Source organism: Anguilla anguilla, chromosome 3 (genome assembly GCF_013347855.1).
Source record: "Anguilla anguilla isolate fAngAng1 chromosome 3, fAngAng1.pri, whole genome shotgun sequence".
Taxonomy (NCBI): Eukaryota; Metazoa; Chordata; class Actinopteri; order Anguilliformes; family Anguillidae; genus Anguilla; species Anguilla anguilla.
Window position 1 is genome coordinate 43,587,287 of NC_049203.1, and position 72,089 is coordinate 43,659,375.

At 42.8% G+C, this 72,089-nt stretch overlaps 2 protein-coding genes across 9 annotated transcripts; one reads left to right on the top strand and one right to left on the bottom strand.

Annotated features, from left to right (window-relative positions):
- Positions 1-27,011: 27,011 nt before the first annotated feature.
- LOC118222165 (butyrophilin-like protein 2) lies at positions 27,012-40,409 on the bottom strand. Of its 7 annotated transcripts, none has more exons than XM_035407522.1 (7): positions 40,275-40,409; positions 39,707-39,768; positions 39,459-39,517; positions 33,083-33,460; positions 31,515-31,805; positions 30,697-30,792; positions 27,012-30,466 (listed from the first exon to the last, which is right to left on the bottom strand). In XM_035407522.1, exons 2-7 carry the CDS (start codon positions 39,736-39,738, stop codon positions 30,348-30,350), a joined length of 975 nt encoding a protein of 324 aa, XP_035263413.1. In that variant the 5' UTR covers positions 39,739-39,768; positions 40,275-40,409; the 3' UTR covers positions 27,012-30,347. The 7 variants fall into 7 exon arrangements, with proteins under 7 accessions (XP_035263413.1, XP_035263414.1, XP_035263415.1 ...); XM_035407523.1 differs by having other exon boundaries at positions 40,338-40,399; XM_035407524.1 differs by lacking the exon at positions 40,275-40,409 and adding an exon at positions 40,123-40,256.
- Positions 40,410-44,801: 4,392 nt separating this feature from the next.
- LOC118223621 (interferon lambda receptor 1-like) lies at positions 44,802-54,180 on the top strand. 2 transcript variants are annotated; one of them, XM_035410375.1, is made up of 8 exons: positions 44,802-44,853; positions 46,928-47,030; positions 47,405-47,525; positions 48,855-49,033; positions 49,630-49,784; positions 50,347-50,506; positions 51,493-51,605; positions 52,225-54,180. In XM_035410375.1, the coding sequence occupies exons 2-8, from the start codon at positions 46,982-46,984 to the stop codon at positions 52,984-52,986; spliced, it is 1,539 nt and encodes a 512-aa protein (XP_035266266.1). In that variant the 5' UTR covers positions 44,802-44,853; positions 46,928-46,981; the 3' UTR covers positions 52,987-54,180. The 2 variants fall into 2 exon arrangements, with proteins under 2 accessions (XP_035266266.1, XP_035266265.1); XM_035410374.1 differs by lacking the exon at positions 44,802-44,853 and adding an exon at positions 45,192-45,544.
- Positions 54,181-72,089: the final 17,909 nt, after the last annotated feature.

Genomic DNA, 72,089 nt, shown 5'->3' on the forward strand with positions numbered 1-72,089 from the left:
TAAGGCAATAAAAGATACATTTGGGGACAATGGACAAGGTTAACATACCAGTCTGCGTAGAAGAAGGGGCCTTTGGGGAAAGAATGTTTTTAGCTGTTTTTTTTCTTTTTAAAAAAAGAAAAAGCACATAGTAGATTTGGGGCCCTGACTTTGCTTTACCCCAAACTGCACTCACGCTGCAGACACAAGGATATGGAGATCCTCCAGCCTCTTTCATATGATAGTAAGGCCTCCACATCCGTGGATAATATTAGGTTGGTTTAAAAAACACATTCCATTATTATTAATTGTGTGCACAACAACATCCCCACCATAGACACAACACTGTTTCCCTTTCATAACATCACTCAGCTAAGCATGGTTTCTTTAATATCACTGTGGTTGTACACTGGTTTGTATCTTACCTGGGATTCCAATTGTAGCCTCCCAGACAAACCCATAAGCCCATCTCAAAACCACGGCAACAGCATGGTTCTGCTAGGGGGGGAAATGAGAAATTCTTTTAGACAAACATACTCACGTGCACGTGCGCCCACACTCACACATGCACACTCACACACACTCGTATGCACGCTGCAGCAATCATTCATTAATCTTCACCGTATTTTAGATTAGAGCCTGTTATCATCACACTTTCAGCTAAGAGTCTTGTACCTGGTCAAAGAATTGGGATAAAATGTGGGGAAACATAAAATGAAGACTCCAGAAGACTTCTGGTAAATATTTGCCTCTCGGTATGTATCAATATATGAAGGGTCAGGGTGAAGTCGTCTGGTATGAATGTAAATATACAGCTGCTTCCTCACTCATCACCACTTATTATTGGCCAGTATCACTGTATATGCACATACACTAATCACACACAGACACAGCCACACACACTAATCACACACAGACACAGCCACCCACACAAACACACACACGCACACATAAACATATCAACACCAATCATACATACAGGCCTGAATCTTATCTACATTTGTCTTCAACTGCACCTAAAAGTGGTACATACACATTTTCTTCACAAACTCAATTTAGTATGTTCGGTTATTGATTGCTGAACTTGCCATGCAGTTTGTTAAGGGGGAAAATGTTGCTTAATTGTTAGTCAATGCTCAGTGCGAATTAAGTCCTGGTCAGAAATACCCACAGACAGATAGAAACACACCCACGTGCACATACATGCACGCGCACACACACACACATACACACACGTACACATATCTACACACACACGTACAGACACACACACACATCTACACATACAGACACACACACACACACACTGGCTTCACTCTAGTTATTTCTTTCATTTCTTCCTTCTTCTTTGCCTGGCTTTCAGGATCCGGTGACCCAAAGGCGAGCAAACTTCTCTCACAAAGAGAAAAGCTCCTGTGGCTGGACTTTACTGCTCAACCCTCCATTGAAGGCCTTTGTGAGGGGAGAGAGGGAGAGAAAAAGAACACAGTACTGATTGACACTTAGGAGTTAATCCCCCTTCGTTGCACCCTGATAGTTTTTGGTGTGTCGTGGGGTCGGGGCCAGGGGGTGGACCACTGACGGGCAAGGAGCCGGATCAGAAGACGAAGGAGGAGGGTTCGAGAAGCCAAGTGTTCCATTTAGAGAGCAGCTGTCTTCATCGCCCCACAGGGTGTTCTCTCAACCTCCCCCCACCCAAAGTTCTCTTGCCCCCCAGTTCGAGACGCACAATAAAGCCGTGCTTGGCAGACAGATGCTACAATTACCTGTGGAATCAGAGGAGAGGCTGGGGGAGGTGGCGTGAGAGTGGAGCGGAGGGGGGGAGGGGTTTACGATTCTCAACCTGTCATTCAAAGAGAGGAGTTTTATTGTTGGGGAGTGACTGGGTTGCTCCCTAATGCAGCGGAACCAGTTAATATTTGAACACTTATTTAAGCACTTTGGGTACTGGGGCATTGTTCAGGCAGATGTCAGAGTGTGCCTAGCTGTAGCGTTCTAAAGAAATTGCACAGACAGATAGAGAGAGACAGAGAGAGAGAGAGACAGACAGAGACAGAGAAAGGGGGTAAAGTGAAAGAGGCCTTAGATCCTTTATTTAGATGTTGTGGTCCATCTGTGTACTACATTTTAACAAACCTGTAACCAATAGCACACAGTGTATTACCACTGTTGTCACATTTGTCATTTCTTATTTTATTAGCAAAATTCTATGGTGCTTTACTATAGAGTATTATGTTTCTGGTTATATATGCACATGTGGTTTGGCAATGTACCTGTGCATTTATAATGTAAATTGAAGAGGGATGGGGAACTCAGTGTGGCTAGAAATGCTGTATAAACACAGTACTCTGATCACTGAATACTGTCCCTATCTCACCAGAATCAACTTTTTCCCTAAATACTCTACTCTTACACTGACAATCAGCACATCTATACTCATTCCACGACCGTTCTCGCCGGCAACCAAAAGCCTTTTTCTGGAGGGAAAGATGTATAAAGCCCTGTTTCTGAAAGGCACATACGTTTTCTGGACTTAAACAGGAAGTCTCCCCTCAGGTAACATAGCTGAGAGCAATGAGAGAGGTGCTTATGGTACAGACTCATTAAAAACTACTGACAGTGCAGAGCTCCAGAATTCACCTCTTTCTGCGTGAGAGAGAAGAGTGAGACCAGACGAGTGCAGACATCTGGTGTGGCCTGTGCTCTCTCGCCTGAGGGACTGTGGATTGAAGCCAAAAATCAGCAGGCCTGCGTCACATCGTGATGCATGCCACCAGCAAACATGCATTGTATCGATGCTACCAAAAGCTTTCATCATTGCTGTATGTGTTTACAACTATGTACCGTGCACGTTTCCTACTTCAGCTGCATTGATGAAATGATGCCTCTCGTTGCATGCATTGTTGTATATCGGCCATATTATATTTGACGTTGTCTCGTTTAGTTTTGATTCTTGTACATCTATGGATCTTAACATAATATCCTACAATCTTAAGGTTCATCTGTGCTTCACAATGTCTTGCATTAAGGCGTAGTCACACGTGTGTCCTGGGTCGTGGATATTTGCTGAGGAGATTTGGGCAGAGTAGTGTCATGTGACTGTGCTCCCACCTGCTCACTGCACCAGAGGGATACTATTTTTACAGGCTCAGCTCCTTAGTTACTCCACCATGCTGAGGACTCAGGGGAAGCAGGGAGAGAGTGCAGTTGATATCCTTTTGTTTCTCTCGGTGTGTGCGGCAGTCATCCACGGCGGAGCCCTTTGTCCCCGGCTGCAGAGGCAGCCTCGGCTCCTCCCTCTGTCCCAGGGACCCCCATGAGCCTCTGATCCATCACACTGTGCTTACATTTGGGGGTGACCCACACAGGTGCAGTTACCTCACCTCCCTGTGTCCCGTCATCCCAGCACAGAAATAGCACAGAGCAGAGAGGGGCCATTTTTTTGCTGATAGTCAAATTTATGATTATCCTGTCTTATTGTTTGGTTATTTTATGATTTTAGAAGTTTTTGTATAATTGTTATTTTGAACAACTGTTTATTTTTATATTTTTTATTGTTAATTCAGATTACAATCAGGCGGTACAGTCAGTTTCAGGGAGAGCCTTTGGGCTGTTCTGTGAGGCTGTTGAATAGATTTTTTTAAATGATAGATAATAGTCCCTAATGGAAATAAAAAAAATCTAGAAATAAAAATTGATTTCAAAAAGGGAAAAATATTACCAAAATACAGCTGCAAGCAGCGATGTCGGGTGCAAGCACCAAGTGTGTGTCGCAGAGCATTGAGTGCAATTTGTATATTTCTGAGATTTCTGCAAACACATGAACAAAATTGTAAAACAATTTAGCTACCTTAGTACCACAGTTGTGTTGCTGGGGTGCAGTGCATGCTGCAATGGGTGTGGCAGACAAGTAGAGTGTACAAGGCATAGTCCTTTGTTCCTCCCAGCGAAAGTACCCCTTTGAGTTCCAGATTTCCCTCTATTGCCTCCTGCTGCCCATCCTTGCCTTTCTTACTTTGTCATTAACTGCAAACTTAATCCAAATAGCATCCATACCATTGGTGTGTATTGGATGTAAGGGTATATATATAATAATTACTTAAAAATAGCTATTTTGAACTGCTTCAAGGGTTGTATTGACACACAATGTGTTACACATGATCTACATGGGTTCATTTTCAGTTTTCACAAATTTGAGGAAAGATTGGATTTAAATGGTCAATTATTTTTCCCTGAATTTATGCATGGTCATATTTAATTATCTTTAAGAATACTGAAATGAGAAGAATGTACTTCTGAGGACTCTTGGAGGGAAGCTGTCTGAGGGTTCCTATCAAATTTCATTTGGCCTTATGGAGCCTATGCAGTATTAGTATTTTGCAAAAAGAACCCCCTACAGGCCATAATTGCACTATAACACAGTGCATGCTCGTCCACAACATGGCTACCTATTGTCTGTGGAAGTATCGTTGCATTCAATGGAAATTTGTAGCCACATGCATGTTTTGTAATTTAACACAACAACACATTTGGTTAATCTGGCAAATTTTGTAAGGGAAGTAAGAAAAAGTAGCTTTTTGAGAAATTCAAAATGGCAGAAAATCTAATATGGTAGACATAATTTGCTCAGGATGAGGAAGAAGACATGTGCAAGAAATTTGTTGCATGAATGTGAAACTGGATGGCTGTAATAATTTTTTAAATGTTGACATTTTGCAGGTGGCACTGCAGCGCCACCTAGAGTGTTAGTTGCATGGGTGTCATGCATAATAAATTGGCAGCCATACTAAACATGTCTGCCAAATTTGTGAGTTTTTGAGCACTGGACAGAGACAAAAATTTAGTAAGAAAAAGAAGAATGTACAACACATGCCAAACACTGAACATATATATCTGCATTCACATTGGTGTAAGATGTTTCTGTCTTTTGGTCTTTTCAGACGACAAAACAATCAGCTACTGGGCTTCCTAAAATCAATAAACTATTCAATCGTTGCAGTTGTAGGGTGGGGAAATTGGAGGGACGCAAGTAAAACGCAGTTAAAATGGCGTGAGAGGCGTGTCAGAGAGAGTGACACAGTGACAATGTCGATGACAGGCCTGTCTGCTCGTAAATAAGCCCGACACCCCCCCAGCGCTGACCCAGGATGGTCATGCTTAAGCCCTGCCCCGTCACCCCTGAAAGGGTCTGCTCTGGCCATAATCAGAGGTGGTCATTAACCTTTCGGAGGTCAGAACAACATTGTGCGCTCGCGGCCCATAAAATTTGTGCACTACACACTTTCCCAAATCCCCTCCCCTCACCCTCCTCATTCCCCCAAATGCTCCTCTGAGCCTGTGATTCGTTCGCTGTGAGATTAACCCCTGAGACCCCAGCCTTTTCTTCAAGCTGCCTTCCCTCTCCTCTCTCGTAACTTCCCAGACCAGCGCTGTAATCTCTCGCAGGCTCTTAATTAAGACAGCCACACTACGGCTTCATCCAGCATTGCCTTCCAGAAACTAAAAATACTTTTTTTTTTACAATGCTAAATATTTTGTTTGCAGTTTTTCCAAATAGACTAGCTAAATCAAATGCTTTGTATTTGAAGTATTGTCAAATTCCAACAATGTGGCCCGATAGCTGCAACTATTGTATATGTAAACCTCACTGCCAATTCAGGAGAGTGGAGACAATGGTGGTTCTCCTGCAAAAGCATGTGGTGTCACCAGCCCACCTCTATTCACACTGCAGACTGCAGCTAAGGTCTCATAGGGTGGAGTTGGAGGAAGACCTTTCATATGCGGTTTTGACCTGCAGTCCTCGGTCACTCAAACAACCAGCGGGGTTTGCTGGAGAGCAACAAACGCAGACCCCTAACCCTCTGAACCCTTCCACACCCTGGGCAATGCATTCACTAATGACACGTCGCCCTACGGAGCTGCTAGCCACAGTCGTCACTGGCGCCGGTCCAGATTTGATCCATGGGGCTCATCCCAGGACCACAACATGGTGCTTTAACCAAATGTGCCACCCAGCAGCCCCACACCTTTTATTTTCCACCATCATTTTTACCGTCTGCCTCCTTTCGTACTGCATCATCTGCAGCTTATGCAGCGCTGTTGTTCCTGCAGAAGAAAATGGTGGACGGGCAGGCAGGCTATGTCTTGCCGCATCACTTTTACTTCAGTTTTTTTTTTCCTCTCACTGCCAGGGAGAGTTGAGCCGGAAACCAATTGTTTTTGTAACACAGACTTGTTCATGTGCTTTAAATTGTTGTTAGAGAAGGGAAAAACACAATAACAGTATGTGAAAATGAAAGAGAACTAGATTAACAAGGCTCCCTGATTTGTAAAATATGCCCGCACAGTTGAACAGTAGGCTCAAACATGAGTTTTAACAATACATATTTCTTTTGACTCAATGTAGAACATAGGGTCCATAGTGTCTGTAAAAGCATCTTGACACATACTTTATACAAGGGTATGAGAGCATGGGGTTGCCTTCATTAAAGTAAGAATTTACCACATTTAAATCTAAATATATGGTCTGTTTAGTGTGGCAGTAATCTAACAAAATATAACTTGATTTGTTTTCATAAGTAATAATACATACCTTTTTTAACTGGTCTTCCAATTTTGCATTATAATATTTCTATCAAGTGTTTCACCAACATTTCGTAGTCCTTGTAGACGTATTGAAGCTTTGGCAAAGAAACATGGAAATGGCTGTGTGCCCTCAGCCAAGACTAAGTTCGATAGTTAGTGCTGTCATACTGACACGCCAAATCGTTCAGCTGACAAAGGACAAGTACCCACATGTGTACAGATGATTGAATTTGAAATCTCAAAGGTAATGACAAGCCAAGCACTTCAATGCCAAAGTGCATACAGGTTACTTATCATATTAAACAGGTGTTCTTCTCATTGACGTCATCAGGAGTAAAATGCTCCTAGATCTCAGTAGCATTACCTTGTCAAGCGAGGTATTGCATGTATCATGCTCTCGTCAGTTGTATTATAGTCTAAACTGTTTTACAGTATTACTAAAAAGCATTTTTTTTATGTTAGTGGGTGATTTTGTTTCATTTAATATTACAGCTACCCATATCCCCATTATTACTGTCAACGGTTATGGTTCTGAGAACCAAGCTAGACTGACATTTTGATGTTTATCTTACTTTAATCAAAGACTTGAACGATTTCACTTCTTGTCATTGTTTTCAGATGAAGTGAAAGGAAAGCAGTATTGTTTGTGTATGGTTTATATGTTAACATAAACGTTTCAGGTCACAGAATTATTCCTTATTGAGCAAAAGGCTTGTTGAATTTCTTCAATGCACGAACATATGGTGCCTATAAAATAAGAGCCCAAGTCCAGTCCCAAGTCCCATGTCTGTTCTAGAATTTGGGGAGCTATGATGTCATAATGGTGTCTGGTTAACTTCAGTGTAGTCGGTTATTGGCCGGGTGACAGTTTAAACAAGTTTGCTTGTCCCCATAAATTTACACCGGTTCAACAAAAGGAAACAAGGCAAAACCACAGTTGAGGTGCAGTTATGGTGCATACTTTCAAACAGAATCTCTCTGGATCAGGGGAGTGGTTTCCAGACGGGACAAGCATAACATTTTTGAAAGTCATATATAGCCGGTTTTTGCATGGTTATAATCTATATTATTTGACATTATCAGATCTCTTTGCTGTCCTGTGAAAACAAAAACACTGAGTGCTCAATCTGACAATCCGCCTCTTATGACCCTGCTGTTAGCTGCCTGATCTGTGCTTCTACCTCTGACCCCCCCATCCACAACACCTTCCCCTGCCCCCAGGGCTGGAGGCTAATTGGCTACACACACACACACACACACACACGAGTGAGTGAATGAGTGTATGCGGTGTGTGTGTGTGTGTGTGTGTGTGTGTGCTGCAATGATAGTGTCTCCTGGTGCATTTCAGTGTCTTTGTGTGAGAGAGCGTAAGACAGACAGACAGAGAGAGAGAGAGAGAGAGAGTGTGTGTGTGTGTGTGTACTGGTGTGTGTTGTAACTAGTTAAGCTGCCCCTGGGGATGGAAAGGAAGGGGTGGGGCTGTGGTGGGATGGGAAAAGCTCGCAGGGCCAGAAGGCTTCCTGACAGCGCTAATCCCTGCGCGGGTCACATGGTTCGGTTTCATCGCCTGTCTCCAGAGACCGTCGGAGGAACAATGGGGCCGCGCTGTGTGTAAACTCCACACAATCCCGCTGCGTCGGCCTGCACGCCTGGGGGAGCGGCCCAAATTTAGCAGGCCAGGTGGGTCCCACTGCAGGCACAGGAGAGAATAAAATAGGACCAACCAAAAATGAAAATGAGAGAGGCAGGGGAAGAGAAGACAGATAAATAGATGGATATGAAAAGATGGACCTTTTCAATAAGCCAGTGGGCCTTTCAATCTTAGGAGTCCCGTGTTGAAATGAGCCGCAATTAAGCCAAGTTTGGCTGAAGAAACCAAAGTTGGCAACACAGGTTTTTTTGTGAGTTCAGAATTAAAGGTCCACAGTATGATGTCCAGTTTTTATGCATGTTTCCTTCTCAGGTGTGTTTAAATATTGTAATACACACTGTATTGCACCCTGTCGTGGGTGTCGGACCAAGGTGTAAATAGTTAACTGTTTTACTGAGGTGGGAGTCATCAACGGCAGTCCTGGTGTCAAGCAGTGTCTCTCCACACGTTGTCGAGGGGGGCGGCTGTGTCTGATGGTTTTTCTTACATTGGAGCTCCCTTAATTAGGTCAAGCTGACTTGCTAATTGAATACTGGTCTGGATTGGTGTCACTTTGCAGGTTAGGTGCTAGCTCTTATTACACATCAGTGTTGCCAGCTTTTGCTCTTTCAGCCAAATTAGCTGAGTTGCAGCTGGTTTGGGTCGAGGGACTGAAAAGCCAACTGGCATTCTTTACTTTTCTACGACAATCGCATTGAGATATGAAACATATTTTTCAAAGTAGTCTTGGCTGAAAAGGCAGCATAAGATAAAATGCAATGTGTTGTAAATGAATGGTATGTGATGTTTCAACTTTCCTAAAGAGGCTCATTTGTAACGTCTTGTATTTGCTTTATTGTAACTGCAGAAACATCAGATAACGTTCTGAGACCCAGCAGAAAAACAGACCCAGTCTCTTTGATATAATGCATAGAAATATTTAAATTATTATTTGTTTTATTTTTATTGAATGTCCCTGGTGGCGTAAATTGTAGAATAGTGTAATATATGGTTTCTGAGATTAAGACCAGAGACCCATGTCCCCTAAAGGGGATTAAAATGAAGGATAATGACAATCAGCATCGGGTTACCGGCTCAAAGAAACTTGATTAATTGAGCGGTCAACTGTGGAAAAAAAGTACAGAGGAGAAATAGTGGTGTGTAACAGATATCAGACAAGAGCACCAGAGTTTCCCTTAGGGTGAGACAGGGCCATTGAAAGGAACATGTGGGAGAGCAGTGGGTTCCAGTAACCACAGATTTATCATAATCATATGAAAATATGTAACTGTACAGCAAATACATATCTTTATCCACGGTGATTAAACATAACTTATATTTACACCTGATATATTTTGTTGTATATGTAATTCAGGCTAAACACATTTTAATGTAGCATTTAATCAACACAAAAATACATTTTACTCTGATAGAGGGTGCATTTTATCTCCTTTGGATAAACTCTGTGGGCAACAGTTTAATTAACACTGAATATTTTATTGTGTATTCTGCTCAACAATACAATGCCAGCGCTGTTCCCATCAAATCAAATTCACCACACTCTGGCTGCAATCCCACACAGCAAAATGTTTAGTGTAAAATTAACTCTGATAGAGTACTTTCAATTCACTACAACTGGTACTGCAACCCTTCCTGTAAAATGGGTCTTAAATCCTTTATAAAATTAAAAGAACTTACCATGTAAGCAAAATCTAGACAAACCTGACTAACATATGCATTTTGAGGCGAGCCTGCTATGTCAGCATAAGTGCAGTGCAATTTCATAAAGAATACTATCAAATCTGGGAGTCTGCACTGAGTAATGGGATCCTTTCATATCCTTATCAAATCCACAATGCCTGCCTGTCACTTCAAAACCACACAATTTAACAAAATGTAAAAAAAAAAAAAAATACATAAAACCTAAAAGTGACAACAACAAAAAAAAAACAACAGCTTCTCTTTCAGCTGCGATTCCACAGCCAGACCACCTCTCGCGCTGCAACGAGCTTTCACACCTGCCATGCCAACGGGGCGTGCGAAGGGACACGGGGAGAGGAGAAGAAGGAGGACGTCTTTGATCAAGAGGCTGTTAATGAACACGTGTGTTTGGTTAGGAGCTGTTCTCGCGTAATTCAGCAGCTGACAGGGAAAGTTAGGGAAATAACAGGTGTGAAATGACCCAAAGGATGTGTATCTCTCCAGGGACTGCTACAGTCAGTTTTTTTTGTTTGTTTGTTTTTTTTTTTTAAAGGATATAAGTCATACAACATTTTTATATTTAACGAAAATTGAGAATGGAAGCTAGGGGACCATTTAGCATTATATTGTTAGCCTGGTCTATATCACTGCGCATATACCTCATGGGGATGCACTTACGTTCTATTGCATTGTAGGTCACTCTGGTTAAGGGTGTATGCTAACTGCATGTAATGTAATGTATTTAAGGAAGGGCAGTTATCAAGCTCATAGCCTATAATATGGAAGTAGAGATGACAGATGCACAGGCGTTGCAAGGTTCAGTTGTTGAGGGAGGTTTTGGCTTTATGAACACCATAATGGGTAGAAGTGCAGTGTGCAATCACTAACTTGTTTGAACTCATCAAAAGGCTCATTTGCATAGCAACGCCAGCTACAACTGGTCAAAACAGTTAGGGTTAGGGGCAATAGAAATGACTCTCACTCACTCTCCCATCACTGACAGTCAATCCTTGAGTGTCCTCAATTCAAAACCCACACAAAGGCATTACTGTTCAACACGTGTATAATGCCTCACTCTGCAGACTGATACCATGAAAAAAGACTTAATTATCTATGTTGTAATCAGCGATTACAATTAAACTTCTGTTGGCAGTTTCCTTTCCCTGGAAAAACCAGTCTCCGCCCAGACAAGTAAACACATGCTACTCGTGCATTGTTTGCAAAGATCTGTTTATTCCTCCTTAGCGTGTGTCAGAGTTCTGAGGTCCTTCCCAGGAGTTTGTAGCGTGGGCTTGCTGCTCACTGTGTGTGTGTGTGTGTGTGTGTGTGCGTGTGTGCGTTCGTGCGTGTGTGTGTGTGTGTGTGTGTTGTGTGTGTGTGCTTTCCTGCTTGTGTGCGTGTGTGCGTTCGTGCGTGTGTGTGTGCGTGCGTGTGTGTGTGTGCGTGCGTGTGTGCGTTCGTGCGTGTGTGTGTGTGTGTGTGTGTGCGTGTGTGCGTGCATGTGTGCGTGTGCAGTGTGTGCGTGTGTGTGTGTGTGGGTGTGCGTGTGTGCATGTGCGTGTGTGCGTGTGTGTGTGTGTGGGTGTGCGTGTGTGCATGTGCATGTGTGCGTGTGCAGTGTGTGAGTGTGTGCGTGTGTGCGTGCGTGTGCGTGTGCAGTGTGTGCAGTGTGTGTGTGTGTGTGTGTGTGTGTGTGTGTGTGTCTGTGCGTGTGTGCGTGTGTGCGTGCGTGTGTGTGTGTGCAGTGTGGTCTCGGACTTCAGTAAAGACAAAGGGATGGCTGCTCAATAAACACACAAAGGCGTACATTCATCAATACATCCTCTGCTTGTTGCCTTCGCTGTTTAAGTGGAGTCTGGAGGCTGCGCTGCTGTGCCCCCGAAACGTCTCACGACTCGCTGTCATTCTCATCATTCCAGTAATTAGCTTCGACGGCGGGGGGTTGTGACTGACTCATTTTTAGTGCGTCTCATGCTGGGATAACTGTGAGATATTCTGTCCTTTTTTGTGCGGCGGGCGCAGAAACCAGACGCGAGTTTCTCTCTCTCCTTTGTTCCCCCGTCCTCCGCATTCCTGTCATTACGACGTTCCCAGGGAAGACCACGTTCCGGGCTCTTTTGTTGTGGATCAGGATATCGGCTGTCGCTTAAACCGCGAGGGTGGTTTATGACAGCTTCCTTGTTGCTCTGAAATCGGAAGGGTGGTTAGAAGCTGAGCAGGTGACTCGCTTGTAATGGCCCGCACAGCTGAAATGTAGTACTGCTGTTGCCGAACTGCAAGTCACATCAGGTAGAACTGTCTCACTTTCCCCACTATATTAGGCATCCAATCCTCACAGTTTTCAATGAATAGCCAAAACCAACAAAATCTGAAAAGCTCTGTGTGATTATGTTTAAAGAAGAAAATAAGGTCATTTCCGCTCTCTCTCAGTGAAAGACTGTGTTTTGGTAGGCAATGTATCCCGATTGTCCCATGGGTTTATGATGTTAGTGCCAAGATTCGTCCAGGAAAGTAGACATGAGCTTTACTTGAAGAGTTTAAATTCTTTACTTTGCCAGGGTTTTTTGTATCACATTGATGTAATGCTACAAAAATGCTTTTTTGAAATGTAAATTCATGTATTCATTTATGTCTAAAATCTTTAGGAAAGTTGAAGTATTTAGTTGCTTCATCTACACACAGGCAGTACGATGTGCCTTGCTGCATGCATTTGAACCAAGCCCTGCATTTTTTTTTTCTGCTTGACACTCAAGCAGAAAAAAGCTTTTCAGCTTCAGGGGAATTGTGTCTAAATTGCATTATGTTTGCATGTTTAGGATCATATTCTACTCTGATGGGACATTTGCAACCGAAGCCTTCATCAGTCCAGCAGATTCCCGTTGGTGTTCAGATCTCCTGTCATCTGTGATATTGAGATAAGCAGCCAAGTTCAGGCCTCAATCCCAATCCACACAGGAACACTAATGCACATGCACAAGCCCACACACACACACACACACACATACACACACACATACAAATACACCTACACACACACTCGCATCTTTCCCTAATCACTCAAACATCTGCAGACAGAGTAATGGAACTCCGCACAACCAATGAAGCACAAGGCACACAGCTTTGCACTTTAAGATAAGGGAGTCTCTTATCTGGGTATGCAGAAGTTTTTTTTTTTTTTAATAACTAGCGAAGAAAAGCCGTTCCTGTTTTTCCCCCGATTTAAATTCACAGGGATTGAGTATCCTGTTCCCCAGCTATTTCACATGTGAGGTCCGGTTTGGGGGGGGGGGTGGGGCATGTCTGGACAGTGAGTACCAGGCAAGCTTGTGAGAGGCCATGACGGAGAGAGTTCACATACCTCCCTCTGCCACGCAGTCGCTCACACGCTCGTCTGTTTATTTGCTCAGTCGGCTCAGGTACGTTCACACACCCTCCCACACGGCCTTCGACTGGCACCGCCCGAAACAGGTCCAGTCCCAGCACCGGGGGGGAAAACATAACGACAATGGTGTGAAAAGCATAAACTTTTTTTTTTATCTAAGGCACATGCTGTATGATAAAATCTTTTTATGCTTGTATGGTTTATGTTATGGCAATCTGTAGACATTGCTGAGGGATATGTAGTGCTCTTTTAGCGTCAGTGCCAGTGGCTAATTCATAACACTTAACAGTCTGAAAGGCTGAAATTAAGTCTACGCAATAACCTAAGAAGTATTAAATTACTAAATGATGACATGTGTTCGACGGATGAAATACCAGTCCTCGGCAAGACTCGGCAAATCCTGGTCGAGGCTGGTTCCCTAAGCGGTACACCGGACTGCGGCATGGCGGTGTAGCGGTTAGCACTGGTACCTTGCAAGAAGGACTTGAGTCTCGGTTGGCCAGATTGTCTCTGTTTGCATGTTCTCCTTGCATTTGTGTCTTCCCACAGTCTGAAGACATGGTCCATTTGTAAAAAAAAAAGAGATGTCAATCTCAATGTAACTTCTCTGGTAAAATAAAACAAAAAATTAACAGGTACATACCAACACTGAGCTTCTCCAGCCTTTATTTGTTATTTTATTCATTAATAATGGTCTTCGCACATGCCCTGTTTCCAAGGCCGCTTACTTAACTCACACTAAAGTTGTTTGCCCGTGGCAATTCAGACCAAATAACTTGCTCAGGGTCAAAATGGCGGTGCCCCACTTGAGATGTAAACCTGTACAACGTCAGGCTACAAGGCCCACTTGTAATGGTTTTATTTTGAGTGGTAGGCTGTATCTTGTAGACTTCTATTCATCCTATCCCTGGAACATTAAAAAAAAAGAGTTCAGATGGATCTTGGGCATGCTGAAGGTTAGAACAGGGAGAAAGCACAGCACATAGCTGATATCAGTTGCAAAGAGCTCCGGTCAAGAAGGGCAAGCCTTGACCAATTTATTTCTGGCTGTCAGCTTTATTACTCCAGCCAACACCCAGGCATGCAAAGCCATTTCTCGATGCATGGGACACGGAATGCCACACGCTGTTGCACAATGGAATGGAATGTGATGCATTCTAAACATTATGTCATAATGGAATGGAATGCAGTGCAATGCGTTGTGATGCAATGTCACTCGGGCAACCCCCTTTTCATGCGTGAGCGAGCAAGCGTGCTGCTCACCGTTTAAGGTCGTTGTTTATATAGCAATTTCAGAGGTGTCATTATCCCGAACCCTGCATTACAGTTTTATTGGCCGACACCCCGTCCTGCTCGTAAAGCTCTTCTTCAGGCTCGTAAAAACGGGCCCTGCGGTCGGCCGCAAAGGCACAGTTAAAATCAAAAGGAAGAAAGGAGGGAAAGGCCTTTGGGAAACAGCCCGGGCCTGAAAAGGAGTAAGGCTGTGGTCTGCAGTGACACAAAGGCCCTGGAGAAACGGGGAGACATGGAGAACAGGCCACGCCGGACCTCAAGGGGGTTTATGGGGGACAGGTGGGCACATTTCACATGCGCACACACACACACACACACACACACCTATACACGTTCCTCCAGGTAGAAACGCACCTGGTCACACCCCCCCGTTTCCCCCACCCAAAGCTCCTCTCCTTGCAAACAGCTGTCCTTCCTGCCACGTTCCTTTAACGCACACAGAACCAAAGCCCCTGGGGGACCACAGAGTTGTCTTTAGGGCAGGGGTGCGCATGTCTGGATTACACATTAAGTCTCATGCTACAGTTGCAGGCTGTTTACATCTTTGGTGAAAATGCTTTTAACTGTGGTCCAAAATAGGGGTGAACTAGGATTGCTAAGTAGAACTGTTCAGAAACTTAGGCCAAAACAATTGGTTTGAATGAAAACCAGCGTGGACCCTTGACCCTCCAGGACTGAAGTTGTTTTTGAACATATAACTCAAAGGGCCTCCCTAACATGAATTTTTTTAATGTTAGGGATGCCTTAGACCTTGTAACTTGAGCATTGTCTACATCTCTTGGTTTTCACACAGAGTGAAAATCGATCAGAAGCATGTTGTTCGTACACTTCTGTCTAGTGCGTTCTTACGGGCATTCACATGTAAAGAGAACTTTCCCCACTCAGACAGTTTAGTTTTTTGGATTGGAGCACCATGCAGCTGGCACTGTACGTGTCTCTTGACCTTCACACCAGCAACTCCAGCAAACTGTTTACTGGGTCAAATGCAAATGTGTTATACAACCCCCCCCACACACACACACACACACACTCCTCTGCAGTCAAATGCAAATAACTTGTAAACTGTGGCTTCTCCCGGCTTCCTTTGTTATTCGTTGTTTTGCTTGGAGATGGCAAACACAGCCCGAGACCTTATTTAGACAGTTGTGTTTTCTGTCAGAATGAATTTTCTGAAACAACAGGGCTGCAGCTGTTTAGTCGTGCTGATGGTTTTGTCAACTGCCAGCCTGCTGTATAACCGCTGCTCTCTCGATTTGACTTTGACCAAATCAAAACCTCCGCTCACCAACCCACGCAAACCAACGTAACCGCAGCCCATACCAGCAAAAAGCTAAGCTGGTCCTTGCTCTAGCGTCTTTTTCAGGAGTGGACCTTGCGCACACAGAATTGGCCAGTCTCAGGAAGAGCCACAGAGCCCCCTGCCCCCAACCCCACCCCCCGTCACTAACCAGGATGTCCCTCGCTGCTGATACAGCCCTCTCCCCAACTGACGAGTGTGAGAAAGTGGCAGGGAGACAGGCAGTGTTTGAATGGGCCAGTTAAAAGGTCCCGGAGGGGGGGTGTTGTTTTAAGGGAGGACGAGAGTTCATTCCCAGAGGTCCCTGTCATTGATTTGGCCCCCATGACATAGTGCCCCCCCACCCCCCACTCTCAACTACAATCACTTACGCACACATACCCCCTCCACCCTCCCCCTATTGAGGGATGAGAGTGGCATTATCATCAGCCTGTGACCTTCTGGCATTGACAATGGTCTAGCATTTTCCGGGAGCCTTGCTATATCTAGCTCTCCATTTTTTGCCTAGGTCATCTCAGGCTCCTTCAGCAGTTTACACAGGACATTGTACATCAGCCCTATCTGTGCTTACTGCACACATGTGCTGTTCTTCATCCGTGTACCTCACTATTCTTCTTGGGTTCAACACAGGAATCTTTTAAGGACTCAGGCAACCAATTCTGGTCTTTGTAGCGTTGGCTCCGGTTTTGGGTTTTTGTTGTTTTGGAAAACATGTCCGGTGAAGTGTTGTGTGACAACCAATGCAGCTTTATTAAAAGAGGAATAATGTAGCAAGGATAATATTGGCCATCTTTACAAAATAAAGATGTATTGATTAATTGTTTGATCTAAAGGACATGCTGTGTGGTGATTAAGGTGCTGGGACTCTGTAGCTATATGAGTAGCAGCAAGTTGACCAGCTGCTGTTATTGTACAGCTGTGTTCAGCCTCTCTGAATTCATCAGCAAACCCCCCTGGTGCCTGAATAGATTCCTAATGTGTAATGCACTCTTGCCCCTGAATAAAGGGGTATTGCCAAGCCTAATCAAGCCTAGTAATAATTTTATCAGCCAGTCCAGCTGCATTGTATCATCCTGGTTTAACCGCCATGTTTCCCCCTGCATTATAAAAGTCCACGCAGATTGGAATCGCGTTCCCATTGTGTCTGTGCAGGAAGCAGACCTGTGCCAGAGACCAGAGAGGGGGTACCTGGCCCATGTGACACAGCCAGACCCTTTCTGTGAGAACTTTTAACGCATAGTACTAACAGTGACTCAGCATTGCTCATAATCTCTTTGTTATAATTTAAATTACGTATAACGGGCAGCTCTCAGACACACCCTCGGCACATAGCAATGCGGACACCGTGGCTCACTGTTCCTGACAAATCCAAAGAGGCATTTCCTTTCTTTTCTCGTTCCTTTTTTTCTGTAAATGAGGCAAAAAAGGGGCTGAAGTCTGTTTGATGTTCTCCGACCATCAGAAACACCTCAGGACAGTGGAGGTCTGAGTAAGACCCGGGCACTGGAATGATGTGGCATGCTGCCCTCTTCTGGTCGCTGCAGTGATAGCATTCAACTTTTTCAGGACTTGGGGTCATTGAGCAGCTTTGTGGCGAACAGAACCAGACCAGACTGAGAACAAACAGTAAAGCTAAGGTCCTGTAAAAGAAAAAAAAAATTTACTCTACAGGACATCTATTGAGGAAGAAACATTTGTATCCTTACGTTCTTATTAAAAACGTAAAATGCAATCCCTGTGTGTGTGTGTGTGTGTGTGTGTGTGTGAGTGAGTGAGTGTGTGTGTGTGTGAGGTCTTAGGATAATGGGGCTGTGTTTCTTGTACGCATAATGTTTCCTGTCGGTGCAATTGAGATGCAAATGTCTAACCTGCATTTTGTTTGCTTTATCCCTACTGGTTTGATTTCTGCTACTCAAGTGAAGGACATCAGACAGCAAATGAAATATATTTGGCCCCTTATGATGTATTTTATAAGTGTGGACCTAAATAAAGAATTAAAATGTGTGTGTGGCAGTGTGAGTGTGTGCATGTGTGAGTGTGTATGTGTATGTGTATGTGTGTGTACAAGTGCATGTGTGTGTGCGTTTGTTTGAGTATGTGTGTTTGTGCATGGGTGTGTGTGTGCGCGTGTGTGCAAGTGTAAGTGTGCATGTGCTTGAGTGTTATTCTTCGTAGCTTGTGCGTAACAACCACATTGTTCTGGAGAGACAATACAAAAATAAAATCTGACGAAAATAAAGCGATCACATCCACACAGTCTTGTGTTGTCTGTGTTTTTCAGCTTTATAAACAGCCCAGACCCACTCCTGATAAAAGCCCCAGGGGCTAGGCAGGGCCTTGATGACTTTGCCAGCAGTCTCTGCCTTCCTATATGAGTCTTCTGCTACTTGTATTTAATGCAAAGTATTTGCTAACCCAAGATGGTGTTATTTCATATTACTACATTTGATTATATTGCTTTTAAGATGCATATTCACAGTTTGTCTTTACAAAATGTACAGAACCGCACTATTGTTGGGGGATATAGTATATAGTACAGTATAAACATAATCAGCTCTATGTCTTCAGTTAGCCTTTTTTAAGCATCCCAACATGTGCCTTTTGATTTACGATCAAGGATCCCCAAATCCACGTAAGCAGGTCCACCGTGTTCCTGCTCGTCTGTAATTAATGGCCTCGTTGTTGACGGGGAGAAAGCTCTCCGTACGCCGCGCTCGCAGTTTTCTCACGCCGGAGAACGGAAAGCGTCACAGTGGCACCGCCGGGGACCGTTTCCTGCCATTGAATGTAGTCGTCTACAAACCCACCCCCCCCCCCCCCCCCCCCGCCCCCCTCCATTCCAACCCCCGCACACACTAGCTTATAAGCGTTCCTGTTCTGCTGCTGGCTTTCTTCTGCAAATGGCGGTTCAGAGAACGCAGGGGGTCTGCCTGCTCATCTCACTTTCTGAGGAGAGAGGGAAGGAGTAAACTCGCACGTTCCATTAGTTATTAGGCAGATATCCTCGTTCAGTCATGGGTAAAAATGGGCACTGCTTCATATCTCACGCCTGCTTATGTCTACATGTGTACAGGAACATCTTTTTTGTTTTATTATTTAGCCTCACTGAGACACTCATCCTTGTTAGTTGTGTCCCCCCCCCCCCCCCTTCAGCACTACCCACTTTCTTTTAAAAATAAATAAATACATAAATGAAGTCTTCTAGAGAAAATGTTTTAACGAATGACAGTACCACTGCATCTTTAACTTCAAGGTTAATGTTTATTGCGTATTTCTGCTGTGCAAGTGCAATCTTCTGAATGTAAGACAGAGGGGCTGTTTCATGTGCATGTCAAGCCACGACAAAGCCGAACCGCTTGCGGTCAAACAGCGTGAACCCGAGGCTTCAGCGCCGGGGGTCCGCAGGACTGCCACAGGATCCGCCGCTTCCTGTTTTCACGTCAAAATCAGCAAACAGTTTGAACCCAATTAACCAGAGGTGGGTTAACCGCGTAGTCAGCTGCTTTAATTGATCGGCGTTGCCCAGCAACTAACACCAGCGGAACCCGTTGCTCTAGGACCAGCTGCCGGGGCCCCTGCTTCAGCAGATGAGGAGGGAAGTACAGACAGAGGTCGGGGGGGGGGGGGGGGGGGGGGGGGGCGAGAGCCGGCATGGCGGCGATGGCGGCGCAAGGTTGCCCCCTGCTGGGTGTGTTTTGGGGTCTCAGAGCTCTAGCCGGAGGCCTCCCGGGGGGAAACCGTCGCCAACACCTAAATCCCGCAGCCGCCACGGCCGCCGTCCTCCCACAGACCCGGCCCGGGCTCCCGGCTGCCAAAACCGACCCGATCTTTTCATCTTTTAAATGGCTCTGGTGATTTTTGTTGAAAAAGTGCGGAGGGGATTAAAGGGACTCAGCTGCTAAGCGTGTGATCAAAGCGGAGGGGAGCCGGGGCGCCGTCGGCTCCTGTGTTCCGCGGTCCCCTCTCCGAGCGGAGATTATCTCACCTGCGGTTCAGAGAGTAATCCCGCAAGACATGGGAACAGGGGCGGGGGAGGGAGGGAGAAGAAGAAGGGGCCCCGCAAATCATGTACGTTTGACATGTCAGGTTGAGAGGCCGCCAAAGCCCTCCCCGCCGTGGCCGATGGGCCGGACCGGCTCCCCAGACAGCGAGAGATTGCACTCGCCCTCCTTAACCGGTACGACCGAAATCCGCTCGGCCCCAAAAAGCAGTACAAAGGAGCAGCTCTTCGAAACAAAAGCCACGAAAAGATTCTGTCTCTGTCTTCATACAATTTGGAACTAGCCCAGTATTTTACATGAGTGAATCGCATACCTTTTTTTGCCATTTCTGTTGCCGTGCCTGTGGTTTCATGTTTGTCCTCAGGTTGTCCCCTAGTACTCGTCTATGATAGAAGGACATTTTTCCATTGTGTGTTTGTGTGTGTGTGTGTGTGGGGGGGGGGGGGGGGGGGGGCGATGTGTGCCTGTGTGTTTGTGTGTGTGTGTTTGTGTTGTGTATCTTAATAACAAAGGAAAAGTCATTTTGTGGCAGGTCCATCAGTGTACTGTAACTGTTCAGGGTCACATAGCAGTGTGGAATTTAATGGAAGGAAGTTTTTTTTTTTTAAACTTGGATGAAAAAATAGGGAAAAATATTTTCTATTGTATATTGACTTGGGGGTAGGAGGAGTTGGGTCTATGTGTTTGCAATATTATTGATGCATTTTGGAAATATTATAATAGTGTGGGATGTGGAATGGTTCTGGAAAATATCTCCTTGTTTTATTATTATTATTCTGTAAGAGCCAGGCAGTTGCCTCGACGCTTAGCTTGTCCACCCTTTATAAATCCTTCAAAGCTTCCTATTTCAACGAGCCGTTTGCTGTAAATCTAAACTGAGGAGGTTTAAAACTGTCACTCAGACTTAAATTCAGCACAGAGAGCCTGCAACACATCAAATACCATCAACTCTCAGATTTAACCTCTAGCTCTGACAGACCATAACACATCAAATACCATCAAAGACCTGACATGCCATCCGGATCTTTTGTCCCGGCCGTGTTTCATGAGCATGGATTTAAACCTGCACACACACACACTAACAGGCACACACGCACACGCACACACACACACACGCACACACACACATACACAAGCACAAACATCTACACACACACACACACATACACAAGCACAAACATCTACACACACACACACACACACACTCATACGCACACAAGCATGCACGGTTTCACACATGCATACAAGGGGGGGTTTTGAGATAGACCCCCTCCACTGAAATGTTGCATACAAACTGGAAACTATGTGTGTGTGTGTGCATGTGTGCATGTGTGCATGTGTGTGTGTGTGTGCATGGTGTGTGTGTGTGTGTGTGCATGTGTGTGTGTGCATGGCGTGTGTGTGTGTGTGTGTGTGTGTGGATACACCCGTGAAATTTGGCCTGTAAATCTAGAGGTGTTTGTGATGTCGATGTCACCAGTTTGGCTCTAGGGCAGTATGAACAGGGCTGGGAACCTGTGGCAAACACCATTGGGTCACCAGTGCGACCCTCAAAGCCCATCCCACTGCCACACCCCCCCCCCCCCAAATGAGGTCATGCTGACAAGATCCCCGGCAGCACAGCAGGGGCACAGGCCAAGACCCTATCAACTACCTTTCACCTGCATTTTATGCAAATTAAATGAAAAAAAAAGACATTCATTCCAAGTCAAATGTGATGACATATGTTGACTAAACCCTGGTCACATTGTACTCTCCAACTACATGCCAGACACTAAGGAAGCCAGTGCCAAACTCAGGGCTTCAGTTTAAAGACCTCTACATGTCTAACTGTCTATAAATGTCGAAACAGGAGGCTTGTGAAAACCAGTAGCTACAGCATGCCAAACAGCACCAGTAAAGGCCCAGTCTGGCACGTCGCTTCCAATAGTGAATTTATGGCTTTGGCTAGCCATCTGTGAAAAGCTGTTAAACGCTGAATAAATCAGGGAGCAGGAGGATCAGAGGTGCGCCTCCAGGATAATTTGGGCATCCACGTAAAGTAAACAGTGCAGCAGGAAAGCTGCAGGCAGTAAAATGCTCTGTGCTCATTCAACAAATCTTACATGCATCTAGCCGGGACCAAAATGCCCTCAGTGTTAAATCAACTGATCAGAGTTGATCTGACTCTGAACATTTCGATGTGCCTTATCAGAACACGACGGGATATAAGCACACACTGCCAGAAAAAAAATTAATCAAAGGAAATCTCTTACCTGGGGCTCTTGGACAGACTCTAAAAGTTGTGAACAGAGTTGACAATGAGGGCCCATTATGTAGGCGCCGGTGTGGTCTTCATGATGTATCCACCCCATAGCTTAGCTGGTGGGTTGCAGAACTAAGGCTGCATTCAGAGCAGACCAGGCAATGCGGGAGAAACGGCAGGCCTCCCATCCCTTTGCATTTAGGCTGCGGGACCGGGGACCGCATGGGGTGCAGAAAAAAACCGCAGCTGCCGTGCGGGAAGAAGTAGAACCAGAATCAACTTATGCCGTAACGCAACCCGACGTCACGCTGCGGTGGCCAATCACGTAAGCCGGCGATCAGAGCGGAAGACGCCCACGGGAAGAAGAGCCTTGTTTAAATGACCATGTAGCATTCCGCTGTTTATCGAGCAACTGTGAAGATACAGAAGATGCCGAGACTGAAATATAGCTTGGTTTATTTCATGTGCCCAGCTTCAACGACTGCGTCTGGCTTACAGTCTATGCTGCAAAATAACAATAGCAAGAAGCTTCCTTCGGTTTGTGTCCATTTGTTTGAGTTAGCGGACAGAAAATGGAGGGGGGGGGGGGTTAAAGTTCGCAATATGACGTCACACAAATGGGCCATGTAGTGACACGCCCACACCTTCGCACAACCAAGGCAAGGTGACACATTGCCTGATCTGGACTGAATGCAGCCTGTGGTAGCTGATTAAATTTTATTGATGCTAGTTACGTGTATTCTACTCCATTAAGAGTGAAATGAACATAGGAATTGCAGATTGGAAGAGAAGTGAAAGTGGAAAATATCTTGTTGCTGTCATTGTGCATTATTATTTATGACTGTAGTAGAAGTCAGATGTTTGTTATCATGTGAACGTCTGCGTCAGAATGTCAGCCGTGGAGTAGAAATAAGAGTGTGATTAGCTGCCTTAGCTGGCGACCTTGGTCCTCAGCTCAATGGGGTCATTCTATATCTTACTGTATAGAGTGATGCTCACGAGTGATGCTCAAACGTCACTTAGCTCCATGAGCCCAGTCTGCAGTGAGAAAACATATCATATTGATTTAGACAAATAAGTATTAGAAGTACATAGCTTCATAGCTCCAGGCTATGAAGAAAATTAATTAATTGCATTTATACATTTTCATAATGTTTTGCCTCAGATGAGCTCAACTTGCTGGCTGTTCTTCATAACAGGGTACAAACTGGGGAAAATGTCGATCAATTTGCTTAGCTTCCATATGAATAATAAAGGGTGAAAATGACATTATCGACAAGAGGTCGGGTTTGTCTACCTTAATTAAAGCCTTGTTGACCATGTTCATAACACAGGCATCCAGTAGGGGGTGCTGCTAACCAATAATAGGCATCCTATTTTGTTGCACTTTCACATTCTCATGAATCTTAAATACAAGAAGGTCTTAGTAATGTTGCAGTCCATGATCAATTTATTGATTGATGGATTATTTGACACCACACATCACTGTTAAATTTGAGAGCCTGATTAATACTTGGATTGATTTGTAATCAAGCAATTCATATGTGGTTAAAGTGCACATTCTCAGCTTTTATTTGGATTTCAGGCCGTATAAAGGTTTGGGCAAGTATGGCTGCCGCAGAAACTGACTCAGTCTTAATTGATGATGTAACTGCTGAGAGAAGCAGCAGAATGAATTCTGAAGTGTACAAAGGATCTTATCAGCTGAAGTTCAACCAAATGCCTCCAGATTCATAGCATTCACAGTAGAGGCCTTGGCTTACCAGGCTCGCTGTGATTTTTGAGCTCACCAGCACTCTCTTTATTCTCGGTGATGTTCCAAACAGTTGATTTCAGTTAGCCTAAGGTTTTGTCTATGTCTATGAATGTTTTTCCTTTCATATTTTTGAGCCTCATAATGGCTTCCTTGACTTGAATAGATTCCAAAGGCAATCGAAACCCCAACATTATGATGTCCTGAAATGGGAGGACTATTCTAAAGTGTATAAAAAATACACTAAAATAAAAGCTGAGAGTGTGCACTTTATACATATGCAAATTGTTTGATTACATATCTAAAATTGTAGAGTACAGAGCCAAATAAATATTTAAAAAGATGTAATAAAATCTCCCAAACATTATGGAACTTATTGTGGTTCATATATAGTGTTTGAGAAGAGCTCCACCACCTTCTTTTGATTTGAAAAATGCTACATGTACTGCTTCACTGGGAAATTTTAAATGCAGTGGAAATTACCAGGGAAAGAAGTTCTGAAATATACTGACATTATTTAGGGGGTTAGTTCTTGTAATTGCAACAAAACATAAACTAGATTCATTATTGTGAATTTTCACACTGAAGCTGTTTAACATTATCCTACATTGCTGGATCATATCATTTTCATGGAATGATGATACTGGGTGCATTTTGCAGTATGTTATTTTCTTGCTTGGTCTTGATGTATTTTCGCTGTACCCATGGTAAATGAATGATCATTATCATTGTTTTCATTGTAATCATAATTATAACAAATGGTTTTTATATTTTATATTCTTAAAATGTCTACATACAAATTAAATTGAAATGTTGTGCCATTGCATTGTATGGTGCTGTATTGTGTTTAGTAGTGCAGGCAGGTCTCTTAATTGTTCTTTAAATAGAATGTAGGGAAATTCCAGGGTTTTACTGTCAGTGGCTGTGTTTGGTCACTTGACCGGAACTGGATGTCGCAACACATCAAAAGCAGTAAATAACCATATATAACTCCCAGGCGACGGGGGTTTAGGACCCAGATGCAGAGTGAAACTCCAAACGGTAAATTTAAACAAAGACTTTACTTACAAAAAACTCAGGAACAGACAAAGAGGCCACAAAGGGCAATTATCAAAAACTCAAAAATTCTTCAGAACAAAAAAACCAAAACTACTCAAAATCCAAAAAACACGCAGGGCAGAACACAGGCAGGGCAGAACACGGGCAGGTCAAAACAAGAGCAGGTCAGAACACAGGCAGGTTAGAACACGGGCAGATCAGAACACGGGCAGGTCAAAACAAGAGCAGGTCAGAACACAGGCAGGTTAGAACACGGGAAGATCAGAACACACGCAGGGCAGAACACAGGCAGGGCAGAACACAGGCAGATCAGAACACAGGCAGGTCAGAACACGGGCAGGTCAGAACACAGGCAGGTCAGAACACAGGCAGGTTAGAACACGAGCAGATCAGAACACAGGCAGGTTAGAACACAGGCAGGGCAGAACACAGGCAGATCAGAACACAGGCAGGTCAGAACACAGGCAGGTCAGAACACGGGCAGATCAGAACACAGGCAGGGCAGAACACAGGCAGGGCAGAACACAGGCAGGTCAGAACACGGGCAGGTCAGAACACGAGCAGATCAGAACACAGGCAGATCAGAACACAGGCAGGTCAGAACACGAGCAGGTCAGAACACAGGCAGGTCAGAACACAGGCAGGTCAGAAGACGAGCAGGTCAGAGCACAGGCAGGTCAGAACACGGGCAGATCAGAACACAGGCAGGTCAGAACACAGGCAGGTCAGAACACAAGCAGAACACACTGGGCAGTGAGGGCTCCTGGACACTGGGCTGTGAGGGCTCCTTGGCCAGTGGGGGCATCTCTGCACACCCCCAGAGACAATTCTCCCACTGGAGGGCGGACGCCACGAGGGCTTCAGGGTTTGTTTGTTTGTTTATTTAGATCACCATTAGCTACTGTATTGTAACAGCAGCTACTCTTCCTGCGGTCCCCATAAATCTTTTACAATACTTCAATACTGTTCTCTGTATTAAACTAGTTCTACACTGAGACGACAGAAAACGACTCTCAGATGACTGCCGAGTAGAATAATGATGTCTGTCTGAAAACAATGATAGGTTACTATAAAGTATTTCTGGGATTTCAGTTAGGATGATATTTTTAATAAAGCACACTAGAGAATAATGCAACCTGCATTTTACACTTAACCAAACCAATTGATTATTTATTGTACTTAGTCTTGTTCGATATGGGCAGTGAAGAGAAATGCGAGCTGCTTTGTTCTGAGTTAAATTACTTTCTGTTGTATTGGACCAAATCACTGAATAATAATCTAACTGTGATAACACTAATGCTTGCACTAATCATTTGGTTAAATAGATAGGCATGAATTTTCTACAGTGTTTTATAGCAGCCATGCCTCTGCTCATTTTTACCACCATTTGATCAATTTGGCTGTTCCAAGACATTATGCTATCAACAGTGATCCCTAATAGCTTTGCTTCTGTTACTTGTTCAATATCTATATCTCCTATAGTTAAGCAGTCAAGGGCAGACTATCCGGCAAGCCCAGAGTAAACCAGCAGACCACGGAGGGAGTCCCTCAAACCATCCCAAAACAGCGCGCACAGAATAGCCTGGGACCAGCCACTCCGTGTGGCAAGAACGCAAAACACGGTCGCGTATTCTATCACCGTACGTGACCCCTGGCGTATGCTTGTAAGCCTTAGTCCTGCCTCCTGCCCGGACAAGGGGGCCTGTCCTAAGGCAGGGCTGGTCCCGCAGGGCCTTCCAGAGACCACTGGTTTACTCCAAACCGGTAGCATTCTGAACAAAAGACCAAAAACACAGGGAAGAAAGAAGAAGAAAAAGAACTCTGCTGGGTCCAGCACTGGCTGAGTCCTTCTGTCAGAGATTTGGGGGGTTAGGACCCAGGTGCAGTGTGAAAGCTGCGGGACTCTCCTACCCCCCCCAAATCCCTGACATATAACCATTTACCAAAATGCTTTCTTTGGGTTTCTAAAAGCACCCATTTACTGTAAATCTGTTCACATGTCTACAAGTATTAGGGAAAGTTGGATGGACACCTAATAAGGCATTTTAAAAGTCAGCCAAGTATGTATCACAAACAAAGAGAAAGGGAATTTCACATGGAAGCTTTATTTCACAGAGACATCAATTAAATAAATAACAGAAATGTTAGCAAAGGGGAAAAATAAGTTAGTATAGCTCTGTACATGTACATAGGTTTAACTCAGAGGTAGATGTCCGCCATAATTATTTGACCCATTAGGTCAACCTGATGTAAGCACACTGTGCTTGTCCTTAACCTTGAGTAACTTTTCCAAGCATAGGCTCATATGTGTTCACTGAGGAACGGGGAAAATATGAAAACATTGTGTCTTTTTTTAAAGAAAGACAGCACAAATCAGAGAAAAAGCACATCTCCCACTGAGTTTCACTAGTGGCCCGTAGGCAGGGATGGGCAAGTATTTAGGATTACATGTATTTCAAATAGTTTTCTGTATTTTCAAAATACGACATATTGATCAGAAGTTCCCCTTTGATCATAAACTGCTTCAAGTGAATAAAGCCTTTTGCTCCCCTCCCTCAGTTTCATTTATCACATCATCCACTGCATTCTGCAATCTGGCTAGCTAAATTTTTTATCCACTTGTCACCTAGTCTATTATTAACCACTCACAAAATGTGCAGTCTTGTCCTTGTCAACTGATTCATTTCACTAGCATCCAAAATGAAAAAGAAATGTGCTGCACGCCCTCTGCATATACGGTCAGACTCAACATATCTCACAAAAATATATTTATTAGTATAAAATTTCATAGAGCAAAAAAGAAAAAGTGCAAGTGCAGAAGGCTAGAAAGAGCGAGGGCAAATAATTCAGCTTACATACTTTCTCCAGTGCTTTTTTCTCATCATTGGTATTTGGTAATATGCACCTGCTGCATCAGTAGCATCAATCTGACCTGTCTAATTGTGACTACGAATGGCTCTAGGGATACCTAATGCAACAATGATCATGAGAAACTAGAACCTGCTCAATATTTATTCCATGACAGAGAGACCAGTTTAATCACAGTTAGAACTTGTAGATCATTATCTCTTCAGGTTTTGTAAAAAACCATTTGTGACATAACAGGAATGAGAGATGCAGACTATTGCATTTATAAGACTTACAACTCATTAACTTTACAAAAGGGGAATTAGCAATGTAATGCAGATCTTTGTTCGGGGGAGACAGAATCCCTTCTGAAGTATGGGATAGAAACAAGACAGAGAACATGTTTTTGTAATCATATTGCAACATAATGCCAGAGTACAGAGTTCTTGTTGGACCAGGAAGTATGACCAGGAATTCTGAAAGTTATCCTGAAAAATGTTACATGGAAAAAAGATGTGGTCCTATACACTTTAAAACAAAGCTTAATGCTGTTCAATAAATATTTTCAAAATACAAAATACTATATTTAATTTTGTAAATGGCATATTGAATTTCATTTAGCTACATTTACTTCTGGAGTATTTTGCATTTAAATTGCCTTTGATGTATGTATTTTTGCCCATCTCTGCCCGTAGGCACCTGATACATCATTTGGGTAAACCAGTGCAATGGTAATCTATGGAAGCCTAGTCTACGGACTATTCACTGTGCACAGCCAAGTGTGTCTCATTTCTGTAGATTTGCAGTCATGCCCCATTAATACTGGCGCAGCAGAAGCTCCGGCGTCTAATCCTGCAACCGCGCAGCACCTGTCCCTATTGAGCAATGCAGAGCCCCTTTCTAAGGACAAAGACTGCTCTGTCAGTGTTTGTTCAAACGATTGCACCTCACAGTCGGAAGGAGTTCACAGTGTAGAGTCGGGAAGACGTGCTGCCCTAGGTGAGCCGTGGCTGGTAACCCCCCTGATGCGTAAAGCCCCCTGTACATGATTTTTACGCCTCCCTGCTCCGCGCCAATCCAGTAGAGTCCCCCTGCGGAAACTCCGGTGCTTCAAAGTCCAGAATCAGACTTTCCACGGTATCATCTGAACCGCTCTGCTGGTGCAGCGAAGATCCCACGTCATCCCTCCCTTTTCTATCTTTCATTTCTTTTGTGCGAACAGGGGTTTCCAAATTTTGTGCAGAGTACCCTGGGGTCCCAGGGGGCTCATAGCAAACTGTAAACAAAATGCATTTCCCTTTCAAAAATATTTTGCTATACTTCCATACTTCATAATTTTCATATAATCTATACAGATGCAACCTTGATTTGCTGAAATAAACATAAACTTTCGCCAACCAATGGCAATGTTGCAACCATGGTAATTATTAAATATTTAAATAGTAATAAATAGCTACTAGCATCTGCGTATTTATGGGGCTAATGGACGAAGGTGTCAAAATCTTTTTTACTGAGGTGGGTGGTCTCAGCCACAATGTTTTTTCAGGGGCTTTGCGATATAAAAAGTTTGGAAAACAGTGCCATAAAACTCTGCCCTGCTACTGAGGCCAGGATTAGCATTCAAATATACCTCCATTTTGGTGCTTATCGGTATCCTTCCCCAAACAAATTACACATGAACAACCTTCATTCCTCTGTTGACAACAGAAGAATTAAAGTTTTTTTGATCACATTGCTTTCCCTTTGTATCCTGAGAACATTGCACAATGAAACTGCAGACATGACACAATTAGTAATCATTTTGTTTTTTGTTTTCCCTTCCCAGCTAAGTTTGATACTCGCTGTTTGTTCATTTGTTTCTTGTGATGAAATGAGAACTTTTCATATTGCTCGCGACTTAACTGTCTTGCACCCATTTGAGGTCCACATTAGCTGAGCTACCTAGCAAACACAGAATGTTCTCTCAATGTTACTGGAATGTTTTCTGAATGTTATAACATTGCCACGACAGGGAAACAACATTGTGAGAATGTTTTGTGCTCTCTGGGTAGACATTAGGACTGCTGAGATGGAGGTGGGTACCAGAAAGGTCCATCTGGGTGAAACATATGAATTCAAATGATGAGGAAAAGGGTGTGCAGCACTGCCATTCGTAGCCATTTTCCTCCTAAAGGCCTGTTCACACTTCCAGACCTTTGAGGCTACATTCACAAGTACAAGTACAGCCTCCATTGCAGTCAAACAGAAGCAATTTGCGTAAACTAGACAGAAGAGAGCAGGATATACACATTTACTCAGAATCAGCTAAGAGATGTTGGACACTGCCAATGGCCAGTCCACATGCCACATGGAGCAAGGGTTTTTCGGGACCGTGTCTCAGGCTTGAGTGAAGAGCCCGGCATTTCCATGGGTTCTGCACCGAAGCACGGTGCAGGAGAAGCACATTCAGCCTTTGGCCCATGCAGCCGAGGCTCAGAGTGGGAACCACCTGCCCCCCCCACCCCCCCATGTTCAATCAATGGTTCCTCCCTGAGGATGCATGGGATGGCAGAATAGGATGAACCATGTTGCAGAATCAGGTGTTGCAACAAGCGCGGTCCTTCATTTCCAGCAGGCATGCCTCCTTGGCCGGGTGGTCCGAGGTAGGGCCCGGATCTTCCCCGGAGCATTGTTTTGGACGGGAACAAAGTACTTCTGTGAAAGCAGAGGCGTAAAGAGGAATGAGTTTTTGAAAATTACAGAGGATCTTCAGTACCAGACAGAAAAAAGTTGTGCCCCGCCTAAGTACTCCAAAGTAACATTGTCCCTCCCGTCTTCCTTCATTTCACCAATCTGAAGTGTCAAATGCTAGACTGGATGAGTTTTCAGCCAAATGACGTTCTTCAGTCTATGCTAGATCAGCCTGACAAGCAGGGTATACATACTTCTTTTGTAGTAGAGGATCGCCCCAGCGCAGACAATGACAATGGCCAGCACAGCCATCCATATATGCAAATGATTGGTGGGGTACATGCTTGAACCTGCAAGTGAATTATGGGTATAAACAGTATTAAAAGTACAGCTTGCATCTCCAAGTCTTCAACTGTTCATTTTTTATACTATATACATTGAGTGTACTGCATATCCCTGTCTTCTAACTGCAGCTAACTAACACCTCCCATTAAAACAAAATGAGCAAGCACCTCATTTATTCCCAGGAGAACTTAGCTCCCGAACCACCCAAACAACAGTTCTTTACTTACTTTAAATATTTTTGCAATTTTCAAGTTGGCAGTGCACAGACACTAGTTGGAGGAAGATGCCTAGTGTGCAGCTCAACAGATGAACTTCCCAGTCATTAGTGTGCAATGAGATGCTGTCATCACGGCCAACTGAAACCGTCAGATCACTAGGCGATGTTAGAGTCAACTGTCTGTCACCCTAGGTGGCTGCCTGCCTTCATTCGACACTGTCACTGCCTAGATTTGATAGGAAGTCATGGGGCCAATTGTGTGCTAAACCAGTGCTTTATCAGGACAAGCCACTCAACAGCCCCCCAACATGGGGATGCCCTTTGTCGTATTTTTCCCTGACAATAGGTTAAACACCTGGCATGGCTTTTTAAAGCCATGATGCTATGCTATGATATGAGACGTGAGAATTCCAAAACTTAGTTATCCCAAAGCCATAGTGTTTGCATGCAGAAGCCAACAATTCCAAGCTCATGGGTTGTGAAATTATTTGTGAGGGAGCGGACCCTTACAGGAGTCGCTGGGGGTGATGGAGGTGTTGATGGTCTCTTGCAAAGTGGGGTTGGTGACGTAGCAGGTGACTCTTTGATCCTTGGTGAGGTTGACCCAGAGGGCGCTGCTGATTGAGTAGGTGTTCTCATTCGGATTTAAGGTCACCGTTGGCAGCGGGCTACTCTCCCGCTGGTTCAGGCCGGTCCAGTTGAGCGTCGGTTCGGGGAAGCTGCCATGGGATGTGCACACTATCTTCTGCTCCCCTGCTCCCTCCATGCAGGACACGTTCACTTCCGGCTTCTGGGGCATAGCTGAGGCAGGGAGGGGGGATAAATCAGCCATACTTCTTTCTGTGGCCATTATCAGTATAACCATTCCTGTTACAGATATAGGGGTAAGCTGTACAGTCTAGTGCTCTGAGGGAATATTTATGAATATTGATAATGACTTCTTGCCTTTGGCATGCATTGTACAGATTTAATTTTATTTTAGCATACTTTTTCACAGTGGACTTCTGTCTTTACATGAAATCTACAGTCATCCTCTCATCTGGTTGTAGCTGCCCTTACGGAATTGGAACACACTGAAATATATCAAAATAAAATATATTATCAGGATCAAAAAACATTGCTACCCAAGTGATAGTTTATGGGGAAACAGGGAGCCACTGTGCTTAAAGAAGAGGTTTAGTATTCTTAAAGCTTTTATCAGTGCCATTTCTTCTGTTGTAATTTCTCTCAGACATTTTCATTGGTAAAAATGTATTCAAAACAGTTAGGCTATCTTGTGGACCACGAGTGGCAGCGGCATTACGTAACTATCAGTAATTTCAGATAACATATACAAGCCAAAAAAACTTTCATTTTATGAAGAAAATACTGGAGAAAGAAATACATGCTCAAGCTGATTATAAAACTTCCAACAGTAAGATACATTAGAATGTAGGTATGCACTAATACACATAATAATTATTATTATTTGTTTAATACAACTGCTAATTATTTCTTCATTTGTGCTTTATGTTAATATTACATTTATTACATATTGCCTTTCATTGTGGCAACAAAAGAAATTGCTGTAAAATATTGCATCCATCATCAAATCTGTTCAGAAATAGTGTTTCCATAATTTGTACAAGAACTGCATATGCTTTTGTTGTTGATAGTTCAAGATGGTAGCATTTATTTCTAGAAGTTGTGAACTACAAACAGGTTTTTATTATAATGCGTCTTATTATCTTGCATGTTTCAGAAAGCAGACACATAAAAAAATGAGATATATTCTAATGAGATAATGGCCTTAAAATGGTCCAATGAGGCTTGTTTAATTATTGGTAATTCACTTATAAAGAGCTTTAAGGTTACAAAATATGCCCACATAAAAAAACTGGTATATTTAGACTCCAATTTTAAACATAAACATTTCAGAATTCCAAACAATCCTGAGGTTCTACACTATATTTGCAGTTATATTATAGTAATGTATATATATTGTAGTTTTTTGTTATGTAAAGGTGTAAATAGATTATTTCCCAATGAAAATTATATTAATAATTGTGTCAATGTCCATGCTTCAGTTATTATCTTACCAGCAACACGTAGATCTTTCCTGCAAATGTTGTGAACAGTATCCGCCTGAACATGGACAAAAATCTGAGTGTTGTCATCCTCTACTTTAGCTTCGCTGATTAGCAGGGAGAGATTTCCTTGGGGTATGAGGTCCATGTAGATGCTAGTCCTGTTTCTGTAGCTAATGTTTTGGGTAAGAAGCTCTTCAGCTCCGTTGTTGTAGGCATGGAGAACCCATGGGTACTCATCCACGGGGTCCGATGGTTTTCTCCCTTGCCAGAAGATCCGGTTGGGCTTGAAGAGCTTTCCCGGGTGACAGTTTAAGAGCACGGGCTGTCCTAGGGTTGCTATGACCTTATCTCCAGGAACACTGCTGGCCTGAGACTCCACTAATTGAACTGTAATAAACAGAAAAGGAAAAAAAGCAGCAAATTAATTAAACCTCAGTTTAATTTAAACAAGTATTGGAGTGGACTCACTTAGGGGCGTAGGGCCAGCAGGTGCAACAGGTGCGGCTGAACCTGGGCCCAAAGCTCCAGGGGCCCCAACCATCTGGCCCTTTAATTCCCTCTGTGGGCCCCTACATTCTTTCTGTGGGCCCCTGCACTTTGCTACTCTGTCGATTAGCTACACTGTTGGACTTACCAAACCTGTACTGTGGGGAATGAGCAGTGCTATTTGAGCTGTGCATAAGTTCCTTCTGAAACAAAGTTGCAAATAAATTCCCCTTGGGAGGAAGGACACAGTAGTAGTCTAGTTTGTAGTAGTATAATTTCCCTGAGTTTCCCTTTTACATTTTTCGCACAACCTAGAAGTAGGTATGTGCTGGCAGTTCACCATTAAGGACTTTATCATGAGTGTGTTGCCCATGTGTTTCCCTCTTTTAAATGTCAGGGAATCCCCGTCATTCCCATAAATGAAAAAAAAAATCAATTCAATTCCAAGAAAAGACGCGTGCACATTATTGGAAGCAGCCCAGTGCACAGTTCCTCTAAACAGTCCTTGAGGCTGTGAAACCTGTGCCCTGTGAGCTGAGCGCAGCTGCACAGACTCCATTAATTTCTGGGAAATTTATAAGCAGCCAATGATGGGAGAGTTAAGGCTAATTTATGCTTCAGAGATAAAGTGTCGTGAGACATGTCGCGGGACAAAAATGATGCAAATTCAACAGTTTCCACATCAAGCCGACACTTTTACAGGGTCGGCGATGGGTGTCGCGCACCTGTGATTGGATGGCTGAAACGAAGGCAAAAAGGTTGCCATGGCGACGTTGTCATAAAATTTTTCCCGGCCGTGAAAACTGCCTGAATTGTTTACATTTTGGACAGATGTGGCTCGTGGGTCAATCTATCGCGGTTTCCGTCGCAGCACTTTCGACACAAGCAACATCGGAAGCGCTATCCGAAAATTTCTACACGCAGCACATAGCTGCTGCCACGTCATTCAAACCAGTGGAAATTTGTGTGAGTCCCCTGAGCCTTGTGAGTCACTGACAAGGCACGGGAGCTTCCGAGGCTCTCGGACATAAACTCTAAAAGAAAAAACGCACAAAAACGCACACTCATTCACATGAAATGACACACATACACTTTGCGAACACGACAGTACAGACTGTGTATGGCTGTAAGTGCGACAGGGACGTGCAGTGAAAGAGGCCGTGGGGCTCAATCATGGCCGCAGACTGAAAGAAGGCCCGAGCCAGAGCCTTCAAACCCAACCCTAACCCTAACCCTAATCATAATCCTCCCCCACGGTGAGCCAGCAGGCCGGGTCCCCAGGACACTGACGCAAGGGAAAGAGGAACAGAGAGCTAGCCGTGTCGTCACCATGCTGGTGAAATACAGGATGTGAAAGGAAGTAACATAACTGCGCTAAGGCATGAGGTACAGTGCGTTATATCCGCCCACCCTTGCAGTTCAGTAGAGGGTTGTCGGGTTCAAGTCGACTTTTCTGTGTTTGTGTTTGACCTGCCGTTTCAGCTACCTCATTGCCTCTGCGCTATCGAAGACAGTGAACACACACACAGTACTCACACGCAGGAAAAATAAAAGGTTTTTTGGATCCTTTTTTCCCTCGACATTCCGGCCTTTGATAGTGAAGTACAATATCCAAAATGTGGTTTCAAACCACCAAACGTCCCACCCCCTCATCCCACTTAGAACAGGCTGCAGCTTCTAGGGCATCCGCACACCACCCAGATCTCAGAAAATGGTAGGGAACATACTGGTAAATTTCGGGAATCTCCCATGATTTCTGAGTATCAGCCCTGGCCCAAGTGTGGGGGAGAGACAGGGCTGGCTGAACAGTATATTTGATTCGTGCAAATATGGCCATGTCTACGTTTGCAGGCCAAGCTGCCCAGACAGCAAAACCCCCTGATTAACATGTAGATGCTCTCAGAATGTAGCCCTAATGCTGACCAAAACTGAGAGTGGGAAGGGCTTACATGGGGGTGATTCCCAACAACAACATTTAAATGCTAAGGCTTAAGCAGAGAAGGCAAGCTTTCATTAGAACTTGTTGAAGGGGGGTTTTAAATGGAAAACTCTCTGATGTTGGACGGTCAACACTTTGAACCAGGAGCAGGCAAGGAAGACAGTGTGTGATTCTAGGATTCTTGCCAACCTTTGCTCTTAATTATTTATTTACCCCAATAATTAATATAACCTGACACATTTTAGCTGCTTTTCTCTGCAAGCTCATTAATGAAAGGCGGCGACTGTTCTTGTGTCCCTGTATGAAATGTTTTAGGGTGGTGTAATCTATGAACGAACTGCCATCAGTCTGCACAGATAACTAACTGACTCAGGGTACTTGATGGGAAGTACCTTGCTAGTGGGTGGGCATGTAGGTTTTTAGTGGAAACAGAAACCTACGTGTACATCAGCCTACCAGGAACAGAATGACCTAACCATGGTCTGATCTCAAGGCTGCTGACTGAACTAGTAAACCAGATTTTTGTCCTGCAGTAGGTCTGAGAAAAAGATTACTGAGCTGATTTTAGCATTGGTTGTATTTTTACATTTCAGTCTTAACAGACTTTAAAGGCACTTCTATTAGGGAGAGCAGAAAACTTGAGATCAGACATTAAGGTCAGCATAAAACTCCCAGCTCCCTTATTCAGCCAATCCAGTGTCGGTGGTTGCACTGAGTGGCACTTGAACAGTGGTCTATAAGTGTTTTCCACAGGTACAGACAAAAAAGCCATCCCTGTGGCTAAACCTGGCAGTGTTTTACAGGCCACACTGGCTGCCAATGTAACAGGCTGTTATCCAACTGGTCGCCATGAATATTCAGTGTTGAATATTCCAGCACGGATTAAACGCAATCATAATTAATTTCATTTTCAGGATTTGCATGCCCCGTAAACTAATATTTTTAACTTTGCTGAGCCTTTCAATCCAAATTCAACACAAGAATTAAACAGCATGACGAGCTGTAACAGGAAATGCCTTAGTACATTCTTTATCACGCCTGCACTCTCAGCCTAAAGCAGACATAGCGTGTTCTCTCTAGTGAGTTCGAGATAAAGATTCTGGTGTTTGAATAAACACCCGGGGAGTGCTTCCTCATTTCAGCACAAAGCTGTTTTTATTACTCAGGTTCAGATTTCTTTTCAAAATAAATAACATCTTTAACTTTCTGGTTGTCGTTTTGCTGAAATACAAGGGAATGTCTCTGTTCCTCTTTCGTTAGATAGCATTAAAAAGGCAAGACCTTTAGATATTACTGACGTTGACATTTACACGTATGCCAGAAATGTGACTTCATTCAAATATGGTGATATTTAAAGAGAGAGCCAGTGAGATACAAAGAGCCTGGCTGGTAATTGTCTGTAATTGCTTAAAAACAAAACAGAACACCTGGATGCTAGAAAAGTATAAATAAATACCATAAATTTGGATGGAAAGGGTTTGGCCCGTTAGATCTGAACTTGAAATTTGAATACTCTTTGAGAAAAAAATAATAACATTTTAAAAAGTTAAAATGAATGTACGTGCTGAAATCTAACGTATTCCATGTTTCACAATGGTATCGCTTACTTCTGAATTACCTTTTTTCCACTGGTGCATAGCCAATACAGTTTTTAAGAATATTTTTTTTAAAATATCATCTCTGAATCTGATTAATGTTCTGCAGCAAGAGATGACAATACACAATTTCCAAGCAAGCACAAATACCAGTTGAAAAGAAGCACTGAAATATCTTGAGTGTTCCAGGTACGTCTTTTTGAAAGGAACATGTTTTTCCCTAGCAGTTTTTCCCTTGTTTTTTTATTTTATTAAACAGCACTCACGTCTAACCAAGCAGATCCTCTTCTTTTTTCACAAAGAATCTCTAAAGGGTTCATGCTAAAACAGACTCTTGAATTTATAAGCAGCAAGAAATCCTGCAGCACCTGCCTGCCTGCTTCCAAAATTCCAAACGTTTTTAAAGGTCTAGAACATTTCACTGAACAAGCATTTAAACTAAATTGAAAATATGTTTGAATCAGCACTTTTTAGTAGTAGCGTTCTGTTCCCACAAAGCCAACTCCAATGACACGTATACAATGACACTCTTCAAGGATTATGAAGCTAATTATTTTTCAGGTAATCTCAAAACCGGAGTTTGAATCCCTATCAGTGTTTCTGTTCAGTCAAAGTTAATTCAGTCCATGGCACAAAGTGCCTCACATAAAATTAGCAGAGGCTTAGTTGCAAAAAAAGCGAGTGATTTATCCAGTCATGTTTTACCCAGCCATATGCACAGCATGTGCAGCATGCAAGGTAATCCACAGTTAAATGCAAAAGTATTGGGACAGTGACACCATTTTTGTTGTTTTGGTCCTTCACTCCAACACATTGTATTTGAAATAAGAAAAATGAATGTGAGGCTCAAGTGCAGACTGTTGGCTTCAATATGGGAGCATTTACATGTCAGGTGATCTTTTTAGGAGTTACAGCCCTTTTTGTTCATGAAAATTGTGTCACTGTTTTGTCACTGTATGTGCCGCTGGTTATTTCAGCTAGAGAGAGAGCTCTGGCAACAGATTTTATTTCCTTTTCCCCCATTTTGAATGTGCAGTTATGCTTCCAGGCCAGTCTTAGCGCTACAGACTCTGTCGTTCCGGTTGACTGCAGACAAGCACGTCTTCTCTGACGTACAACACCTCCAGCTGCCCCACAATATGACCATGCCAGTGACCACACATTTCCTTAAACCTAAATTCAGTTAGATTCTGCTCATTCCATAGACAGTTGCATAGCTCACCCCAACTCTCTTTTTAAAATCCAATATTACCTTAAAGGCATTTAGCAAATGCTTTTATCCACAGCAACTTACACTGCTTTTTTTGCATTTTTACAGTATCCATTTATATAGCTGGCTATACACAGAAACAATGCAGGCTAAGTATCTTGCTCAAAGATACGTGGTTATCATAGTAATTCTGCTATTCTTTTGATACTAAATAATGTTGATTATTTAGCAAAGGAATTACATTTGCAGCACACAGTAACCATACGGCAACCTAAATTTCATTATTTACCACACCACTATACACTGCAGCTAATACAAGACTGTTAGCAACCTTAAGCAATGACTGCACAGTTCAGCCGATGAGCTGCAGGGTCTATTACATTTGAGCCCAGTTTGAGTGTTCCCTAGCCTGATGACCCAACCAAAAGTCAATTTAATAACTTTAGCAAATATTACGAGACATATAAGAAATATACTGATAAGTTCAAATTCCAAAGTGCTGAGGTATTTATGATTCCGGTTAGTGGTTTGTCAGGCAATACGTTGGGCCTTCCCTCTCTCTGAATTTCTCAATCAAAGACACATAGATAACTGACAAAGCAAAACAAATGCCACAGGCATTAGACAATTCGTAGGGCTTACCAGCAAGTGCTAGTGTTAATCCATAGCCATAACAATGACACCTGTTACTGTTATCAGCAGCAGGTTATGCCAGTGGCCATATTCACACATGATGAGGCAAGAACACACTACATCAGCACTGTAAGTAAAACCAGGCACAGCTAAGTGCAAAATGTTTTAATCGGCAAAGCAGTCAATTATCAGATTTCTCACATCTCATTTAATCTCTTTTTTTTAGAGTACAGTTTACTCTGATTGACTATAGATTTTATCTCTTCAGATTTATATAAGATATGTTGAAGTTGAGCACTGATAACTTGTGATTTGATAAATGAAATGAAAGTCTATACCCACAGTATCTGTGGAAGCATGGTTAGAAGTACCGTAGCTCAAAGTTCATTCAGAATTCAGAAATGCAGCCTTTGTCTGACCACAGTGACCTCCACTATCAGTTAATCAGCAACACATGTACGTTTTTGGCAGTAAATGTAGCGTTCCTGGTTCATAAGAGAAGGCAGATAAATTTGAACTTACCCAGCCACAGGACAGGAAGTATTTGTAACACAATCATAGTGGAAAATACTGAGATTGTCCTGAAATGAAAGTAAAATATAGATAAATACCACATCCATTAAAAAGCAACAATACAGTTTCATCGGCCACATTGACTTAATACAGATTAAACTATGGCAAATCAAACCAAACAACCAAATATGATCAGGCAGAGACTGCAGTTATTCACTATGTGGTTTGCGTTTAAGACACACACCCCGTACACTCACACATTAGATAGGAGATTCAGACCCGTCTGCATGTGCTCAAAGGTGAATGACAGTATATCCAGCTGCAGACAGAAGGAAGACATCCAAAGTGAATGAAGTGTCTCAGAGAGAGAGAGTGAGAGGGAGAGAAAGAGGGAGGACCCAGACACGTAAGTGCAATGCTGTACGTCAGCACTTTGATATAAACATAGAAGTATCACGCGAACAGAAAGGGAAATTCCTTAAGGCATTCCTCACGCTTGGGTGAGTAATCTAGAAAGACAAGTACTGTATTGTATTTTATTGCCTGTATGCTATTTTGACACCGTTCCACTTCCTATTTGATTGCGCCTCCTCCCAGCGAAATGTCAATGAAAAATAAAAAAGTAAAATTAAAATAAATACTCCCAAATTCACCAAATGCAAGGCAGTCATACCTTTTTCAGACATCACTGTGACAGAGAGAGAGAAGGCAGAGTGGTCTTTTTGGGGCACCCGATCACCCATGCACCTCTCCATGTCCCCACCATTACCACCACCCCCCCATCCCAATGCTCGAAGAACCTCAGTGGACAATACGCAGATTTACCTCAGGACTGGCCTGCCAGAGAACCTCTTCCCCAAAGAAAAGCAGTGAGAACAGTCTACCCACCCACACTCCGGCTGCTCTCTGTGGTCGTACGCGAGACGAGTTCCTCAGAGCACTGCTGCGTTAGCGGCACTATCACTTACTGAGGTCAGGCTTAGAAAGATGTGGGCATAAATGCAAAGCTCCTCCTCTCCTTCTATCCAATCCCATTCCTCTGACTTCCTGGTACAGTCACCCCTCCCCCCCCCCCACCCCCCCCCCCCCCCCCGCCTGCCTCCACTACCTAAACGGTCAACCACACCCACTAAGAAAGCATTTCAGTATTTCATGTTTTGTCAATGCTGCTCTTCCAAACAGTTGATGTGCCCAAATAAAGAATTAATCAAATGTGTACAGTTTGTTTTAACATTCTAATATTGATCTGAGGAAAAAATATGGCTTGAAAGTGAGAACATAGGAATATATATAAAAACGTTAACTCAAGCTGAAGTATGGAAGCACTTAAAAACATGAAACACTATTTATTGGTTCCAAACAGCTAATGGGTATGAATTCACATGGGGCTTGTATTTATTTTATTTTTTTCATTTTAATCTCAAATTTTAACCTAAAATCGGACAAAACGTGCTATATACACGTGCACCATGTGACCACTTTTGTTTTCTTTCGCCTCATTCTCACTCCACACACCCAACCCCCACAAAAAAGTTTCCTCACCCTTCCTGACTCAACCTTGGCAGGGATTTTATTGTGGAAATCCCCACAACAAGACTGTAAATGATGAGAAATCACTGAACAACTAGAAGTCCAGATCACAATCAGTTTATGCAGCAGTGACATCACAGCTTATTTTCGGCCCGTTCACAAGGCAAACATTACTGCATCATCATTATCATTATCAACTTTTATGACCGAGCTGTACGTGTAGCACAAATGTCACTACCCTCTCATTATCGAGTTTAAGCAAAGGGGAAGGAAAATGGGCCTATATGAAGCAGGGGTAACCTCTTGTAGGCACACCCCTTCCCACATGTTCCATAACAGTACATACTCCAGAAGACCATTAGCCATTACCATTGGCTTGGCAAATACAGCACCTATAGCCAAATGACTACTCAAAGGACACACTGAAGAGGTGAGTTTTGAGATCAGAATAGAAAGTCTCAGCAATGGGAGACGAACAGGACAGGAGTGGGGAGAGAACTCCATAGCTGTGGAGCTGTGGAACGTCAGAGAGGTAGCAGTGGTGGAGGCCCAACATGGCTTCATCAGTAAGAATGCAAATTTTATGCTCAGTTCTGGCTTTTACTGCAAGCAGAACAGACTGAGTTCAGAACAGTTTCCCCGAATGTATTCATGTCAGGAAGCAGCAGTTACCTGAAAGTGCAACTCAGTTTAGACCTATCATTAAGAAAATCAGCAAAATTGGCAGTGAGAAGATTTCACAAACTGACATGGTGGGACTTTTAGGATATAAACAGTTTATAAACCTATAAATAATTAATGTATGGATTTAATTGCACCCACCAAAAAAAGTACTTAAATCACATTATTCTCCAGTCATTTATATCCACACCACAAACCACTGTGGTGTCTAAAATGGAAAATGGACATGAGGGACTGATGTGGACCTGCCTTAGAAGTGCCTGGTCGAGACTCAAACCCATTAGGCCAGGGTTAAAATCAGGCCTGGGAAGTTTAAGCCTGCGTACACAAGAGTCTTTGCACTTTCAGTGTGCCGTACATGGCACACACCGTCGGGGGAATTTTTACACCACACCAACATTCCTGCAATTATTTCGTCATCCCTGCTTCTCGCCTTACCATAGCACCACGTGCCATAGTACGGTGGTTACACCAGTGATGTCACAGCCTAAGTAACGGAATGGAGAGCAGAGTTTCCTGAATTTTAGTCACAAGCCCCAAAAAAATCTCTTGAAAGATTTGTTGGTTTTTTCAGATCACCATAATAGAACACGATTGTTTCCTTGAAATCTCTTGAAAGATTCACTCATAAATTTGAGTGAATCAGAATACCTCTGTAATACTGAAATCTCCTGAATGCTAAGCAAGTCATGGAACTTGAATGCACACACCGCTCTATAAATCAGTCAGTGTTTTTAAACATTCACCAAATCTGTCACAAATGTAATTTTGGAGTTTTCTTAAGGATCTGACTGTGAGATGCACCTCACTGAAAATGTATTTTTCACCAGGATGATTTAAGACACCAGTGCTGTGTATCTGCAAGGTGGCAAGCTGGGACGTGGTTTAAAACCTGCAGCAGACTGTTACAGTAGTACAGAGCCAAATTTCATGGTTGCTTTTCCGCTGCAAGTCCTAACATAGACGGACACAGGCCTCCGTCCAACTGGGTTGCTACAGGGAGTGGCCCAGGTGAGGAACAGGTTTTATTTATTTATTTGTTTTGGGGGGGAGGGGTGGGGTTGGGATGTTACATAGTCAGACAGAACCACAAGAGCGAAATACATGTATGGACCATGGCTGTCGAAAGATGGGGATATTACCCCAGACCCCACCAGATTGCTACTCCCTCTGCAGGATGGAGAGACTCAGCCAGCAACCATGCAGTGCCCACTAGTGGTCTGCCATCAGCATAGCAATTAATCCACCAGTATTTTGCTAATTACCATGTCTGCACTAGCACAGTGATAACCAACCCATTTACTGGAGATCTACCATCCTGCAGGTTCAACAGTCAGAGATCTTGTTGAGCTGCTATTTAGTGTGAGACTCAGGTGTACCAAATTAGGGTTGAAACAAAGACCTTCAGGCTGGTAGATCTCCAATAACTGGGGTGGTTACCTCTACACTAGTGGATAGTTAGGTGACGCAGCCAAGATGATGATCACCAGTTAAAAGAATTCAAAATACAAAGCCCTCCAGAATTATTGGCACAAAAAGGCTTGATAACATCACATATCCACATCATACATACTTCAGAGTGGGGACAAGGTTCTTTTCTGCATTACCATACCTCTATCTACAGTCTTCTTTTTTGTCACATTTGACAATAGGATTGAGTTTCAATGATGTTTAGCAAAACTCCAGGTGCTTATATGTGTAGTTTGATGACAGTAGAAGCTTTCTTCTGGCAAGTTTCCAAATAGCTTGTTGGCATGAAGGCGGAGCGTAATTGTAGTTCTGGAGATTTGGTGTCTTCAAAATGCAACCAACTTCAGAGATTTTCCAGCTGTGATCCTCAGAGGATTGTTTGGCTCTCAAACCATCCTTCTCACTGTGTGCAAGGGACAAATACACGTGTGTCATCTTTCAGGCAGGCTCATCACAACTCCATTTATTTTAAGTTTCTTAATTATTGCCCAACTAGTGGAGATGGATATTTTCAGCTATTTAGCTTCTTTTTTTTTTTTTTTTTTTTTTAAGGCCTGATTTACGTTCAGCCTTTTGTCACATTTGTTTTTTTCTCTGACCTTCCCCATTTGGTGAATGACTAAGGCAGTTTGACCTCAGACAAAATTTAAAGAAAAAAGGTCAGATATACATGGAGAAGAATTTATAGGGGTGCCAACAAGTGTGACACTTGTTATTGAGAAAAATATTTATCTCTTGAAAGAACATTTTTACTTTGAACATTTCTATTTAAATTAATGATTAGATTTCTTCTCTCGTATTATGAATGCAAGGTGAAGCTGATAAACTACAATATTTTTTTCAAAGCCTTTCTTGCTCATTTTTTTCAACGATGCCAGAGGGCATGCAATTAGCAGACCACTATGGTGCCCATCTGCAAAATACTGCCAGACTAACAGGCAGCACAGACAGTAAGCGGTGCGATAGATCTTTTGCTTTCTGAGGAGAGGATGATTGCTGGCTGGCGAGGAACTGGGTAGGATCCACAACATGCCACAGCAGCCCCTGACAGATCACGGGTGAGCCATCTTAAATCTGAGGTTCCAAGCCCCTACTATTCCACTCACTACTGTGTGCCTACACAAACAACATGATAGGGGGACCTGTGGATGTCTGAAATCGGTGTGCTCTCCAGGATTGGAATCCTACTGTGGGTTAGGTTAGGGTCGACTGTTACTGGACATGAGGTCTGCAAGTGACAGAGAAACATGGTGCTCTGAGCAAAATCTTTACAATTCAGAACACATGGAAGGCCATGGATTAAGGCTGTGAGGATCTGTGTTTAAATATATTCCTTACTGATGGGAAAGGGGAGAGAGATTGAACGGCTGTGCATATGACAAGATTCACTTCATAATGTTTTTTTCCCCAAAATTATAGATATACAAATAAACGGATTCATTTCATAGTATTTAATCATGATTATAAACATAAATATCAGTTTTTATATTGTGCGGTGCGTCTTTCGTCGAGGTAAGTGTAGCCTAGCTCTTTCTCGCTCTCTGCTCTGCATTAGAGTGTTTTTCTTTTTTCTTCTTTCTTGTCATTTTTTGCAGTTTAGCCTATGTGCCACAGGGTGGCAGCCTTCCTTAAATCTGTAGCAGAAAGAAACGAAAAGGAAACTGTTCGGATGAAAGCTTATTGTGTGCTAGATGGATTTGTATGTGAAACAAACCCACGCAATGTAAGTGGACATTCTAGATCTCGCAGCTATGACACAGAGATATAAAATAAACAGTACACAGAGAGCTGGGAGTATTGGCAGAATGTGACACAGTATGAGCTGAGACTAAGAACTCCGGGGTATATAGGCTATCCATATTATCCATCCATATTTGGGAGACCAATAAATACGGTATTTTATTTAAATCTCACAAACACAAATATGTATTGCATTGTAACTCCCCCAGCCCACTCGTATTTCGAATCGTGTTTGTGTGTTTGCTATTGTTTGTTGTTGCATGTGTGTGCGCGTGTCGGCGTTTGAGACGTCTAGAGCAGTGAGAGTCTAATAAAATACTTCCGTATTCCCAGGTCTGGAGTAACATGTTTCGATGTTATCAGAGTCGCCTGGCAGCGTTGTTTTGCACGCGAATAGTCCCCATTGGACATTGTACGACAAGTCCCTGTAAATCGGTAATACAGGAAATAAACATTTCTTGTTCTTCTTGTGCGAATGATCGGCTTATATATTTGCTAATTATTCGAGACCAGGAGGCGATTTGTAGCGAACTCCTTTAATGACCCCGTTTTCGGTTTTCGTTTTTCGTTCCTGACGTAACATACCTTGTGGCTGTGAACATAACCACGCACTAATCATTCTTCGACGATCCGTGGATTTCCCGTTGCTTTATTAGAATACGCAGTCGTCAAAGGTAAACAAATTATTTTGTTTTGTTTAGAGAATATTTGCTTGCTAAAGTTATGAACCTTTAGTCACTGTCAACTTCGGCTTTACTAATGTTAGCGAGCTAGGCCGCTATCTATGTTATTTAGTGGCAGTTTTTGTTATGCAGGGAAATATAGATTTGGTGTCCTGTCTTTCTTAAATTATTGCTATAGTTTGATAAGTAATTAGTTGCTTGTTCAGGAAACAGTTGGGGAACTTTAAATGAGCACACCAGACTTAACGTTAAATGGCCGTTTCTCTCAATTTACGAGCAGGGTCATAAACCTGACCCTCGCCGTTTAAAATATTGCAATTTCAAACTAATATGATGGTCGCATACAGGTGTTAGATCGTTTATTAACACTTACACACTTTTGAAATGGACACAGGTCAGAATCATGAACGATCTGATCGTATTCCTGTGTGCTATTGTTGTTAGCATTCTTGATTGACGGAGTGTTAATTACACGTACAGACAGCTTTATACTTTCACATCCACATCTATGTCCAGTCTGAATCAGTAGGAATACAGCCTGCTTGGTGTGCTATTTAAAACATGATTTTTCGGAACTATTAGACTTATTTCTTTACTAAAGGCACATAAACAACGTTTCATCGTATTGAAAATAACAACCTAACTTAAAACTTCACTTATATTTTTAGTGGTAGAAAGTTTGTTCACCCAGAACATAATATTCCTATGCCCCTAAGGGTTCCATCTGCCATATATTGAAGATGCACAATAGGTCATTTTTTGTTTGTTTGCTCTGGCTGGTACAACCCACCACATTTACAAAGATGTAAATCTTGTTTGTTTGTATTTTCTGTGGGTGATGTAGGGTTGGTTTAATGTTTGATTCAAACAAGCATTTCCCAATAGGCTGCCCACTAGTATTCATTATTTTATCATATGGGACAGACAAGGGTGCATTATCTAAGACCATTTGGTTGACACTGACTGACAGAAACAACACTAGAGTAGCATATTGCATTATACACTGTAAAATGTTCAGTGTTCAATCAGCTCTTACACAGCTTGAGTCCACTATGGCCAAAGTGGACTCGTATAAACTCTGTTAGAGCTGAATTAATACTGCACATTTTAGTGTGAACAGTCCTTTGCTACCTTCTGCATTCCTTCTGTAGTTTTTGGCTGGGCCTCAACAGCAGGGCCAGCCGTACAAACGCGAATGTCTGTGACTGAGTGTTGAAGTTACACCATTGGTCGGCCAGATCACGTGTGTTAGGTCCAGCCATATACTAGGTTTTAACCTGGTCTTGTTTCATTTCTGCATACATCCACATAAAGCTGTATGTGCTCCATTTCTATTATAACATGACTCTATCTTCTATCTTCTTTACCTTTCAGGGTGAAGGCTATGGATGCGAAGGGGACTGGAAAGGGATATTGTGCTCTTAAATTATGAACTACGTTTTAATAGCTATTTTTTTCCTTCAGTGTTGTTGTCAAGGTAATTATTATTATTATTTTACCTTTGTATGATTGTATTAGCTCTCCATTGCATACTTGTATTTGGTATAACATGTTTTATGCACATATGTGTAATATTTCTGTCATATTTGTAAACCAAAAGTAACATTTAACTTTTGAATTTACAGTAAAGATACCGCTGTTGTTGGTTGGGCTTAACAGACAAGCACACTTAGTTTGCCTGTTTTCCTCTCAATCTGGAGGTGTTATGTACATTAAAATGTGCCTGTGTTCGCAGACACAGAGGAATGCATGTACTGTATGTGAGCACACGTGTTATGCTTGTGTGTGAGCGTGCGCATGTTTTGGCATTCGTGGTGATTCTGATGGACCGTGTGTTGCATCTTATGTCAGTTCTGGCAGCTCTTCCTGCTCCTGTCAACATAACCGTGGAATCTGTCAACTTCGAGCACAGCCTGCGATGGGACCCTGGGCCTGGAACGCCCCCAGGAACCACCTACAGGGTCCGGTACAGGTAGAGTCTTGTGTCTTTTTATGTGGGTCACGTACTGGTTGAGCAATGCACCTTTGCCTAGTATTAGGGGATACACAGGACTGCAAATGGCTCACCACTGAATGCAAAACCCTCCGCAGTGATTGACAACACATGGCAGTTCCACACGTAGCTGAAAAAGGGGTAGCCCTGAAGTAAAAATGAATTTGCCTGGCAAAAAATGAAATAAAAACACTTGGCTTCAAGGCACGCGTGAAAGGGAAAATAACTGTCACTTCTGGAAGCAGTGCACAATTAGACAGGTTTGACGCTATTGCTTCTATTAATCAGGTGAATGGGCTGTTTCCCCTATGTGTCTCCTACATTGTAGGTCTCTCTGTCCATCATTGCAGAGGGAGTAGTCAAAATCATTTAAAATGTCCTCATACATTAATTCTGCCCATTTGTTCATGTATTATCCTCCCAGTCCTGAATCCTGTGAGGACGTGGGATCTGAACTGTTTCTTCCGATATATAGTAGGCGTTGCTTTTAGCTAGCTAGCTAGCATTAACAAAAGGAAAATCTTATCAGACCTGATTTTTATACACAAAATACACTTACTGGTTCCAGTAAATTCGTGTTAATTGTTGTGCATATGGTAGATTGCCCATTACTCACATAAGCTACACCATGGCTGCCTGGGTCCACCCTGTAATGAGCCAGACCGAGTGAATTTTAGGCGCAACCACAGGTATTAATAAGCCTCGCATTTACATTGCGGAAAGGAACAGGTTTTTTCCATCAGTGTTCTCAAGCTGTTATTGTCTGGGTGCAGTTGCTCCCGCTTGTTTCATATTCCGGTCTTTTGCATGCGAGACGGTGGATGAACTTTCCCATGCGAATGGCTCCAGCCTGGTGGAGTCATTAGCCTTGCGGAGGTGGCAGGAAGTTCCATTTTGGAGAGTGGTCTGAGATTAATGGCACTCTCATAGTGAAACTGCCGCTCACGTCCGTGGCTCCCCCACCCAGCAGTGGGGAGCACGCTTTACCTCAAATGTCACAAAACTTTCACAAGGGAAAGTTTAACTGGTTTGGTTTGTTGTTCGCTGAAATGATTTGTTGTTGCCAATGTATGTTTTGCGTCACTCAGAAAGGCTTGAAAATAATTCCTGGGCACTCTTCTTACAACAAAAAGTTTAAAATTATTTTACTGATAGGGCATATCCACTGAAAAGATTTTAAAAATGTTTAATTTTATGGGCCTTCATCGGGGTAAAATTCAGCACGTCAGGGGGAGAGATGCTGTGAGAGGCACTTTATCATTCATAATGAACACTTTGTGCTGTTTGTTTTCTGTTGTGATGTTTCAGCCGTGACAGTAAGCAGATGCAGACACTACATGTCCCAGACTCCTCTGCGGCTGTGGTGAAACAGACCCTGCAGAACTGCACTCAGGACGTCTTAGAATTGTGCACCATCGAAGTGCGGGCCGTTCACCGTAACAGAAAGTCCGAATGGAGAAAAAAGGAATTCACCCCCTTTACAGACAGTAAGCCTTACCACAGCCTGTCTTTTACTCTTCGCTTGATGTTGATCGGACAGAATGTATTCCGAGCTTATGTTTCACTGTTGATTGGATAGAACACATTTCCTAGTTTTTGACTTGGTGTTGATTGGTCAGAACGTACTGGGTTTCCTCATTTTTGTCTTGGCATGGATTGACCGGAGCTGTCGTACAGAAAAGTAAATAAGTTGTTTGACCTTATTTTGTTTGACTGGTGTTTGGCAGGGACGGGGTTTGGATGTGGTGTTATGCATTGTAGCCTAAGTTACAAGGTGAGGCAATATGTAGCAGATACGTCCTCCCTCCCCTTACTCTTGCTATTGTTCAATAATCTGTTTTACCACTTTGTTGTACATTTATCTGGACTAGCTTCTCGTAATGAATATTTCCCTGGTTTGTATCTGTAATACACTGCGCGCGAACGTGAGCGTGCGTGCATATACGCGCGCGAACGTGAGCGTGCGGGTCTGTTTGCGGACGGGGGCAGGCGAGTGCGAGCGCGCGGACGAGCGAGTGACAACGTGCGCGAGAGTGAACTGACGTTAGACGGGCGCGTTTGCCTTTCCTCGCCTCCCTGACAGCTCTCTTAGGTCCTCCAGAAGTGACCGTGTCGGTCTGTGGTGATTGCCTCAACTTAACCGTCACACTCCCCAGAGGAAAAGCAGAGCTGTCCATCTCCCAGATCTACCATGTCTTCACCTACCGCATTTTCTGGAAACACGCTACAGAGAACAAGGTCAAATTCGAGGCTTCGTTTTTTTTTTGTTTGCCTTAGAACTGGCCTGATTTCATTTTTACATTCACCACTTTAATAGACAGTTTAATTCATTGTTTTCTCTTATTATTCCCGTTATTGTTTGGAATTTCTAAGAGACAGAGGTTAACTCATGTGAATCGATCGTAGTATGCTCATGTTTTTATATTATATGAAGAGAAATCGCCTTTGGTTGTTTCGCACATGTCAGTGATTGACATAACACTGGAGCTCCACACATAACTGTAACTTGTAAAGCCTTTAAAGCACCACAGTTGTACTAAATATGTAATTTAATGCCTATTTACTAATATGAAACAAGTATTAGTAAATAAGCATTAAATTGAATTTGAATATCTCCCTTTTGGCAAGTTCAACTAACAAATTCACCATACTAAGTTTGAAAATAAAAATTGTACTGCTTGCCTTTCCTTGTAAGTCACTGGTAGAAAGATTTTGAGCACCGGCCCCCATCTCTGACCGGATTGTATTTTGAAAGCATACAGTAACTCCCTCCCCCCCCCCATGCCCTCCCCATTCTCAGGTGTGGAACACGAGCACAACGAAGAACAGCCTGGTGCTGCAGAATCTGGAGCCAGCGGCGCAGTACTGCGTGCAGGTGCAGCTGCAGGTCAACACCAATAAGCACACGCTGCCCTCAGGCTGGGTCTGTGCTTTCACTAGCTCCAGGAGCCAGATCCCAGGTGGGTGTGTCTGCTAGCCCAAACTAAAATTATACTGGCCCAGATATGGCAAAGTTGAGCCCAGGTGGATGTGTCTGCTAGCACACACTAAAATTATACTGGCCGAGATACAGAAAAGTTGAGCCCAGGTGGGTGTGTCTGCTAGCCCAAACTAAAATTGTACTGGCCCAGATACAGAAAAGTTGAGCCCAGGTGGGTGTGTCTGCTAGCTCAAACAAAAATTATACTGGCCGAGATATGGCAAAGTTGAGCCCAGGTGGGTGTGTCTGCTAGCACACACTAAAATTATACTGGCCCAGAAATGGCAATGTTTACCTGTGACGAGGTGTAGCGTATTCCTTTGTTTGTTTGTTGATCCTGCACACACTTCTCCACACACCTTGTTGTGTACGTGCATCGCCATTTCCTCGGCAAGTAGGATTACAGGATTACAGACTGGCATAGCTACGCTTAAAATTTCAGCTCAGAGAGGACCGTGTCTAGGATGCCTTTGACTACGTATTGTTGTCAACAAGTAAATTGAAATCACCAAGAGCACCTTGTCATGGTCAGTTAAAATGATACACGAAAATACAGCAAAAACAGCTCTGCTTGGGATAGAGTTCCAAGGAGCACATTGCGTTTATTATGAGGAGTAAGGCAGGGTATCTAAAGCGTAAAAAGTCTTCTGTTGATTGCATGTACAATGCAGCCTTTCTTAGCCCATTTTTTGCAATGCGGCAAAGGGGAGGCGTTATAGCCGGGTGACATCATTAACCCAGCAGGTGAGTGAGAGAGGGAAAACACACAGCCATTATACTTGGTGTGTAGTCTTCTTTGTGGCGTGTGTCCTGTGTCCTCTATCCGTCCGTCCGTCTGTCTGTCTGTCTGTGGTGTGCAATGAGCAAATGAGTGTGAGACGGTGTGTGTGCGTACGTGCATGTGCTTTGAGTTGTGTGAAGATGCTATACTGAACAGTGCGTTGATGTGTTCCTGTGTCTGGGCAGTCCTCATCATCCTGGCCTGTGTCTCTGGCCTCCTGATCCTGGGAGGGCTGGTCCTGGTGGGCCTCATCCATACTGGGGTCCTGTGTACGCTGAAGACCCAGCTGCCCAGAGTGGTAAGAGTCTGTCTTACCTATGCGTTAGCCATTTGTGTGAAACACACTGAAGCTGAATGTGCTTCCTCCATACCCTCAGATGAACTGTGGCTCTCAGTAGCAATGAGAAAGTGGCTTCACAAAAATAATAATGGGCAGAGCTGTCAATCACTCACTGCTTTTAACCGTAACCATAGTATATTGTACAATGAGGGCTAAGTGTTTTCTGATTGGCTGATCAATTTAGCAGCCACACACAGTGGCTCCATATTGTGTGGAGTTTGCAGGCTCATCCCACATTACCAGTGCTCTGATTGTATGGCAATCAGATGCGTAGGTCATGTCCAGAAGGTGCCTTCTCCTTATTTATCTCTCTGTTTATTACTAATTATTATTCAATTCGCTGCATACTGCACTGCTGAACTGCTGCAGTTTCCTCCCCAATCTGGAAGAGCCAATCATATTTTTATCAAATCTCAGTGTTACAACCTCCACTGTTGATGTGGGAGAGCGCAGACAAGCACCTACGTAAAAATGTCCAAAAAAACATCAAAAATATTTTAAATAAAAAAGCAGATGAAATATCTAAAAACATAAAAATATATAAGGCTTATGGTGGCCTCTCTCTCTCTCCCTGCAGATGTATCTGGCGGAGGCGCATTCTTACTACTACTTTTATGTAGAGGAGACCACGCCCGACACTGTCATCTGTGATTCTGGGTGCAGAAAGAAGGGGGGTGGGGCGGTGGCTCAGGAACCGAGACGCTGTTCAAATGAAGAGGAAGAGGAGGACGATGAAGAAGAGGAGGACAACGCGGGCGACAGCGTCTATGTGAACCGTATGGCAGGGCACCTCGAGGGGACAAGCTCTGGCACGGCGTCCCACGATACAACAGGCTCCTTCTCCACCGCTGCCACCGCCCTCTCCACCGCAGAGAGTTCTGGGAATTCTGGGGTTGCGGGTGAAGAGCCGGAGTGGGCGGAGCCACCTGGAGGAGATGGGATTTTGGGTTTGAGCGAAGGAGGTGGAGAGCGACAGAAAAATCTGGGCGAAACAATGGATGGGGACACAGACCCGGGCGAGGACGTGAACCTGCTGTCTGTGGTGCTATGGGCGGTGGACGGCCAGGGTGTGGCAGAGGATCAGACTGGGGGGTTGTGGGGCTGGCAGCCACCACTTCTGTCCACAGGAAGTGGAGACCGGCCGGCAATGCTGGGCGCAGACAGACGGGCTGACAGCCCAGAACTCATACATGCAGCCCCCCTACTGACCCTCCCAGACTGTGAACAAACTGTTACACACTCACACTACTTGCAGACACACGCAAACTGGAAGGAGGAGGTAGAAGAGGAGGAGGAAGAGGAAGAGGAGGAGGAGTGTTCAGACTACATGAGACGTTAGCTGTCACTTGTGCCCAGTTACCTGATTGTGTGTGTGTACTGTGTGTGGGTGTGCATATGTATGAGGGGTGATGTGTACCACAAGGTGATTCACAAGAATGATTTACCCAGTTAAAGGAAAAGGAATGACTTCATGCTGTGACTTGTGCAGACAAAGTGCCAGCTGCATATGAAATGTGAGTGTGTGTGCGCATGTGCGTGTGTGTGTGTGTGTGTGTTTGTGAGTGTAAGTTCGTATGTGTGTGCATGTGCGTGCGTGTGTGTGTAAATGTGTGTGTGTGTGTGAGTGTGTGTTCATATGTGTGTGTGGGTGTGTGTGTGAAGCTGATGTGTACCAAGAGAGCATGATTCACCCAGTTAAAGGACTAATAACTGTATATTGTGCCATGCTCCCATTCCTTCACCCTGAGATCTATGCAGACAAAGTGCCAGCTGCATATAAAATGTGTGTGAAAGGCTCTCAGAGTCACTTCTCCCTCCCCCCACACTAGAGGAAGTGGAAACGCTAGCGTTTCAAAAAAAAGACACCAGTGGCATTGAGCTGACCAGGCTGTTCAAGATCGTGAGAACAGAGCTATCTCTCTGTAAAGGAAGTATCAGTGTACTTATGCCTGTCATAATGGGAAACATTTCATATTTGTTCACATTTCATCTTGTGGCATTTTGTTATTGATCAGAACCATTGGTGCTTTTTCCCCTTCAGCAGGCCTTAGAGGAATTATTCTAATTGCCAAGGGCAATTAACCATGAAAATAATATTATAGGAATTAATTAATTACAAAGGCAAAAATCAATTCATAGCTATACAAATAAACACAAAGATTACCAAAGACAGTTATATTTTCATGACTTTTATATCTTTCTTGTATTATTTTGTGTAAATGAGCTCATGAGTACTTGATTGCTTTAGTGTTTAGCTTTAATTTTTGACATGCATTTGTCAGGCTGACTGCAACCACATTGTCCCATAAAGGCTTCTGACTCAAATTTCTGGGATCAAGTGCTTGTATTGTAACAAGTATAAGAAAATGTGTAACAAAATGTGGCATCATCATCTAATGCTTGTATTTTTGTGGATAAATATGTCATTATTGTTTTTATTTTGAGAAGGGCACAGATTGAGATTGGTTTACTTTCTCATGACAGGACCTGAATAAGTATGTTTGAATAAAAAGTAAGGTTTTGGGGAAAAAAATTTCAGTCTTTTCAGATCTTTCTTGCATGCATTTCTAAAGTGGATATTCATGGAAACATTTTCGTTTACAAGATACTTTGAGATACATTTCACTTTTCTCATGTTTTTTGACTCGTTTAGCCTTCAGTACTAGGGAAGGAGGCAAGGAAAAGAAGCAAGGAAAGATAAAATAAACTATTGCAAATTTGCAATACATTCCCGGTTTTCGTCGCTTGGTTGGAACGCATCCCAGGATTATGGCTATAGTCAAAAGAGTTCAAGAACAGTAACCATTTTATTTTGCGTATGTTATTTTCAGGATTGTGTTAAAAATTAGGCGCTACATAAGGGGTTAATGGATTAAGCATTCATGTTGTAATTTTTGTTACTTCCACCCGGGGAGTTCCAATGTTATGCACTCACCGCACAGACATGCGCGGTACAGGCTTACTTCCGGGCGCTGGTTTCACTGTTTAGGTTGTCTGGCGGTATGGTTTCCTGTCACCAGAACCGTAAGATTGATACAGTTTTGTGTTTCCTGTCTTGTTAAATATGCATGTTTATGATTAGGTCCACGGGGTGTGGGACCAGCTGGCGTGTTCCAATGTCTGCATTCAGAGAGTTCCCGACCTTAGCAGGTAATGAATGTCCGTTGCTAAAGACCGATTCCCAGTAAATGATTAACGTTAGTCCTATTTTATTGGTGTAAACGAACTGGGTTGGTGCGTTGTGGATCGATAAAAAACGATTTTATTAGTCTAAATGGTGAGTCAACGGAAACGTAGCTACTGTCTGTGTACGGTAGATATGGCATAGAGCGTATATATAGAGTTCAGTGGTATAGGCAGATTCTTACAACGTCGCACGTGTGAGCTTTGGGTCATAATGAAACCAGAGTCAGTTAGGGACAAAAATGGCCGTGTAAAGAAACTAGATTTCTTTAAAGAAGAGTGGGTGGTATTGTGGTGCAGCGTTGACTAGCAATATTTCTGTGTATAATTGTATCTGAACAAAAACACGTTTTCAACGTACATAAATGCCAAGTTACGCACACATCCAAAGTACTGTCTATAAGTCATTAAGACTTTGCAAAATTTAGGCCTGCCACTAAAAATACTGATATCAAAATTAGGCCAAGTTACCAGAAACAATATTGGCTATCGTAGGTAACACAAATTAAACATGCCGTATTCCAAAGCAATGCTGCTACCCAATATTTCCTCAATTCTTTCAAGTCACTTGGCCCTGTGTTTTGTAATCTTACCATTTTACAATGTCATGCAAACTTTGTGTCAGATCAAAGTGTCAAATATTTCGAATTCCCTCATGGAACACATTGAAATGTATGTACAAAACTGCTGGTGAGTAACTACAGGAAGCATATTTCTCCAGAAAACATATGTTTATACTTGCTTCTGAACTGAATTTGAGTACATGTACAAGTTATTGTATATTTGCTACGTACAATAAATACTGCACGTAAAATACATATTGTACACACATACATAGAGAACTTCTTTATCCCTATGGGGACATTTCCCTCGCAGCATGTTACATTCACATTTACGAACACAGACTTATACCAAGAAACATACTATCATTCACGCAACAGAAAGGCTGGGCAGCGAAATACATACATACCAATACAAATTGGACATATACACGCCTATTCAATCAATCTTGACTGTGAGAAAGCCATCCACACATATGTTTGGCCTGTCCATGTAGTGCATGCTTATACACACAGGGCCAAGTGACTTGAAAGAATTGAGGAAATATTGGGTAGCATTGCTTTGGAATACATCTTATTTAAGTTCGGTGAGGCAAGATGGCCTATATTGTTTGTAGTACCGTAACTTGGCGTCATTTTGATATCAATACTTTTAATGGCAGGCCTGGACTGGTCTTGTATGTGTGAGTAACTTGGCATTTTTGTATGTTGAAAACGTGTTTTTTATGAGATATATAACAGTCGCTATATAGGCTAACATTAGCCGTTAAAGTGGAGGGTTAAGTAACGTGTGAAAGCTATTGCACTGGTGTGCTTTTCTCATGTTCAGTACTAGTAGTTATAATTATGAGTGAGTCATGATTTTGAATGTAATGTTTTAATGGGGAGTTGCAGAACGTGCATACGTAGTAGTCTAATTGTTTGTATGTGGCTAGATAGAGAACAGGCGAGGAAACATGAATGTAGAAATGTGGCGTTTGCTGATAAGAAGGTTTTGTACGGTAGCCAAGTGAAGAAATATAGTTAGTAGAAATGGCACAGTGGTGAACTGGTGTAACTTTTTAATAAAAGGAATACATTTGCCGTCATGAAATGCATATGGGCGGCCGTGGGTGAGTTTTGGTAAAGAAAATATAAAAGTGTAAGAAAACGTTAGTGTAAAAGAGGAAATGATCTGCCTGAGGGCGAGGCGGGATTCAATCCTTCAACCGGAGGTTTACCAGTCTGTGACTTTGTTAGTGCAGCACCATGACATAGCTATGCAATGCGTGAAATATCATTAGCAAACCTGTCCATGGTTTTAAAGAAGAACACAGGCCAGGAAGCACAGAAGAGCTCCCGTTGAATCCATATGGCTTTGCAATATTGTAGCCGGTTAATAACTGAACATGCAAGACGGTACGTCATAATGCAGTGTATACGTTTGATGAACAGCGGGTAGATATGGTGCAAAAGCAATAATTGAGAAGTAGTAGACAATTATTAGTGATTAAAATGATTAATTATTAAAAGCAGGTTAAAGAAACATGTCCTTAGCTGGGCTTGAACCTATTTTTTACAGTCTCTGGCTTGAACCTAAGACCCCATGTTCCCAAGACTGTAACCTTACCCACTAGGCCACAGGCAGATTAGCTGTTTAAACTGGAAATGTTTCAGAGTAAAAAGGCATGGGTATGTTGCGTGTGTATGCGAGTTTTTGATTGGGTTGTGTAGGTGAAGATTTGGCTGATGTCGGTAAAATGTCCAATGGGGAGACATGTTGTTAGTGGGATAGGCGGCAGGAAAAATAAGAATAAGGAGAAAACGCAAAATCCCCTTAGTTTGTGGCTTTATTGTGTGGACATGTGAAGTTGTTTATGAAATCTGTCTGTTGAAATGGGGTCAGAATGTACAGAATTTAATGTTTTTAAGGGCTGAGTGTCTGTGGCTGTTGTGGTTATTTCTATGGGGAACCCTGAAAAGTGCCAAACTCTCTGTGCTGTATAGGTATGGGGCATGCCCCTGCCAAGGCGTAACTTGGCGGGATGGCATACCTGCCATCCCAATACATACATACACACCTACCTACATAGAATATTTCATTAAGCCCATGACAACATTTTCCTAGCAGCATATAATAGGCTACTCACATTTACAGACATGTCCAAGAAACATTGTCATTCACACTACAGAAGGGGGGAACAAACAATAGCCTACATATAAAAATGTGAAATAATTAGGCCTTTGGAATAAATGTTGAATTTTGCAAACCTATCCAGACATACGTTTGCCCTGTTAACATACTGTAGGCTTGTTGGTCAAAAAAAGTTTAACCACAATAGTGTAATTTCTTTTACAATGTAAAAGAATAGAATATCTGATTTGTGAACACAATTTTGTAAACAGAACTATTTTATTCATGCATATTATTCATGATGTGCTTCTCATACACCCAAAGCACTGGCTGCAGACAAGAGTGTAGTCATTTAAAAAAAGGTGTAACTTGGCTGAATTGCTGGTTATTCTCACTGTTCTGGTACTGTTCTGTTTTCTCTTCTGAGATCCTCAGCTCGGTTGATGACCTTAAAATTTGACCGGAAAAAGTGTACAGTTGTGACAAAACTTGACATTGGTCAATAGCATGCACAGACATATTTCCCAGTGATCTTTGCACATCAGAAAATAACAGTAATACCAAAGAAATGACCACAAATTATTGAATTGAATAGTTTAAACAATGTGTTTTCTGCAGAATGGGAATATGGGGTTAAGTTTGACATGATCATAGACCATTTTACAAAGAAAGCGTTTTAACCAGGACTGAGATGATTTTGCTTATTGAATGATATATAAAACAGACGGCGCCTGCGATATTACCATATTCTCTGATGTTTAACAAGTGTCTCAAGTGCAATTAAGGGCTTGTACGTAAACATATTTCTTTTTCCACGTACAGTACTGCTAGTTATGAAAGTGTTTGTCATGTTTTTAAATGGTAGTGTTTTTAATGGGGTCTTGTAGGTACTAATTGTTTGAGAATAGGGCTAGCTAACTTTAATTTTGAAACGTGCCATTTGCAGGTAACATTAGCTACTGTAGCATGGTAAAAAGTAGTTTAACAGTAGAAACGCCACAGTGGCCGGCTGTTGTCACTTTTTAAGGATATCTATAAATCTGCCATCGTGAAATGCATATGGCTCCCCATTCGTGACTTTTGCTAAACTTATACATTGAACAAACAATGTTTGGGTAGGAGCGCTTCCTGGACTCAAATTGAGTTTGTTTCAGGTGCTCTTTGGATGGGATACGTATAGACATCAAAATCAAAGAAAACTCCAAGGCACTTTTTAACAATTAAATGCCTTTATTGTTGTGGCATGGTCATATTAAACCTTTATAAACAAACTCCGATGCATTTCTGCATCACGCTTTCATCAGGGAGTCAAAACAAGGCCTGGTAAAGTATATTTGTAAAGATTTTGTGTAAAAATGTGTTTGTTTCCTTGTAGGTGCTGAACAGGATAGAAGGGTGTGTGTGCGCGCACGCATGTGAGTGTGTGATGACTGAGAACATCCCAGGAGGTGACTGGTGATGATGTCATGTCTTCCGTGATATGGACCCTCACTCTTCTGACCCTGGCCTCTTCAGGTGAGAAGCTCCTTTAAACCCAACCCACCAAATTTCACTGCTAAATGATCAAGGTTTTGGCACCTATTTAACTATAGAAGTTAGATTTAATTACTTGGCAACTTGGTCCATGCAATTTTAATCCTTTAAACATGAGGTCAAATGAAAAATTTAATAACTTCTGTATTGCAGGTACTTATTGTATATAATGATAGCCATGAGCCAAAGCAATGTTCAAACAGCACTGATCTGTGATTGTTTGAATATGCACATGGCTCTTGATGACTTGTGAAACTATTGACATGGGCATGTTCTTGTCTCAGGATGTCAGTGATGTATTTTATCTTAAATGTGCTATATCTAACATAGACAAATAACCCTCGACAGTCACATTCAGAGGCCAGGAATAAATAAATAAGTAAATAAATAAAAAAACATACATGTAGCATATAATAATAAAAATCTTATTTTACAGTGATCTGACAGTACATAAATTTAAATTAAAAAAAACTTCTTTAATACAAGCGATGACCTTCATCCAACTGTTTACTGTATTAGAACTGGCTTTATGAAGCAAAACAGTGGACCTTTTCCCAGATAAGAATATCTAGGTACTATGTAACCATACAGATTTCATTGGGATATTAGGATCAAACCAAATTTTTATAATAGTCTTCTTGGAGACTGTTAGGCCTGCCAAAAGGAGCCGGCACTGTTTCTTAGTTAAAGTAATAATCTCGAAGATTTTCATTAAAATAAATGTCTGTTAAGTCACTATCTATCACCGAATTAGGTAACACAATGGCGATTGAGCCTATTATTATATTTGTTTATATTAATATTAATATATTAATTTATGATTAAAGAACTGGGTGTCTGTGGCGACATTCCTGGGAAAAAATCACAAACGGCGCATAGTTAGTGACGCGTTTTCCATCACTCATCAGTGGTTGGTCCGCCAGAGAGGGTAGACGGAGCTAACGCAACAGGCTCGCTCTTCAACTCACTTGTGTGTGAGCGGCGTACTGTTTTTTCCGGTGTCTGCTAGCGTTACAATAACAGAGAGAGGGGGAGGGGGGGGTTATGGAGCCCTAAAAAGACTTCGTATTACATTTGATGACAATATCAGGTAACGTTGCGTTAGCTAGCTAGCTAATGTAATTAACACAATTTAATGTCAGCTAACAATTAGAAAAAACGCAAGCTAATGCTACCGACTGGTACCAACCTCGCAAAACGTCTGTCGAATGCAATGCTACCTTGTTGCAACGTCGCAATGTAGCTAACTAAAGGTCAGTTCAGATCAATGATTAGCAACGAGACTGGATGCAACTTGCTAAATTCCAAGACGTCTGATTGTAAACGTTCTAACTGCACTTGGCGATTTGACAAGGTGGGTCTTTTGAGATCCCAGGCAACGGCTTCAGACGCTCTGCAACTAACCAGTTCACACCACTGCAATTTTCTCTGCAACATTCTAAAACCGTTTTGTCTCATTGCGAATCATTGATCTGAACTGGCCTTAACGTTACCGTTTTTTTACATTGCCATCAAGTTCATCAATGTATTATAATGATTGGAATAAAGCCGTCTTTACACAGAGCATTAACCAGGGGTATAGGTGGAGCAGAGCCAGGTCTGATTTCAGTGTAAAGATGTCAAACCGGAGAAAACTAAATAAAACAATACAGCAGTATGGATTAGCGTTATTATTTTATTACGCTTCCTCGTATGGTCCTTCAGCCTTGCCCTTTTTTGATGAAATCTCCTTTGTTTTTGTTTTAGTATTCTTGTTCTGATTGCTAATTTAACACCCAGCTCCGCTTTATTCTCGAACAGTTTGCTAGCAAAACCAGAAACACCAGCGGTAACATTTTGCAAGGCAGTTGTTTCAAAAATATCACACAACAATCATTCATGAGAAAGACTGTTTAGTGTGCACGAGATACATAATTGTACGAGCCGCAGCGAATCCCACAAATTCTTCTCTGCAGTGTAAAGATGTTCATACCGGGCAAAAGGTGGATAAAGAACGTCTGTGGAAATTGATCATCACTAGTTCTACCCCAGGTCTGCTACAGCATTTTAACCCAGCTCGGCAGTGTAAAGGCAGCTTAATTTAGCCTAATGTTAGACAATGAATGAGTGTGTACATAACATAACCATTTTTTATTCAGTAAATAGTAAGTGTAATAGTTGGCGTGCCCCAGGTGCCAACTGACTGACGTCACACAGGCGACACTGGTTGGATCCGGTTGGATCTCTGGGAAGTGAGGTCCAAAAACACGCCTGCAATTACTGCTTTTCGCCATTGGTACCGCCAAAGAGAACGAACCCGAAATCTTCGAGATTGTAACTTTAAGGAAACACTGGAGGTATCTGCGAGACGTAGTAACGCTGGACACACGGGTATCTCCATATTCACAAGTTCTACTAGAACTTCAACCACAGATTTCCAGAATGGCACTATATGGGGGCATTCCCAAAACATATGAAGAAATGTACCCAGCAACCCCAGATTACACTGTTTATAATTTTTGTCACAACAGCAACTGCACGATGCACGTTAAATGCACAATGAGGGGTTATGTAGAATCTATGAGCAAATTTAAAGTTAATTATTTGGTGGGTGAAGTTCTTGGCAGAGGAGAACAAGTTAACCAATATAGTGCTCCAGTCCAAAATATTTTTAAGCATGGGAAGTCCCTTATTCCACACAGTAACCACCCCTGGAGTTAGCTTCTATTCAGATATAAATAGTATGGAGAGATGATACAAGACCTCGGGTTATGTTGGAATATGTAAGTACTTGAGCCAGTGGGTGGTTTTCCAGTGGGCTATTCCAAGGAAGCCCATGCGTTTTTAGAGCTGAACGGAGTCTGAGATAGAGAAAAAATGGCATACCAGGAAGGGAGTAAGTTGCTTTAAGATCGTGGAATGAAGGGAGGCCATTGTGACTCTGCTTAGTCTTGATTGAAGACCATTATTAGGAAATTGGTTGAGTCATTATGTTCTTTTTTTATTGTTTGACTTTTTTGTTTGTTAAATATTATGTAACTGCTCACATTTTTAATGTGGGCATTTCCCACTGCTTCTAACAAAACCTGTCATGGTCCTATACAACATTTAAAATACTGCCGCATGTCCGCAGTAGTAAGTAGTCAAACTGAATTTAACATGTGAATGTCACTAAACATTGCAGTCAATCGCCATCTGAGTTCAATGAGTGGCAATGAATGATACAAGTCGTGGGAAAACAAGTCAACATTGGTCTGGCTTTTGAAGAATGCTAACATTAGCTGTCCGGTTAGCTAACTTTAGTCTACATGCATATCGACCAATACTGCACACAGTTAGCCTACATAAGACAAATCACGTCACTAGCAGTCTATGTTGCTTGTACACTGCTATAATACAGTGCACAGTTGCTACATAAATGTATCATTAATTAATTGTCCGATGTTATGCTCATCGCTTAGCATTTTGGATGCTGCAATACCCTGCATCTCGTCACACTACATTCAGTGTTGTACCACCACCACACACAAAGTCACAGGTTGCGAGAACCTGGCAACCACTCATCAGGGCGGAGTTTCAATGGAGAGCAACTAGCGAGGCGGTGTTTTGTTGGGTCTGACATTGCAAAACAGACATTGACTTTCCCTTGTAACTCTATGTACCTGTGAATGATAAAGTGTGTTGAGCCATGACCCTGCAGTGACTCCCCCCTCCATCCCTTTTGCCATATTGCCATTCCTCCCTTTAGGCCTGTGCGAGATTCCTGCTCCTGTGAACCTCTCCATCTCCTCACATCACTTCATCCACCTCCTGACATGGGAGCCAGGCCCTGGGTCACCTGTCAATCTGAGCTACACTGTGGACGTGCACTCTCTGCGGTGGGTACTGCTGATCTCAGGACCCGTGCTGAGTGAAGGTGTACTCTCTATGGTGCGTACTGCTTATCTCAGGACCGGTACTGAGTGGAGGTGTACTCTCTATGGTGTGTACTGCTTATCTCAGGACCGGTACTGAGTGGACGTGCACTCTCTGGGGTACATACTGCTGATCTCAGGACCTGTACTGAGTGGAGGTGTACTCTCTATGGTGCGTACTGCTTATCTCAGGACCGGTACTGAGTGGAGGTGTACTCTCTATGGTGTGTACTGCTTATCTCAGGACCGGTACTGAGTGGAGGTGTACTCTCTATGGTGCGTACTGCTGATCTCAGGACCTGTACTGAGTGGAGGTGTACTCTCTATGGTGTGTACTGCTTATCTCAGGACCGGTACTGAGTGGACGTGCACTCTCTGGGGTACATACTGCTTATCTCAGGACCGGTACTGAGTGAAGGTGTACTCTCTATGGTGTGTACTGCTTATCTCAGGACCGGTACTGAGTGGAGGTGTACTCTCTATGGTGCGTACTGCTTATCTCAGGACCGGTACTGAGTGGAGGTGTACTCTCTATGGTGCGTACTGCTTATCTCAGGACCGGTACTGAGTGAAGGTGTACTCTCTGGGGTACATACTGCTGATCTCAGGACCGGTACTGAGTGGAGACTGGAGAACTGTATAAAGTTTTAATTGCTTTGTAGAATTTACCATCAATCCCAGCTTTAATAAGCTTGAAGGCAAGCAGATCCATATTGACCCAATCAAAGGCTTTTTGGAAGTCGACAAAGCAAACAAATGTAGATTTGCCTTCCTCTATTCTGGCTCGAAGTACAGATGATACTGAATAGATATGATCAATGCAAGCTGTACCTTTCCTCAATCCATTCTGCTCATCAACAAGATATTCTGTCATTTCCAAGTACTGAATTAACCGGTTATTTAAAATGTTTGAGTATAATTTATAAACTGTACTTAAAAGGCTGATGCCCCTATAGTTAAGGGGAACTCTTGGATCATTCTTAGCTGACTTTGAGATCGGTTTAATAATAGATTTATACCACACAGAAGGAATGATGCTATATTCAAAGCAAGTTTGAAACAGACAGCATAACACCGCAAGTAATGATGGAGACTTTAGGACTTCATTTGGGATTCCCTCTATCCCTGATGCTTTCTTTAACTTTGCCCTGTCTGCAACACACTTTACTTACTCCCGTGTGATATTATCATTCAAGAATTGATTTGGGATGTACCCAGATTGATTCATGGTTTTCTCCAACTCATAATTTGCATTACATGTATCTTTTAGAAAAGTATAATCAAAAACCAGTGGAATATGATTTCCTGAAAGTAAGTCTGCAAAATCATTTTTCCATTTTACAAGAACAAGCTCTTTTTTATTCTCAGGATCACCATTACTTAATACAATTTCCATTGGAATTTTTGTTGATCTTGTTGGCCCAATTTATTTATTTCGTTCCAAAACTGTTGTGGATTGCTGCATTGTAATTGGTCTAGGTGTAAAGCTTGTCCTCTCCTGAATTTCCTTTTATAGGATCGTAATCTCTTGTCAAAATTTTTCCTTTAAGAGTCTTTTAGTCGTTTGATCTTTACACTTTAGGAACTCATTTTCCGCTGTTTTTCTATCAATCCATACATTATCAGCACTCTAACCATCAAAGTTTAGAGCTCAGCAAAATAGAATGTTACATTACTTTGCAATCATTTGGCAGAATCTTATCCAGAACCGTGATCAAACGGCAATAGTTACCATGGCAGCAGCTTGTATGCCAAAGCCCGGTATTAGGAGTAAGAGACAGTGCTGTACAGTTGAAATCAAATATGAGAATGGTCGACTCAAATGAAGTGAAGGAAGGGCAACTGAGGGGAAGAAACCTTTCTGTAAAAGTAAAAGTGGTTAAAATGGCTACCGGATCTCATGCACACTGTTTACAGGAAGGCGATCTGGCTAAATGTATCCGGATGCGAGGAGGTGGTCTCCCCACTGGTGTGTAACCTGACAGGAGCCTTGCCTGACCTCACGGATCAATATTACCCCCGCGTTCAGGCCAAACTGGGAAACCAGAGCTCGGCACCAACCATCAGAAAAGCCTTCGTTCCCATGGAGCACAGTGAGTAGAGTACATGCGGACGGGATGGATATCCTCAGACTTTGGCAATGTGGGAGGAAGGGAGTGCTTTTTAATCCTTCTGAACCCCTACCCCCTATACCCCCCACCCCCCCACCCCCGCCCCCGCTCTGGGACCGCAATGAGATGTGGCTCCATTGCTGAGTATTCTTTCCGGCCTTTAGCTGTTAAAGAGCAGAGGTGCATTCAAGTTCAGCGAACAGAGGAGAATGTTCGTGGCGAACATGTTTTCTTTGAACAGTTCAGTTTGAACGGCTTTTTACAAACATTCCAAATTGTTTGCATTAAACATGAACGGACATGGCGACGAGAGCGTTTGTACTCACAGCCGCTTCTGTGATCATCGATGATAAGAAAACAATAGCTAGCTAGCGAACAATAATAACATTGGCTAGCGTTAGCAATAACATTATTAAAAAAGCTGATCACACTTAATGGCATCTTCAATTGAAATACCCACCTGGGAACATTTCCCTCAGTCCAGCGTCCATTTTTATTCACCGCAAACTACCTTTTCAGACCGTTCGCTTATGTTTGCAAACATTCGCAGCGAACACAAAGCTAATGGGAAAAAGTTTGAAATAGTTTGCAAACGTTTGCCTTGTTCGCTGAATTTGAACGTACCTCAAGAAAGCTCTTGACGTGTGAGCTTACAACATATAAAATGACAAGTACTCTGCCTGTGGTCAAGTCATTTAGGGTCTGAGAGCAATAATGGCTTGATGAGGTGAGTTACGATGAGTCAAATGGATTCTTTGATTAGGCTACTATTAAGCATGACATTATCACTCCATGTACAGCGTTTGCAGAATTTGTTTCCGAGCTACTGTTGGCTAATACCGATACGAACCCGCTTATTCTTATACGCATATACCATGCGTATTCTTTTTTAAGTAATTGTTTTAATAGAATCGAGCAAATGACACGCTGAGGCTTTTTGTCCCTTGCTGAACACTATAGCGGATCTGGACCCTCCCTCGGTGTCCATCAGCGTCTGCAGACATTCCCTGTGCGTGGGTCTGAGTCCGCCATCCAGTCAGCTGCGCCAGGTCTACACATCGCTGAGCTACTACCTGACGGTCAGCAGCGGCGAGGATGGAGCACAGGTGACAGCCCGCGGCGGGTGCCAAGAGAGTGCGGCTTCATGAGATGGGCGATGATGTCATTGGCCCACAAATATTAACCATTCGTTGTTTTTTGTGTGGAGGGAAGAATATTTTGATTGGGTGAAACAAGTGAAAATGACAGTTAACTGTAGTTCCACCCATTAAGGGCCTTTCCCACCACTATGGAAACTTTTTTTATGAAGTGTGCAATATTGTAGATGGGAGCTGTACTGAGTAAGGATGATTTGATTGATTGGATGTGTGGATTGAGGAACTTGATGGATGGAATGGTCGACTGACTGCGTTCTGTGTTCCTCCCCTGTACTAGTACACCTTGCTCACCAAAGGCCTGGTTGGTGAGAAGATCGAATACTTTGAACCATGCAGGAAGTACTGTATCACGGCAAAAATTGTGACCAGGAAGCCAGCCAGCAGCCAACCTCAGTGCATTGTGGTTCCGTACTCCACAGGTATGGCTTACAGCATACCTCTCAAACTGCAAAAGAGCTAAAACTAGCATTGACATAGTTGTCTTTTTCAGTTTGGTTTGAGTGTGTGAAAGTGTGTGATTTGTCAGTCTGTCTCTCTCTCTCTCTCTTTCTCTCCCTCTTCCTTCCTCCTTCTGCTGCTCTTTTTCTTTTTTTAATTTTATGTTTTTATTCTTTTTTTCCTTTTGCTCTGTGTACGTGTGTGTCTGTGAGTGGGTTTCTGTGATAATGTGGTAGACGTATAGGTCTTGTTTTCTTTATTTTTTGCCCTGACCAATATAGGAGGCTCAAGAGTCAAAATAATTGCCATTCCTCCCTTTAGGCCTGTGCGAGATTCCTGCTCCTGTGAACCTCTCCATCTCCTCACATAACTTCATCCACCTCCTGACATGGGAGCCAGGCCCTGGGTCACCTGTCAATCTGAGCTACACTGTGGACGTGCACTCTCTGCGGTGGGTACTGCTTATCTCAGGACCGGTACTGAGTGAAGGTGTACTCTCTATGGTGTGTACTGCTTATCTCAGGACCGGTACTGAGTGGAGGTGCACTCTCTGGGGTACATGCTGCTGATCTCAGGACCCGTGCTGAGTGAAGGTGTACTCTCTATGGTGCGTACTGCTTATCTCAGGACCAGTACTGAGTGGAGGTGCACTCTCTGTGGTGCATACTGCTGATCTCAGGACCTGGACTGAGTGAAGGTGTACTCTCTGTGGTGCATACTGCTGATCTCAGGACCTGGACTGAGTGAAGGTGTACTCTCTGTGGTGCATACTGCTGATCTCAGGACCTGGACTGAGTGAAGGTGTGCTCTCTGGGGTGCATACCGCTGATCTCAGGACTCATACTGAGTGGAGGTGTACTCTCTCTGATCTCAGATATGCAACATGTATATATTTTTGCACAGGGAGGCACGCATTAAGGCACGCACATGAGCATACACACTAAACACCCTCACATGCATTGTGAGCTGGGTGTGTAACTGAAGAGGCGGCAGGCTCAAATTTCAGGCGGTTCCTGCCATTTTTGCCGATCTGCTACAGTAAATACCCACCCGCTCAACGCAAAAGTGCATTGCATGGGTATTTTCATAAACAAACCCTGAAACTAGCTGTCTAAATAGAACCAAAATATAACCACACCTGTCCACGAAACTAAAACTAAACTAAAGCTTGAATGTTTGCCGAAGCATAATATAAGCAAACATACATTTCTTGTTCTAGTTTTTTTAATTCAAAAGATGATGTACATGAATGAATGAATTAATTAATTAATTTTATTATTGTGTCATGCATCACATCGATGCCCAGCCCACATGGGCTTATATGACACCAACATTTTGCATATAACAGATCCAGAGTAAATCTAGACCTATTAAAATGCTACAGACACATATCTGATACATATACCCTGTACAAAAGAGTATAGCCTCCATAACCAAACCTTCTTATCTTCTTTTCCAAGTTTTTGCAACATATACAAAATCATTTCATAAATAATAACACCTCATTATAGACTAAACAAACAATCCATCTTGCCTTCTTTTCCAGGCTTTTGAGACAAAGTTAGCCATTTTAAAAACGTCAAACTTAAATAGCCATTCCAATTTTTTATCATCCCCCCCCAAAACACTTCAGGATTACTTACAGACATTTCATGGAAAATTGGTGCTCTTAGATCATCATAATATGTGCAGTACAGCATAAAGTGGGATTCATTTTCGATTTCACCCAGATCACATAACAGACATAGTCTTTTTTCTTCAATTACATCATTAAATCTGCCTACCTCAATAGCCAGAGGAAGGATACTGGTTCGTAACTGGGCAACCAGGGACCTTTGGCTTCTGGTTAGGTATGCCATAACATATGGTTCAGGGCCATAGTTTTGCTTTAACATGAATATAAGTCCTTGGTTTCAGCAATATATCATTAGACCACTTTTCTTCAAAGTTGGATAAAAGCTTATATTTAATCATGTTAATATTACACCTTAAGTTATTTCTGTAAATATATTGTAAATCGGCCTCCTCAAAAATCGCATCAAGTTCTTTAGTCCATGGGGTGCGGTGTAATTTATCCCAAATAAAGACCTTTTTGGTTATCCTATCCTCTGGCATACTGATCAGGCGGTTCCACAGGTGGACCATCTCACATTTTTGTTGTATAGGACCAGGGACCCACCCCATATCACCCTGAATAGCTAGAACTGGAGCAAATTTATGTACACCTAGAAAACAACGTATGGCTCTGTTCTGAATAGAATTGGCATTTTTGGATTCTTTAAAGCCCCATATGCCAGCAGCATAATTCAGTAGAGAAACACAGGCATCATAAAGTTGTGAATATGTTGAATAACCTAGATCTTTGCACACTTTTAACTTATTAATCACTGAGCCTAACGCTCTCCCAGCCGAAGTCGCTAGGGATTTTATCCCCCCCTCGTAGGTCATAAATTCATCCAGAGCAAACCCCAGGTATTTATACACACTAGCCTATTCTAGTGGTGATGGTCCAAAAGTGATATTTTGTGTACTTCTTGCTGTACCCTTTTTCCTGAAATGCATTATCTGGGTTTTACTCTGATTTATTGTTCATCTCCATTTAGAGCACCATAAATTCACAAGGTTTAACCTATTTTGTAAGTCAACTTCGGATTCAGCAATAAGGGCTATATCATCTGCATAGAGTAAAATACCAAGTGTTGTATCCTCCAGACTTACACCTAGGTTTGCATCCTTAATTTGTTGTGCCAAATCATTCACATATAAAGCAAACAGAGTTGGAGAAAGAATGTCACCTTGTTTGACTCCAAAGGGAGTAGGAAACTATCCAGTAAAGATGCTATTTATCTCTACACAAGCGACTGGAAAACTGTATAAAGTTTTAATTGCTTTGTAGAATTTACCATCAATCCCAGCTTTAATAAGCTTGAAGGCAAGCAGATCCATATTGACCCAATCAAAGGCTTTTTGGAAGTCGACAAAGCAAACAAATGTAGATTTGCCTTCCTCTATTCTGGCTCGAAGTACAGATGATACTGAATAGATATGATCAATGCAAGCTGTACTTTTCCTCAATCCATTCTGCTCATCAACAAGATATTCTGTCATTTCCAAGTACTGAATTAACCGGTTATTTAAAATGTTTGAGTATAATTTATAAACTGTACTTAAAAGGCTGATGCCCCTATAGTTAAGGGGAACTCTTGGATCATTCTTAGCTGACTTTGGGATCGGTTTAATAATAGCTTTATACCACACAGAAGGAATGATGCTATATTCAAAGCAAGTTTGAAACAGACAGCATAACACCGCTAGTAATGATGGAGACTTTAGGACTTAATTTGGGATTCCCTCTACCCCTGATGCTTTCTTTAACTTTGCCCTGTCTGCAACACACTTTACTTACTCCCGAGTGATATTATCATTCAAGAATTGATTTGGGATGTACCCAGATTGATTCATGGTTTTCTCCAACTCATAATTTGCATTACATGTATCTTTTAGAAAAGTATCATCAAAAACCGGTGGAATATGATTTCCTGAAAGTAAGTCTGCAAAATCATTTTCCCATTTTTCGAGAACAAGCTCTTTTTTATTCTCAGGATCACCATTACTTAATACAATTTCCATTGGAATTTTTGTTGATCTGTTAGGGCCCAATTTATTTATTTCGTTCCAAAACTGTTGTGGATTGCTGCATTGTAATTGGTCTAGGTGTAAAGCTTGTCCTCTCCTGAATTTCCTTTTATAGAATCGTAATCTCTTGTCAAAAGCAAATTGAGTTTGCCTAAATTTTTCCTTTAAGAGTCTTTTAGTCGTTTGATCTTTACACTTTAGGAACTCATTTTCCGCTGTTTTTCTATCAATCCATACATTATCAGCACTCTAACCACCAAAGTTTAGAGCTCAGCAAAATAGAATGTTACATTACTTTGCAATCATTTGGCAGACTCTTATCCAGAACCGTGATCAAACGGCAATAGTTACCATGGCAGCAGCTTGTATGCCAAAGCCGGGTATTAGGAGTAAGAGACAGTGCTGTACAGTTGAAATCAAATATCGAGAATGGTCGACTCAAATGAAGTGAAGGAAGGGCAACTGAGGGGAAGAAACCTTTCTGTAAAAGTAAAAGTGGTTAAAATGGCTACCGGATCTCATGCACACTGTTCACAGGGAGGCGATCTGGCTAAATGTATCCGGATGCGAGGAGGTGGTCTCCCCACTGGTGTGTAACCTGACAGGAGCCTTGCCTGACCTCACGGATCAATATTACCCCCGCGTTCAGGCCAAACTGGGAAACCAGAGCTCGGCACCAACCACCGGAGTCGCCTTCATTCCCATGGAGCACAGTGAGTAGAGTACATGCGGACGGGATGGATATCCTCAGACTTTGGCAATGTGGGAGGAAGGGAGTGCTTTTCAATCCTACTGAACCCCTACCCCCTATACCCCCCCCCCCCCCCCCCCGCTCTGGGACCGCAATGAGATGTGGCTCCATTGCTGAGTATTCTTTCCGGCCTTTAGCTGTTAAAGAGCAGAGGTGCATTCAAGTTCAGCGAACAGAGGAGAATGTTCGTGGCGAACATGTTTTCTTTGAACAGTTCAGTTTGAACGGCTTTTTACAAGCATTCCAAATTGTTTGCATTAAACATGAACAGACATGGCGACGAGAGCGTTTGTACTCACAGCCGCTTCTGTGATCATCGATGATAAGAAAACAATAGCTAGCTAGCGAACAATAATAACATTGGCTAGCGTTAGCAATAACATTATTGAAAAAGCTGATCACACTTAACGACATCTTCAATTGAAATACCCACCTGGGAACATTTCCCTCAGTCCAGCGTCCATTTTTGTTCACCGCAAACTACCTTTTCAGACCGTTCGCTTATGTTTGCAAACATTCGCAGCGTACACAAAGCTAATGGGAAAAAGTTTGAAATAGTTTGCAAACGTTTGCCTTGTTCGCTGAATTTGAACGTACCTCAAGAGAGCTCTTGACGTGTGAGCTTACAACATATAAAATGACAAGTACTCTGCCTGTGGTCAAGTCATTTAGGGTCTGAGAGCAATAATGGCTTGATGAGGTGAGTTACGATGAGTCAAATGGATTCTTTGATTAGGCTACTATTAAGCATGACATTATCACTCCATGTACAGCGTTTGCAGAATTTGTTTCCGAGCTACTGTTGGCTAATACCGATACGAACCCGCTTATTCTTATACGCTTATACCATGCGTATTCTTTTTTAAGTAATTGTTTAAATAGAATCGAGCAAATGACACGCTGAGGCTTTTTGTCCCTTGCTGAACACTATAGCGGATCTGGACCCTCCCTCGGTGTCCATCAGCGTCTGCAGACATTCCCTGTGCGTGGGTCTGAGTCCGCCATCCAGTCAGCTGCGCCAGGTCTACACATCGCTGAGCTACAACCTGACGGTCAGCAGCGGCGAA

Excerpts from the sequence above, each read along its gene's own strand:
- LOC118222165 (XM_035407521.1), bottom strand. The coding sequence starts at position 39,789 with ATGTCTTCCTTCTGTCTGCAGCTGGATATACTGTCATTCACCTTTGAG. Across the intron at positions 39,518-39,706 it reads CTGAATCTCCTATCTAATGT|GACAATCTCAGTATTTTCCA; the intron begins GTGAGTGTACGG and ends CTTTCATTTCAG. Across the intron at positions 30,793-31,514 it reads CATCACCCCCAGCGACTCCT|GTTCAAGCATGTACCCCACC; the intron begins GTAAGGGTCCGC and ends ATTCACTTGCAG.
- LOC118223621 (XM_035410375.1), top strand. The coding sequence starts at position 46,982 with ATGAACTACGTTTTAATAGCTATTTTTTTCCTTCAGTGTTGTTGTCAA. Across the intron at positions 47,526-48,854 it reads ACCTACAGGGTCCGGTACAG|CCGTGACAGTAAGCAGATGC; the intron begins GTAGAGTCTTGT and ends GTGATGTTTCAG. Across the intron at positions 51,606-52,224 it reads AGACCCAGCTGCCCAGAGTG|ATGTATCTGGCGGAGGCGCA; the intron begins GTAAGAGTCTGT and ends CTCTCCCTGCAG.